Raw genomic sequence first — 72,089 nt, 5'->3', positions numbered from 1 at the left:
GCTTGGCTTGGAGCTAGGTACTGCCCTGCTCTTGATTATATAAATATTCTGGGTTCAGCTGTGACAGCTATTTTGCTCCTTGTTGGTAGATAGTGCAGTGCTGTGTTTTCAGCTTTTGTCTGAGAACAATCCAGATAACACACATTTTGGTTGTTGCTAAGTAATGCTTACCTGAATCGAGGTCTTTTCAGTCTCTCATGGTCTTCTGCCCATGAGGAAGGGCACAAGAAGCCAGGAGGGAGCAGAGACAGGACAGCTCATTCAAACTAGCCAAAGTGGTATTGCATACCACAGCATGTCATGCCCAGTATATAAACTGGGGGGAGTTAGCTGGAAGGTCAGATCACAGTTTGAGTCAGGCTGGGTATTGTTGGTGGGTGGTGAGGAATTTTATTGTTCACCACTTGTGTTTATTGTTTCTTTTTCCCTTTCTCGTTCTAGTTTTATATGCTCTCCCCTTGCTATTTCCCTTATCATCATTATTGGTGGTGGTGGTAGTAGTAGTCTTGTACTGTACTTGTATTATACTTGCATTATACTTTACTTACTGGATTGCTCTTATCTCAACCCATATGATTTACATACTTTTGATTCTCCTCCCTATTGCTCTGAAAGCGGGGAGGAAAGAGCTGGGAGAGTGAGTGGCTGCATGGTTCTGAGTTTCCCGCTCTGGCTTAAACCACAACAATAACGAATTCAGCTGACTGAAAATGGGATGGTTTATATGGAGCAGCAGTTGTACTAATAAGGAAATTTTTGTTCTGTCGTGATCTCTTTAATTTTAAATTATTGTTCTCATAATCGCAAGTAATCCAGATTACAAATACTCCTGCTCACCACGGGTTGAAGAAAAAGGAACAGTTTCTTATGAATGAAGAATTCAGTCAGCTTGATTAAAACAGATAAACAAAAGCAGACACCGACAATCACCAAATGCAGTTTCCCCTGTTTCTGGATCCTGTTTGCAACATACTTCATATCAGCTGAATTTTTGGCATCTTACTTTTCCTACTACATCTGTTTGTAAGGTGGGACATGACAACTTGAGCACAGTTAAAACACATTTATATGGCAAAATCTATTTACCTTCGTTGACAGAAGGAACTAGAGGCAAAATACATGAATCATGCCTTCAGGTTGTTTGAGATACACTGGCTTCAACAGGTGCTTCTGAGAAGAGACATTGCTTCAGATAGTAATTTACTTAGAACTTGAACTAAAGGGTAGATCTAGCCATGAAAAGAAAATGGAGGTAAATTAACTTGGCTTTCAAGGAGAGCAGAATTTTTATTTGCATTTGGTTTAGGATATTACCATGTTTTTAGCAGAATATTTTCTTATATGGTGAACTTTCATAAAGGAAATAATTCCACAAACATAAGGATGTATGTTTCTGACACATAAATAAGATAGGAGTAATATTTTTAGTAAAAGAGAAAAAAAAGACTAAGCAGTATATTAAAACTGTGTGAAATACTGCTCTATTTAAAAGCAGTGCAACTCAATAAGTGCAAAACATGCTCTTCTTTAGGACACACTTAGGAGAGCATTTTCATTGAGCTGTATAAAACTGTGAGGAACTCATTTATTAGTGGGCGAGGGGGAGTTACTTTCTCTTAACAATGTAACTTTATTCTATAATAATTATTTACTCCACTCTTGCTTATTGAGTTATAAAGTTATGTTTGATTTCTGTTGCTTCTTTTACGGCTGGAATACTACACGTATTACATTCACTACGATTAATTAATCTTTTTTTGTAATCCATTGCAAGGCCCCAGTATTTCATAAATGTAAGACTTTTCCAACACCCCTTTCCTTGGCATTTCTCCTTTTGTCTAAGGTTTTATTTTCTTCCTTTTTTTCTTAAATGACAGATGGTAAGAGTTCTCAAGTTGTAAGTGATGCATAACATAAAATGTGAGTTTACAACTGTAGAGATAATGCATAAACAAAAACACTGTAAAAAGGAAAGGTATTAGTTTGTCACTCATACTAGAGAATGTTTTATTGTCTATATCACTACTAATATTATAAATAAATATCATATTTAAAACATGTGTAGTCCCATTTCAAGATGAATGTAACTGAAAAAAAACTAATATTACCTATAAAACTTAAGTATTTTAGCTAAGCTATTCATCTATAAACAGTAGAAAAAAATATTGATTTACAGAGTATGCGTCTACCTATTTCGACTAATTGTTGAGGAACTCTAGATGACAAAGCTGGAGTAATATAATCTCAGCTTGGAAGTCTAAAACTCACTGAAAATAGACTTATTTTTCAATTAAAGTGTTTGAAATTATTTTAAAAATATGCTAAATTTACAAATGCCTTTTAGCACTAATGTAGCTCAATATATGAAAGGTTATCAGAAATGTTTCTCTCATTAAATATATGCACATATATACACACAAAGGACAAATGAATATGTATCAATCCTAAATATTCTATGTTTCTATGATTCTATGTACAGATACATACAGGATGCCTACCTATTGCACTTCAGGTGTTTAGGGAAGTTCACCAAGGCTTATTTTTAATGTACTGAGTAAGTCTGTATAATTATAAAAAATGAGGGTGATCTCTATGTTTAATGATCCTTGAAAGAATCTCTGTGTTTGAATTAGACTGGGGAAAAGAAGATGTGATTATGTTTTTGACCTGGTCTGGGGAAGGGGATGTAAGTGGTGTGGGGTGTGGAATGAAAGATTAAAAGGCTTAGTAAAACTATACTTCTGAAAATTCTTCCAGTTCGTAACTCACACATTGTTAACCTACATGTTTGGAATTTGCCACAAGAAAAAAAAAAAAAAAGAAAGAAAAGCCTTGAGAGAGGAAAATTAGACACTTGTTTTCTCTCTTTTCTTACAGAGAAGAAGAATCTGAGAAATAATTCATAAATCCTTCTCTTAACTCCAATTCTCCATTTGTACTTGCCCTTAGGTCTTTCGTAGTGAGCAAACAACAGACTCTTGACTTCCTGTCTCTTCCTACTAAGAGCTTGTTCTGAATCCCTGGTGGACTCAGACCTCCTATTGACTTCAGAGAGGAAATCTTATAAATGACTGCACAGCTATCCCCTAAAAGAGCTTCTGCTCGGTGACTCTGCTGCCCCAATATCCTGTCTAACATTGTCTTAGAATATCCTTCTACTGTCTAACAAGTACAGTGTCTACAAAAAAAACCCAATACAAAACAAAACAAAACATTGCTCATAACCATTCTTATGAATGGAATATTGCCCTCTATCATTGATTACCCTTCAAAACACATTTTTATAGGGGAATCCCAAGTCTTTGCAAAATGTAAAGTCATTTGAACATGTAGAACAGTCATAGAATCACAGAATCATAGAATGGTTAGGGTTGGAAGGGACCTTCAAGATCATCTGGTTACAACCCCCAGACTGGGTGTGTTGGGCTGGAATGATGCTCCCCTCCCACAGCACATCTAATTTATAGCTTTCTTGACCAGTCTGGTAAGTCCCCTACCAAAACGGCTATTCCCCTTATCAGACCAGCTCCACCAGCCCCCACTAGATCTGGCCTACAAAGAAAGACTTACTTGCATCATAAATCTTTTGGTGTTAAGAAAAACCTGGTGGCTGATGTAAAAATTTAACTTCTGTCCCCCAAATTTCATGAATTTCACTGTTATACACTGTTATTTAATAAAGTCTTTCTTTATGTTCCCCAGTCTACTGCTATTTATATCCGTAGCACCCATGTCTATCACTAGAAGTGGCTAATAGTCTGTGGGACTTACTAGAACAGGCAGCTTCTCTGACACATTCCTCATCCGTGCCCCTGGTAGGCAACACACCTCCCTTGAGATTGGGTCAGGCTGACAGACAAGTGCTTCTGTCCCATCTATGAGTTGAGAGTCCTGCTTCCAGGCTTGTCAATGCGTCCAAAACAGAAACCTGGGTCTGCCTTTTTCCATTATGTAGAAATTTTCTTTAAGAGAAATTGGGAGTTTACAGTTATGGTTACATTTTTCATATACGGGTACTTATGAGGTTATGCGTTAGAAATTCCAGCATATGCTGCTTAGAAATAAATTTACATCAGCAACCTCAACCCGAAGTTAGGGCACAAACAGGTCAGCCAAGAGTCTGGTGTCCTGGTTTCAGTTGTAACAGCTATTTTGCTACTTCTTAGTAGCTAGTGAAGTGCTGTGTTTTGGCTTTAGTCTGAGAATAATGCTGATAACACACTGATATTTTAGTTGTTGCTATGTAATGTTTATCTCAATCAAGGACTTTTCAGTCTCTTATGCTGTGCCAGTAAGGAGGGACACAAGAAGCCAGGAGGGAGAAGGGACAGGACACCTGACCCAAACTAGCCAATAGGGTATTGCATACCACAGCATGTCATGCGGAGTATATAAACTGGGGGGAGTTAGCTAAAAGGGCAGATCACTGGGTTGGGATGGGTATTGTTTCGTGGGTGGTGAGCAATTGCATTGTGCATCGCTTATGTTTATTGGCTTTTTTTTTTCTTTTCCCTTTTGATTTATATTCTCTCCTCTTTTTATTTCCCTTATTAGTAGTAGTAGCAGTAGCATTATACTGTAGTTCAGTTGTTAAGCTGTTCTTATCTCAACCCATGGGGTTTACATTCTTTCAGTTCTCCTACCCTTCCTGTCCAGAAGGGGAGAAAGGGGAAGAGGATAGGAGAGTTGAATGTATGGCTGTGTGGTGCTGAGTTACCAGCTGGGCTTAAACTATGACATCTGGTACACTGATTCTGTCACTGACCAGTGACCAAAAAGCTACAAGAAATCAGGTCATACATTGATGCACATTAGTGTCTTCCATTTGTGAATTCTGCACATATTTTGTCCAGTTACATTGGACTAGCATCTTTTTTATTCCTGCCTCTGGTTCTGAAATTTTAAGCCATCTACTTCTTCATATGTAAATCTATGCCAAAGACTGCTTTATTGTTGGTAATCATTACCAATACTTGACTTGAAAGTCCTGCTAATACATCCAGGCTTGATAATATATCCAGTTTGCTCCCTGATTTTCAGATTAAGGATCTTTCCAAGGGGTGACTGTTTCCTTTACCAACTGCTTGATCTCAGCTTACTAGAAGAGTAATTGATAAACAAATACTATGAGTTTTTTCATGAGAAAAGTTTTTCCTGTATTATCATTCCAAGTTTGTTTTTAATTTATTGATCCAGACAGACCCTCTTGTAAAACAGCTAACTTGTAAAATAACTAACTTGTGCTATACAATCAACATAGTCAAATTAGCAAAAGACTAGTCCTTGTAACAGATCATGAAAAAGTGTCTTACAGCATCAGCTCTCTAATCAAAAGCAGGCTACCAGATGGCAAAACCAAACCAGACGAGATCAGGTGGGCTTAATGCATTCTCTTTCTGTAAGACTTTCAAAGACAAGGAATAAAAACATGATGTAAAACTGAAGAAACAGTCGCATTAAAAAAGTTTAGATACAGGCATAATTTTTTTTGCAGAAAAAAATACTTTGTACTTTCTTTTTTTCCTTCTTTTCAGAAGTTTTACAGCCTCTCTTAAGTAATAGAGATGACAGTCAGAGGATATAAACTAATACATGAAATGGAATGGAGAAAGCCATTTCGCTGTTTCTGTCACACTGTGTTTTAGGTAAAAGATTTCTTGAAAGTAATGTCTTTTACCTAGACAAACAGATTATTTGCCAACATAGATTAAAGATTACCCAATTGAGGTTTTCCGTAGAAGTCCCTGATCACAGAAATTCTTCCTGTGATGAGATCATAGACAGCTGTTTTTGCACTGTCATCTTTATGTATTTTATTCCTTCAAATTCACAATCATAGAATCACAGAATCATAGAATAGTTAGGGTTGGAAAGGACGTTAAGATCAACAAGTTCCAACCCCCGTGCCATGGGCAGGGACATCTCGCTCTAAACCATATCACCCAAGGCCTTCTCCAACCTGGCCTTGAACATTGCCAGGGATGGAGCATTCACAACCTCCCTGGGAAACCTGTTCCAGTGACTCACCACCCTAACAGGAAAGAATTTCCTCCTTATATCCAATCTAAACTTCCCCTGTTTAAATTTTAATCCATTACCCCTTGTCCTATCACTACAATCCCTAATGAAGAGTCCATCCCCAGCATCCCTATATGCTCCCTTCAGATACTAGAATGCTGCTATGAGGTCTCCACGCAGCCTTCTCTTCTCCAGGCTGAACAGACCCAACTTTCTCAGCCTATCTTCATATGGGAGGTGCTCCAGTCCCCTGATCATTCTTGTGGCCCTCCTCTGGACTTGTTCCAACAGATCTATGTCCTTTTTATGTTGAGGACACCAGAACTGTACACAGTACTCCAAGTGAGGTCTCACAAGAGCAGAATAAAGGGGCAGGATCACCTCCTTCGACCTGCTGGTCACACTCCTTTTGATGAAGAAAGAGGGAAGTTAAACAAATCACAACAGTTTTTATGGGAAGTTTTCATAGACTGTCTGTGAAAAGTCTTATACAATGAGCCCAGCAGTTTTGGTATCTCTTTTCAGTAACTCTTGAGAGCAGATTACTTAGTAGGCAATCACAACTTCCTTCAAGGTGGATTGAAGCTTTCAGTTTGAGGCTCAAGAAAGTGAGTTTGAATGGTGAAAATAATTGAAAAGAAATTAGATTAGTGGAGCACATGTCAAAAGATGAACACGTCAGGTAAAGGGATAAGCAATAAAAACACAGTATTAGCTTTCCTCTGATATTTATGATTAGCTATTTTCAGTGCAAAGATATGATCTAAAAATATATATTTTTATGTTTTTTCCTGATCTATTCAGATATGAAAATTATTTTTAGATAATTTTCAACATTTCTTGTATTTATTGGTTCAGTGAAAATAAATCAATTATTTATTAAAAAAACCCACATAAATGCATACTTTAGGAAATCAAAATATTTCATTTCTTTCTACACAGGAAATGTGTAGAGGAAGATGTGGGTATAGTTTTATAGGATCTCCATCAAAAAGAAGAATCAAAAAGAAGTGGAAAGTGGTTATATTACTTAATATTACTTGTAAAACTCTGCTGGATGAGCAAAATATATTCCAAAATGATATGCTAACTTCAAATTTTCTTAATATTTTTATTTCAGATAAAGACCTGACTAAGGCAATCCCTTGCCTTAGGGAAAATAAACACTTTAGTGTATCATATTGTGATTTACAGTCAGGCAAAACAAACTTGCCATGTGCCTGCTCACCCCTGACTTAATCTGTGCCAATGTCCTGATAAACCATGATCTGACTTGCTGCCAGAAGCAGCTTTTACTATAAGAACTTCTTTTAAACCTCTGTTCAGACTTCTTTTCTTTCCTCAGCTTGCGGGAAGAGCATTCATCTCACGTTGCTGCTTAAACCTTGGGAAAATTAAATCCTTTGTTCTTTAGGACCTTGATCACCAGAGTAAAGCTAATATCTGCAGCTCAAGATATAGTCCAATGACTGTGAGTCAAATTAAAATATAGGACCCTATTAGCATCTAACTGTTTTTACATCATCATAGTTATGGACTACTTCCACACTCACACCTCCATGCCATTAAAGCAATGGCCACAGAGAATTTGGTAAGAAAGATTCCATTTACTTTTTATTTCATATATCTTATGAAATATATCAACATGGAGATAAGTATTTCTCTTTATTTTTTGTACTTTTCCTCTCAAGTTATCATGCATTAGGGGCTTCAATATTACTCCCTTCTCATATATATTCACAGACTAACAATTTACAGAGATTGCCAGATTACACTATCATACAGCAAACAGCAAAGGATACATCCCCTAACTGAATGGGAGATTGTATGTAGCCATGACCACGGTGTACAGCACAGAGCGGTCCAAAAGTTGAACATGAAAAATCCCTTCCAGCAATTTTGGTAACTGCATGCCTAAAGTAACTTTGAAACTATAAAAATAAGGTAATGTAAGTTTGTGGAAAAACACTAAAATGCAAGGATATAAAAGATTCGTTATTGACATCATCACTATACTACTCTAGTTTTAGGCTAGGATCAGCACAGTGGTGTTTCAAGCTTCTTCCTCCAACACCAAGTGCACAGAGACAAAAATGGTGCTGTAGTATAAGGCCAGCAGTCAGTTTAAGTCTTCCTTCTTCTTAACTTTTTCATTATTTACACTTTATTGGAATCTCTTTGACCTTGTCTGATTGTTCTCTACAGGTGGCTTGGTAATATGGCATGTTCATCTGAAGCATGTTATCTGGGATAAATCTGTTGCTCTACAGTACAAGTAAGTGTCATGTGATGCACTTCACTGGTTTTATGATGTTCCTCCCTGCAGGCTACTCTGAAATGGTACAGATTAATTTGATATTTCCAAAAGGCATCTCAATGCAGGACACCACTTTCTAAGAGATTCTGCCATGATACTCATTGGTCATGCTGAGAAAAATCAATCTTAGCTTATACACTGACCTTTTGCTCTTCCTTAATCTGAAAGAAGGAAAAATCCACAAGCTATATGTTATTAGCTTTAAAAACAAAAACAAAGCACTAGCTAATAAGAGGGTGAAATAAAAATGCTATCTTTCTGAATTACACTCAAAGATGTAAAAAGAGAAAATAGAAGGTGAAGAATATAATTCTGTAACCAGCACTTACTTATACATACAAACAGTTTTGCACTGATTTAAATACTTTCACAGATTACAGGTACACACATCAGAAGAAAAATAGATAGAGTTATAACATTATAACACAGAATTTTAGCTACATTTGAACACAAAATGTTTTTCTGTTCTTAAACTGTGTGGGAAAATGCATATTCACACATAAATTGACACATATAATTTTTTTTTCTGTGGTAATACCTACAAGATTTGTTCAGAATACCATTTAACAAACTTCTTGTGCACGCACACAACAAGCTTGTATTATAAATGTTAATGTTCTAAACACTAATATGATTGCCTTTGTATGTCAACTTCATGTCTGTGGACTCCACGAAAGCAAGAAAAGGATAAGAGAGTGAAAAGCATAGAAATTTTTAAATGAACTGTCTTCCCATTAATTCTACCCATATGTATATACTACTTTTGGTAAGAATGAAGATATGTAATTAGCAGTGGTTTTTTTTTTTTTTTTCATGTGTATACATACCTATATGTCTTCTGATGCTTCTATAAGACTCTGTAAGACAGTAGTGATATATAAATGTACCTAGCAGAAAAGACTCAACTATGTGCAAATTTGGGTGACCACAGAGGATTCTATGAGGCTCTAAAGGCAGTGTATGGATCCACATTCCAGATTCAAAGCCCCTTACTTGGCGCAGATGGCCAAAAGCTTCTTACAGATAAAATCTCCATCCTGAATCGCTGGTCTGATCTGAACATTTTCAAACCCTCCTCAGTGCTAATCGTGTAGTCCAAGGCAAAGGAATCCAGCACATTCTGCAACATCCGGTGAAAAATGAATTGGATTTAGCCCCTACCATGGGAGAGACTCTTAAGGCCATACAGCAGGTGAAAACTGGCAAGGCAGCTGGGGTTGACAGAGTCCCACCTGAAATACGGAAGCATGGAGGCCAAGCACTTCATGCTAAATTTCATGAGCTACTTGTGTGCTGTTGGGAACAAGGCAAAATACCGTCAGACTTTCGTGATGCAATCATCGTCACTCTGTATAAGAAAAAAGGTGTCAAGTCAGACTGCTCAAGCTACCGTGGTATAACTCTGCTCTCCATTGCTGGTAAAATTCTTGCAAGAATACTATTGAACAGACTAGTACCTGCTATCGCAGAACTTCTACCTGAAAGTCAGTGTGGTTTCAGGGCTAATAGAAGTACCACAGACATGATATTTGTTCTCAGACAATTGCAAGAAAAGTGTAGAGAACAGAATAAGGGGTCATACGTAACTTTCGTTGACCTCACCAAAGCTTTTGACACTGTGAGCAGGAAAGGCCTGTGGCTGATCTTAGAAAGATTAGGTTGTCCCCCCAAGTTCCTCAAAATGATTATTCTGTTACATGAGGATCAGCAAGGCCAAGTCAGGTATGGTGATGCACTCTCTGAGCCTTTCCCAATAACCAATGGTGTGAAACAAGGTTGCGTTCTCACACCGACCTTATTCACAATCTTCTTCAGCATGGTGCTCCAAAGGGCTACAGCAGACCTCGACGAACAAGACGGCATTTCTATTCAATATCGTACTGATGGTAGCCTATTCAATCTAAGGCGACTGAAGGCCCACACTAAGACCCTAAACCATCTTGTCCGTGAACTGCTCTTTGCTGATGATGCCGCCCTTGTTGCCCACACAGAAGCAGCTCTGCAGTGTTTAACACCTTGCTTTGCGGAGGCGGCTGAGGTTTTTGGGCTGGAAGTCAGCTTGAAGAAGACAGTAGTCCTCTACCAACCTGCACCGCAAGAAGATTATCGCCATACCCACATTACCATCGGTGAGTCAGAGCTTAAGACAGTTCAGCAGTTCAGCTATCTGGGAAGCATCATTTCCTCGGATGCCACGATCGACAAAGAGATAGACAACAGAATAGCAAAGGCATATAGAGCCTTTGGAAAACTCCATAAAAGAGTCTGGTGTAATAAACACCTGAAGAAAAGTACAAAGATCAGTGTCTACAGAGCCATTGTATTGTCTACTCTTTTATATGGGTCTGAATCATGGGTCATCTACCGTCATCACCTGCGACTCCTCGAACGCTTTCATCAGCTCTGCCTCCGTACAATTCTAAACATCCATTGGACTGACTATGTGTCTAATGTCACTGTCCTTGAACAGGCAGGGGTCACCAGCATCGAGGCCATATTGCTGAAATTGCAGCTGTGCTGGGCAGGGCACGTCTCTAGAATGAAGTATCACCGCCTCCCCAAGATCGTGTTTTACGGTGAACTTGCCACTGGTAGCCGCAAGAGAGATGCCCCAAAGAAGAGATACAAGGACTCCCTGAAACAATACCTTAGCCTTGGCCATATTGACTACCATCAGTGGTCCACCTTGGCCTCCAATCGGGAGACTTGGAGGCACACCATACATAATGCCGCTGACTCCTTTGAGAGTTCATGAAGAACTAGTCTCGAGGAGAAAAGACAACGCAGGAAGAATCGCGCCCCACCTGTTCCATCCAAGGAGACCTTCTGCTGTGCTTTTTGTAGCCGGATTTGCCTATCCCACATTGGGCTTCTTAGTCATCAGCGCACTTGTAGTAAGCGTGGGTAAAGCCCTTCCGAAATCTTTGTTCGCGAAGTCAAGCCATGATGAACATATAGATGTGGTAAAATAGGGGTAAAAACGTGATATAAACTATAGTATATAAATGGCTATGTATTTCTCTAAAACAGAACAGATAGTTGAGTGATTAAATGCCATGTTCAAGATGAAACAGTGAGTTTTCCAAGAAAGTGGGAATATAAAGGCTCAAGCTAAAGTCCTAATCACTGAACAGCCTTTTTCTTTCTTTACCTCAGGGTACAGATAAACAAATTAGTCACTTTTCCATGGTTGTGTTTCCTCCTTTTCCCATCTTGATAGCTAGTTTCAGTTGATCAACTGTCTCTGCCACTGAGAAATGTAAGAAAAAAGTGTCCAGCAGACAATGACTAACACCATACATATAAAAAAGGCCTACATAAGCTGCTATTAAAAGCTAATTAAATAATAAAAAAAATCACTGCCACAGCAATAACTTTGTATACCAATTCGGGAATCCCTTAAAATATACACTGGGAAAACTTGGTTTAAACTAACACACAGAAAAAAAGCCTCCAGCATAATGTGTACAAACCATAAACTGGAAGATGCCTAAAAAGCAGGAGTTAGTGCCTGCAGTTTAGATTTGTATCATCCCTTTGTGAGCTATTGTGAAAAGGTCCTCATTCAAACATTCCATATCTCTTAGTAGCATCTCCAGCTTCTGGCACATGTGCATTTCATTCTTTTTGGCTTCAGTTTCTGAAGCTGCTGTTTCCTAACCTAAAACTTCTGAATTCCCCCAAAGGTAGAACAAACTACATGGCTGTAAATGAAATAAATTAGGTCAATTGCTGAGGTGAGTAGCTTGAGAGAGGACACCTTGAACACCGGAGCGGGGGGAGATCAGCGTCCAGGAGCCTCAACTCAGAGCGACAAGAGCCACCGAGGGAGCCTCAAGTCCTCAACAGGACCGGCCCAGGAGCCGGCAGCTCAGCTGACAAGAGCAGCTGACTCACAGGGGGCAGAGCCAGGAGGAACGGCGCCAGCCCTGATTGGGTAAAAACCTGCCCCAGGGAGCGCGAGCGACCAGGAGCTCCGTGAACAGAGCGGGTCGAGGCAGTTTGCGTGGCAGCTTGCACGGGCAGGTGAGCGGGATGGTGAGCACTCGCTGTATGACCAGGACCGGGTCTGGGAGCTCTGCTCTGCCTGCCCCAGCGGTGGCCAGCATAGGCACTCAGACAGAGCTGATGACAGGGGAGGCTGCAGTGCAGACTTCGGGGTGTAGAGACTGCGTGCACTGGTCTGGTGAGGGAAAGGTACACAATGGGCAGGGCTGCACTGGGTGCTCCCTGGTGGAGGCTCTCCTACAGCAGGTGGCTGAGCTGCAGGAAGCTATTAATAGGCTACAAGATGTCAGGGTAGCTGAGAGAAAACAGGAATGCTTGCTCCCTGCCCAAACTGCAGAGTCCTCAAACTTCCCCTGTAGCTCATGGAGGAAAGAAGGAGGTTGTTAACCCACGAAGCTGGGAACTGGTGACAAAAAAAAAAACCAACAAGAAAAGGAGGAAAAGGACAATTAAAAGCAAGGGAGTTCCTCCTGAACCTGTTGCCCCCACACAGAACAGCTTTGCTGTCCTGCAGGGGGCGCATCAGGAAACGCACTTGGGCCAGAAGCAGCTGGCTGATGCACTGGTAAAGAGGACTTCAACTGGTGCTGCCAGGAAAAAGCGGCGGGTTGTCGTAGTAGGGGATTCTACTTTGAAAAGGACAGAAGCACTCGTCTGTTGGCCTGACCCGGTCTCAAGGGAGGTGTGTTGCCTACCAGGGGCACGGATCAGGGATGTGGCAGAGAGGCTGCCTGCTCTGGTAAGCCCCATGGACTATTACCCACTTCTGGTGGTACATGTGGGTGCTAGGGATATAGATACTAGTAGCCTGGGGAACATAAAGAAGGACTACAGAGCCCTGGGAGAGGTGGTTAAGGGCTCTGGAGCTCAGATAGTTTTCTCATCTATTCTCCAGGATACAGGGGAGGACCTAAAAAAAGCTAGGAGGATTATCCAGGCTAATAAATGGTTAAAAGGGTGGTATCATAGTCAGGGGTTTGGGTGTCTTGAAATGCAGCAGGAGGGCCAAGAGACCTCCTTGGATGGATAAGGAGCTCCTGAGGAAAATTCAAAGGAAAAAACAGTTTTATAGAAAGTGGAAGCAAAGACAGGCAGCCTGGGAAGAGCTCAGGGATATTGTCCGGGAAGCTAGGGACCAGGTTAGGAAAGCTAATGCCCAGTTAGAATTAAACTTGTCTAGGGATATTAAGGGTAACAGGAAGGGATTCTACAGGTACATAGCAAATAAAAAACAGAGTAGGGAGAATGTAGGCCCCCTCAGGAAGCTCTCAGGTGAACTAGCTGCACAGGATTTGGAGAAGGCTGAGGTTCTGAATGATTTATTTGCCTCGGTCTTCTCTGGCAAAAGCTCTGACCGCACCACCCAAGTCTTGGAAGGCAGAGGCAGGGATTGTGAGAATGAAGACCTTGGGCCCACTGTAGGAGAGGAATTGGTTTGAGACCATCTTAAAAATCTGAACGTGCACAAGTCCATGGGTCCTGATGAAATCCATCTGTGGGTCCTGAAGGAGCTGGCGAATGAATTTGCTAAGCTGCTGGCCATCATATCTGAAAAATCAAGGCAGTCAGGTGAAGTTCCCAACAACTGGAAAAAGGGAAATATAACCCCCATTTTCAAGAAGGGGAAAATGGATGACGCGGGGAATTACAGACCAGTCAGTCTCACCTCTGTGCCCGGCAAAATCTTGGAGCAGATTCTCCTGGAAGGCATGCTAAGGCGCATGAAAAACAACAAGGTGCTTGGTGACAGCCAGCATGGCTTCACCAAGGGGAAATCCTGCCTGACCAATTTGCTGGCCTTCTATGATGGGGCTACAGAACTTATGGACAGCGGTAGAGCAGCTGATGTCATTTACCTGGATTTGTGTAAAGCATTTGACACTGTCCCACACGACATTCTTGTCTGTAAATTGGAGAGACATCAATTTGATGAATGGACCACTCGGTGGATAAAGAACTGGCTGGATGGCCACACACAAAGAGTTGTGGTCAATGGCTCAGTGTCGAGCTGGAGACCTGTAACAAGTGGTGTCCCTCTGGGATCCGTGTTGGGACTGGTCTTGTTTAACATCTCTGTTGCTGACATGGACAGTGGGATTGAGTGCGCCCTCAGCAAGTTTGCTGATGACACCAAACTGTGTGGTTCGGCTGACACGCTGGAGGGAAGGAATGCCATCCAGAGGGACCTTGACACGCTTGTGAGGTGGGCTGATGCCAACCTCATGAAGTTTAACCATGCCAAGTGCAAGGTCCTACACCTGGGTCAGAGCAATCCCAGACACAGCTACAGGCTGGGCAGAGAAGAGATTCAGAGCAGCCCTGCGGAGAAGGACTTGGGGGTGCTGGTCGATGAGAAAATGAACATGAGCCAGCAGTGTGCGCTTGCATCCCAGAAAGCCAACCGTATCCTGGGCTGCATCAAAAGGAGCGTGACCAGCAGGTTGAAGGAAGTGATCCTGCCCCTTTATTCTGCTCTTGTGAGACCTCACTTGGAGTATTGTGTACAGTTCTGGTGTCCTCAACATAAAAAGGACATGGAACTGTTGGAACAAGTCCAGAGGAGGGCGATGAGAATGATCAGGGGACTGGAGCCTCCCATATGAAGATCCGCTGAGAAAGTTGGGTCTGTTCAGCCTGGAGAAGAGAAGTCTGTGTGGAGACCTCATAGCAGCCTTCCAGTATCTAAAGGGGGCCTATAGGGATGCTGGGGATGGACCCTTCATTAGGGACTGTAGTGATAGGACAAGGGGTAATGGGTTAAAACTTAAATAGGGGAAGTTTAGATTGGATATAAGAAGAAAATTCTTTCCTGTTAGGGTGGTGAGCCACTGGAATAGGTTGCCCATGGAGGTTGTGAATGCTCCATCCTTGGTAGTGTTCAAGGCCAGGTTAGACAAGGCCTTGGTAATATGGTTTAGAGCGTGGTGTCCCATGGCAGGGGGGCTGGAACTTGATGATCTTAAGGTCCTTTCCAACCCTAACAATTCTATGATTCTATGATTCTAAATCTAACTTTCCTGGGGAAGGCATGGGGAGGGGTGTCAATTTTGTGGGGAAAATGCAATATCCTGTATAAAAGTCAAAATGCTGATTACTTGTCTGTCTGTCCCTAAGGCATACTCCAATCTCAATGGTGATTGTAAAAAACAAGCAAGCAAACAAATCCTTCTCAGGGAAACTGCTGTGAAGACTTAAACATAAAATAAATAGTTTTTCTTTCCTATAAAGGAATTCCCTCAAAGAAATTCTTCCCTGACTCAAATAAATTTGGAATAGGCAAAAAGAAATAAATGGAAAAAAAACTCTCTAAGTTTAGAAATCAGGAAGGCTTCAATATTATGAAGAAATTTTCTGTAAACAACAGACAGTGGGCAAGGTTGGCTACAGCAGCAAGCCAAGCTATGCAGTAATGTATTCTACAACATTAGGAAGAAAACTGCTTTAGCTTGTGTATGCAGGTCCAATTCAAAATTAATTGTAAGCTGAGTCAATGCTGAGTGCTAGGCTTGTAGTAGCTAGCTAGCACTCTGATTTATATGGGGTTACATTAGTATCAAGTACTGATTTTTTACCTGAAGATTTGTTGTTTGCCAAATACAAATGTAAATGCTGAACACCACTTGTTGTACTTCTGAATGCATCTGGATTTTATGCCTTTCTAGTTTTGAAGCTGATTTATTGAACAACACATGATTCTTAATGAACTTGTCAATCATTTTGATGTATTTTTTGAAAGTTTTTTCTTTTTCACCAAGCTTATTTAATTTTTATTTTTTTACTCCATCATGTAACTAGATGATTAAGCAGTATTGATTAGTTGTGACGCCAGCACCCCAGCGCACTAGGGTCACAGCAATCACCTGTGCTTCAGTTTCGGTGACTATGAGTTGAAGTTAATAACAGAGACTTCTGCAAAATGCTTTGATGAGAAGTGCTGTTTATATGGGAATTACTTATTAATCATCAGTTAAACAAAAACATGAGTTAAGTGAACTGATGAACAGAGACAGAATACGGAGTTCACCAAAATTACAACAATCCCTAGTTTGCAGCAAATTGGGGAAATTAGTATCAGGGAAGGCATTTTTATTCACACCCGTGTCTGCATTTCCATGCAGTTACTTAGATTGCAAGAGTTTACTGATTCACACCGGCTTTTTGCAACAACTATCAGCGCCCTGACTTCTTTGTCAAGAAGAATCTGATGTTCATAGTAGAAGTTTCTTCCCCCTTAATACTGGGTCTTCTTGGGTTTAACCCCATCTTACCATAGAGAGGTGAACAGCCATGGTGACCAGCACAACAATAACCAGGCTTGCTGGCCCCACAGGCCCCAGAACCTGTGTCCCCAAATCACTGTATGATCAGGGGTTTTATCAGTGAAAGACTGGCTCATTTTCCTTTTCATTCCATCTTCAAAGTTGAAGGGCAAAAGGGAAGACTGTCAGTGTATGGCAGTCTTAATAAAGACAGATAATTCTTTAATCTTTCTATCTTTGCTTTCTCGGAACTGAGTATCAGATGAAAGAGATACACAATCCCTTCTTAACACCCACTGTAGCTGTTTTTCCAATGATTACACCTGCATGAAACTGATACATCAGCATAACTGTAAATAAATATTCTAAACCCTGTCAGGCTCATAAATGATATAGCTAGGACACTGCCATAGAACACATTGGCAGTATTCTAGTTATCCACAATGACAGACCACTATAATTCTGAACTTGCATGACAGATAAGCTTTGCTAGAAATGCCTATGACTCTATTAAACTAGGTTGTAAACCAGGGATGGAGATAGTGCTCCTATTACTCTGGTTAGTGTTAATAATGCCTGCAGTAGTCCAATGGTATAATTTCAGCATTACCTCTTTACATGTTCAGCTCTAGGTAATTTATGGGTAGTACCAAGTGATATATCCTATAGCTATGAACTCAGTAACTACCCACAGAAAGTTTCTTAGCAATGTATATGAAGCAATTTCATAGAATAGGGTGATTTAAGACAGAACCTTCATTAAAGCCTGATGCTTTACAACTAGACCCTTTTTTTGCAATCAAGACATTACCACCTAAAAGCAGCCTCACACAAGAGTCTCAGTTATTTATAACTTCCTAGATTTTTTCTCTCTCTGATCAACCAAATGTAAGAGTCAGAGTTATGTATTCCAATGCACCAGAGTCTGGTATGTCCTTGCATACTCCTTTCTGCTCTGCTGTCCTTAGGATTGCCTGGGCCTGGCACATTTTATCTTGCCTCTTGAGAATAGTTTACTAGGAGAAGGCCTCCAGAGGCTCACTAACATTTTTTCCCTCTCCTCCCCTGAGCACTACTTGTCAGATTCAATCCCAAAAAGCTCCCTGTACTGGAGGGAGCAGGAAGCTGTCATTAAGACTAAGAATAAAGAAGCCCAGCAAGAGTAATCCCATGGCCCTTTTGTGCTAAAATAAAAGCTCAAAAGAATTGTCTTGGGCTCTGACTGGCTTTTTTGTCTACAGTTGAAAAATAGGGCTGGCACCACCTTACCTCGTAACCTTTACAATTCTCTCAAGTGCTACATTTATATCTGCACATGAGCCATTACCTCTTCTTTATACCCTGTGATGGAAATAACGTTTTATCATTACCAGAAATAATGTACCCTAAAGACGTTTACACACCTACTTAGTTTGAGCTTTCCTCCATTTCCTAAATGGTCCAAACTCACCTTCTAAATACAAAGGAAAGCTTATGTAAGCCTCAAGAAGACATTGCTGTGACCTTAGCACCTATCTGAGCTGCTTATTTAAGTCTGGCTACAGCAGACTTCTTGAAATGCTGAGGCAGCAGTAGCCCACCTTGAGCTGCTGTCTTTCCCAAGCTCTTATCAGACTGAGCCATGCTACAGCCTGCACATGGACCTTGCTGTAAATCCAGAAATGGCAGGAAGCGACTGTCTTACTGAACATATGTCAGTTAAGTGATTAGTTGTAGGTCCCAGCATGTTACAGAAGGGGGCTGTGGTGCACACAGAATCATGATACTAGATAAGCTAAGATCTGCAAAGCTAAATAGGTCAGTTGATGCCCGATAAGCAAGGTCTTTTCTAACGTCCTTTAAATGTTTGTCATGTAAAGGCTCTTCAACATTAAAAGGAATGATGAAAGTTAAGAACCCATGTAACCTCTGGAGTGAAATTAAAAATTCACAAGCCATATAGGTAAGTAAGAGAACATTGCAAAAGCTGCTCTTGAGCACTGCAAAAATCAGATCTTTCAGATCTTTTTTTTAAAACCTCAGTTCTTGGAAAAGCAAATGGATTTATCAATTGCTGCAAAGAATGGCTCTAAGTAACACATAAAACTATAGAAGAAAAGAGTAGGTAAAGAAGCCTCCAAAATGTTTTAATCCCAAATGTAATAATTTAACTAAGTCTGTATCATTTTTTTGGTTGGCAGAGTGTTAAATGATTCTAATAATGATTGTTAGGAAAAACTAATCCAGGTAAGGACTATTCTACCATATGGACAAAACAGGTGTTTGCCAATGGCAGCAAACAATACGGGGCAAGAAAATCTTTAATGGCTTTTGCATGCATGACTGACTGTGGGCCAGGTGGATCAGCAAAACATTTAAATATACCAATGCCAGCAAAAACCCCATGGCTAACAAAATACAGTCTTTCTAAACAGAAATATAATGCTGGATTATGTCCATATTTGGCACTTCAGTTTTTGCTGTCATGATGAGTCAGTGTCAAAATGCCAATTTAAAATGGGGTCTCAAATGTTTCAGTTACACCAATCCCAAATATGACAACTGCATCATATCAAGAAAAGCCTAAATAATATAAATTCCATGCAAATGCCATACAGAAAAATACCAAGCATTATGTTTTATAATACAGTAAGTATTCTTTGTCTATAGGAAAAAATATATTCCTCTTCAAGACAGAATTTTTGCTGCATTTCCATAGCTGGCTAAACATGCAGTGATGCAATTTGACTCCGCAAAACTACTTTTAAGTCATGTTCTTTTTTTTTCTGCTTTTACTATGACATATATGTAATAATGTTATAAAATACCAATGTGGTGTCATACCACTCTCTGCAGTGAATCAGGGACTTTTTTTAAACTTCAGAAAATATTTTATAACCAGTAGTATACAGATTATAAGTCACTGAGGCAGCACGTCTTATTAATCTTGCAGTGCCCTGGTGGAAAACTGTCATGACAATGGAGGTTTTCTATGACACAGTTTAACTATTTTATATGGTAGGGTTGTGCTTTTATTTCCCAGTTAGTGACTGGAAGGAACAGCATCTTCACCAATCTCAACCAAACGAAAGATGACTGAATTTAATGTATCTGAGTTAAGTACTTTTTATAGCTCCGTGTCTCTTATGCCTTTCCATCCTGCCTCTACCACCACCATCTGCTCCTTCCTGTATTACTTGACATATCCTGTTGATTCCAATATTTGTTTTTCATTATTTCCAGCTCTATAGTACTCTCACAACAGCAATTTTAGGCTGTCTGCCATTGTTTCTGAGTAGCCATCTCTGATCCAGTCTTGATAACTTTGGTAGACCCTTTCCCACTTTTTCTTTCATGATTCCTAGAGCTAACTAATTGGAACCTGTGTTCTTGCTTATACTAGCAGATATAATTCAGAAGCTAAGTGTCCTGTGTTCAGCAGTAGCAGTCATTTTTCTCCTTCTTAGTAGCTGATGCAGTGTTGTATTTTAGACTTTCAGCTTGGGAACAGCACTGATAACACCGGTTGCTGCTTAGTAATGCTTAGCCTGACCAAGGACTTTCTGAGTCTCATGCTCTGCCAGGGAGGAGGGGAAGTCGGAAGGAAGCAGAGACAGGACACCTGACTCAAACTGACCAAAGAGGTATTCCATACCACATCATGTCATGGCCAGGATAGAAACTGAGGGCAGTTACCCAGAAGGGTTAGATCACTGTTCGGTCGGGCTGGGTTTTGGTTGGCAGGTGGTGAGCGGTTGTATTCTCTTCCCTTGTTATTTCTGTTATTATTATTACTGGTGGTAGCAGTAGTGGTTTTGTGTTATACCTTAGTTACTGGACTGTGCTTACCTCAACCTCTGGGAGTTACATTCTTTCAGTTCTCCTTCCCATCCCTCCAGCAGTGGGGGGAAGAAGAGGGGGAGTGAACAAGGGCTGCATGGCTGAATTGCCAGCTGGATTTGAACCACGACACTAAGCTATTGGGGAACTGGATGACTTGCTTCATGTATCTGCTCTTTTAACAAAAAAACTTTATGTTCTCATTTCTGCTCATACAATATAATTGACTTGGCAGTAAGAGGCAGATTTGATTCTAGCTATATTTTGCAAAATAAGATTCCTTTAGAAGAGCGCAAAGTTAATTCCATTGCAAAAGAAAGGCCTTCCATCATACAAGAGTGGCTGGAGAAAAGCAGCCTCTCTCTTAATTAAACACTTCTAAAATAATTTAATGCCGATAGAACGAAATGAATAATGACATACAAGTAATTTCTTTCCATATATAGTGAAGCCTTATCTCCCCCGTCAAGAGTCTCTATATTAGGTATTTCCTGATCCAGAAAGTAATAAGATATTTATTTCCTGTTGAAATGTAGCTTAGTATGCCTGAAAAGAAGAATTCCGTGTAGCTGCTAATAATTGCCATTAACAGCTCCTGTGCAGAAAAAAAAAAACAACGCATAACCCCATGTCAAAAAATAAACCCAATAAGCCCAAAAAAATCCCTTCCCTTCCCTCCCCCACAAAATACTGCATGTCCTTTACAGCCACTTCTCTCCTGCACTTAGAAAAGCTGCATGCAATTTTGTTTCAAAACAGATGGGAATGGACAAAAACAAAATGTTCCCTTATTCTTATTTCTTTTCAGAAATCTATCTACCCACTGAAATCTCATTCCTACCTTGGTTTAGACACCATTTGCCAACTTCTTGAAGAATTTTTCACTATTATCTGTGAGCAGCAAATTAGGATAATAGAATAAAAGGCAAAGCTGAATTTAAGACATTTCATAAAGGATCTTCCAGGGACACAGGAAGCAGGAAAGGGCAGCAGTACAAATATTGAGTCACCCAGTAAGTAAGATAATTTCTGATTCAAGAAAACAATATAAAGCATTTAGGTCACCTACTGAGATCCAGATGGGACTCACTGACTGTAGAGATTGGTGACAGTGAAACTAGGTAGAAAAAGATGACCTGCAAATGTGCTTTTAAAGGCAAACAGCTGCTTGACGTTAACAACAACACAAAACCCCAAGCACACAACTGAACAGGATCTTTCCCCACCCACGCATACTGCATCCAAGTAGGTACAAATTAGACAAAGCTTACCTGTGGAGCTTCCTCCTGCTTCTGTCCTTTACCTGCTATTGGCTGGTTTAAGGAATCTGTGGTGGTCAATGGCATATATGTCAGTATGTCTAGAGGAAGAAGATCACTTTTGAAGGGTTAAATATATCTGAGCAAGACAGATTGCTCCCATTTACTAATTACTGACACACAACTAAATCATTAATCTGGATTGTTAGATTAAACCAAAGGGAAGTGTTACTTTTATAAAATCCAAACTTATTCTACAATCTGTGTCTTGGAAAGCAGGATTAACAGCATATAGATATACAGGCAAGAGTTGCCAGGATACCCGTTTTAGCAATGAGTACTCCCTTTCCCTCCTTGGAGAAAAGTATTTTAGAGCCTGCTTCTGCATTTTCAGTGTTAAGAGTTGTCATATAAGACACAGTGGTAGCAGAGGATGTGCATTGTAATGCAGCACTCCTACACTATAAAATCAGGAGCCTTTACTTGGTTCTGTCCTCTCTCTTATTCTGAGAAACCCTGCACTCCTGGTGTACACTGAAATACGTTGACTGTCCAAATGAAAAATGACCCTATTCAGTATCTCCTACTGCATGGCTAGAGTATCTCTTCCTCCACCACCCTGTATAGTTTGAGGTGAAAACGGCTACAAGTGGTGGCCTGTCCATGGAGCACAATCTCAACATTCCCAGCTGTTACCAGAAGGAATGGCGAAATTTAAATAACTCTTAAATCTCTAAATGGGGAGCAGGAGATAAGAATTTATACCCTGGATTTAGAAGATAACATAGCCAGTCAATGCAAAATCCTCCTAACAGTTCTGGTGTGTGGTTATTTTGTGCAACAAGGCTGTTAATTTCCTCCAAAACCCCTGAGAATGTTCCCACTGAATATCCTACTGGGTCCCATTGAAATGAAGATGCAGCTGGGCCAAATATGCTATGTTAATCTATAACAGCAGTGTTCTGTCCTTCAAATATTAATTAATCTCAGAGTAGACACCTCCAGCTATACCAGAAAGAAAATACCCCAATTACTTACAGAGCTCCAAGGAACAAAGTAGCAAAGTTTAAAAACAAACAAACAACAACCAACCAAACACACACAAAAAAACCAAAACCCAAAACAACCAAAAAGAACAAGAGAAAGAAAAAGGAAAAAGAAAAAGGCCCTTTGCTTTATTTCTTCCTCCTAGCAGAGAATGACTCCATCATATATAACTTGAGCTGTGACAAATTTTGTGTCCTGTTAATAGGTACAAGCTCCAATCAAAGGCCAACATCATGCTGCGTCAACACTGCTCTGACAAGCAATACTCTTTCTTAGATAGCTAGGTCAGAGAAACTAGGTCAGAGTTTTCTTTTCCCCAGCCTCCACCTTGTACCACTCTGAAAAAAACCCTTCTCCTATGGGAAAGCTCTTTTACTGAAGATTCAGCCTAGTGAGAAGTATCTCAGGGTTGAAAGGAAGTATGAACATGAACAATCAGCTGAAAGGAACAGAACACGCACACAAAAAGAGGCACTGAAGGCAGGACCAGGCGATGAAGACTGCTGCACTGTGAAGGAAGAGAAAGGAGCAGTGCTCATCCCACAGGAGGAATCTGTTTTGGTGGTGGAAGCTCTTGCCTTCTAGTGCTGGCTCCAGAAAGGTGGCACCACAATAAAAAAATACCTAGGAATAATTAATTCAGGACAGTGCTTTCTGGCAGTCATGAGCTCACCCTGCTCTGTAGTTTACATTCCCCGAAGCCACATCGGTGTATCAAGCTCTGACCAAAACTCAAGGCAGTAGGTATTGTCCTGAAATTTCACCAGTTGCCAAAATACAGCTCAAGTCCTATCCCATTTAAGAAGGGTTCTATAATTTAACTTGATAGTAAACAGCTATCATGTACTCAAGCGTTGCCTGGCTTGTTTATGCTAAAGTTGATGATAAATAATACCTGACTGCTTAGAAATACTGGCTTTGTTGTTTGTGGGGTTCCCAGCTACATCCCATCCCAGCACCTGCATATGATTAATACAGTTGTGATAACTTCTGCTTACTGCTATCATTTCTATAATTGACTGTTTACTCAAGAGCAATTGATTGATTATTCTATTCATATCCCATTTTCCCTTCTTCATAGCTTTTGAAAGATCCAAAAAAATCAATGTGATATAAATGACTCCTATTACTATTAGCTAAGCATGCCTGACTTCAGTTAATTTATAATTAACATTTCCATCTTACTGGGTCATAACAGTGTGTGCTGGAATATCTGAATTGCAGGTAATCAAGGGAGCTGCTGTTTAACCAGAAAGCCTCAGCTATAGGTAAAATAGGTACAAGAAGATTTTATGAGATATGATAATACACTCAGTTCTTACTACTCAGTATCACACAGGCCAGACAGTAAATATTCTTCAGCCTTTGTAAGATCACTGTTGTTTTGGGTTTTTTTTGTGAATACTGCACGTGTAAATTTAGCATTTGAATCACTGTGAAAAAAACTATAGAAAAGATACTCATAAATCAAGGTAGGAAATGGTTTCTTTCCATGATATTTCTCTCTTTTCTTGGGTATTGGTAAATACTAAGTAAAGAGCAAGTCAAACGGAAGAACAGTATATATACCTCTCACAGATGACTTCTGTTAAGAATCACATGTACACAGAGCACATTGGTATAGTAGGAAATAGTAAGACAGAAACCATATGTTCTAGGATATTAACAGAAATAATTGCCAATATGAGTATTATGGGGAACAAGATTTCTGTTTACACAAGAAACTTGCTCAGATGAATGTGTAATTTCTGTGCCCTTGCTGAGATACTGGAGCAGTTTTCAATTAATGGAATCAATACATGGCAGGAAATGGCAACCCTTTAAAAATCATTATTCAGAGGTTAGATATACAAAATGAGCTTTACAGGAAATGGCACTCATCTAGTATTTTCAAAAGATGTGTAGATCTAGCACTAAGGGACATGGTTTAGTGGTGGACTTGGCAGTGCTAGTTAATGGTTTGACTCAATGATCTTAAAGGTCTTTTCTAATGTAAACGATTCTATGATTCTAATCCATGTGAAGCACTAATTCTAGAATATGGTGCTATGACTTACTTTATTACAACTACAGAAATCAATTAACATAATGTAATCACAGCTCACCCTTCCCTTCTTTCGTTGAAATTTCAAATTAGTAATTGACTCATGTGCAGTAGATGGCACACATAATCCTCCATAGACTGGAAGCACCAGTTTTTCAAAGAGAAACTATACCCTAAGCTGCCTAATGGCCCTTGTCACTCTAACACATAATTAAAAGGCTTTCCACCTTGGCAATTAGCCAGCAGAAAAGCAGACAGAATGCTCAACTTGTAAAAAGAGGAATGAAGCTCATACTTTGAGGAAGGAATGATAATATTTTACAATTCCATAATGTCATTTATTCAGAGATTTTAAGTAAATTAATAAGTATTAATTAATAGGACCTTGGCAATTCCCTGCACAATACTTGTGCTACCCATTATAGAGGAGGAGAAAAAGGAATTCGCTACCTCAATTTCCACAGGATCATTCTTTTTGGGATGCTTCAGCACTGTTGTTATTATTATAATCCTTGATGTTATTGTTATTATTGTTGTTGATGTTATATTATTATTATTAATTGGGGGGAACTGTTGAGCATTTCTGGTCCCACTAAACCAAGACTTTTTTATGCTTAGCATCACTGAAAGTCAGACTTCAGATGGATTTTATGTGACAACCAGAATTCCTGCACAGTGTTAGCACTATTTAAGAGAGAGAAACTTGAAAATTAACCTGGTACCAGGCAAAACCTCACTGCTAATGCAGATACAGTTACAGATAAAGTTACTATACTGTAATAATGTTAAATATAATGATAAGCATAACCAGTCATTCATTTTGGGACACTTAAAATTATCTTTATACTCAAAACATTTGTAGAAAAACATGTATTAATATCTTCAGTGGTCATCTGATCAAATTATGTGTTCCAGCTATTCAGAGGAATTCTGTGATCACTTTCCTTTCTACAACAATAGGATGAGTCTCAGCTATTAACAGAGATAACATCCATGACTATAAAACAGCAAAAAGTGTTACATGCACTCTGCAGTGAAGCTTTTATAGCTACTGTCATAGTTTAAATTCTTCTCTTTCTTTTTTTTTTTATGTTTTGCATTTGTTCTCTGGGAAAAAGATCTAACTTTTTAACTGACCCATATACATTACAAATGTATAAAAATATGAGACTAAATACAGAAATTATTTTGTCAACACACCAGTATCAGTACGTGCATCTTCTTCAAGAACAAGGCTCCGTGAAGAATAAAATAAATGAAACTCAAAGCACTTTCAGCACAGATGTAATCTCTATCCCCACAGGACAGTCATGGTAAGACAAATGAGGTTTCAAAATAGTTCTTTGAAAGAGACTTCAAATCTCCTGAATGGAGATTTTCTGTTCAGGAAATATGCATTGTCAGAGTCATAAGCCATATCACTAGAAGGGCCTTTTTTTTTCCCCAAATGTGTCCCTTGAAAGGAGAACAGTGAAATAGGGCTGACATTATTCTAGTACAAAGTGGTTTGGGTTTTTTTTCTGCAAACAAGAAAAACCTGCAAAATTTAATCAAAACGCTCATAATTGGGAAAATTTTGGAAGATATTATCCCAAATACATGTCCAAGAGCATTTTAGGAGTTAAAAGAGTCAACATCTTTTGAATTGCGTGTATAGATATCTTATACCTTAACGAAATTTACTCAAGTTACTAGAAAATGAAGTAGCTTCTGTTTAATGCAGCAAGGTTAAATCCAATTGCTACTAATAGGACACATTTCATCATGGAAACATACTGCTACTAACTAAATAAATTATTTAAGTACCAATGTTTAATCAGCTTCCTTAACTAGTTCAGAGAAAATGAAACAGCCAATTTGAAAATTTCTTCAAAAGAAAAGAGAACATCTTATTTCTGTAATTTTCATATCTTATAAACCAAATGAGGGAAAAAAATCATCAATGTCTATACCATTTTTTTAGATGGATTATTAAAGTATTTCTGGAATTACTTAGAGAGGAGTTCAATGCCTCTTAAGAAAATGAAATCTCTCAGCAAACACACTAAATGAAAAAGCAAAATATTAGTAAAATGGTACTGAAAATAGTAGCAAGTGGGTATATACTTTTTAGGCATTAAGCCAATTACATATTAATAGCTGAAGTTAGATATATTTAAAAGGATTGGAGGTTTCTCCTTACAGCTAGAAAAAAATTTAACAGTTTGCTTCTGAAAGACAGTAGTCATATGTCTGCTTATTCTGTTTTTTTTCTGATTTCACCCTGACTTGAAGCTTGTCTGACCAAATCAGTAACATGGCAGAAAACTAACTCAGGAAAAAAAGTGGTTTTCTATTTTAAGGAGTAGGTGCTGGTTTCTTTGCCAATTTATTAAATTTAATTTACTACTGCAGGTTCAGTCAAGCACCAAAATTGGTATAAGACACAGACTAGGAAGCAAATATCTGCAAGCCAGAATCTGGGAATGAAATCTTTTGATGGAAGCAAGCAGTCCATGCAGCTATAATAGTAAATAGCACCCTGAGAAAGCACGCTTTTCTGTCTCATTTTTTTATGGAAGGAGAAACTATAAAACCCTCCTAAGCAGAGTAAGTCAGTTACTCCGTGTATTCTTTTAGTCCCTGTTCTAACCTTACTTGTAGAGGACAGCGACCTGTGTTAAGCGTTGGAAGAAGAAACTAAATTGCTAAGCATCAGAGGAAGTAATCTTTTAGTATGAATTTCATTCCCACCAGGATTTTAACGTGGACGTGCAATAAACAACTATTAGCACTACCATGGAATCATATTTAATTTGTTATTATAATTTTAGTGGCTAATTAAAATGCCTTTTGAATTAAGTTAGCAATTTTTAAACAGGAAATTGTTTTATTTTGTTTTCTTTTGGTTTGGTTTGGTTTGGTTTGAACTGGCCTCATGCTTTTGATGAGTACAAAGGATGTTTAACTGTATGTATTCAGATTACTCCAAATTACAATTTGTTTTACAGATACTGCAGGAGAGCTCACTACAAGTTTGCCATACTGTCTGGGGTCATTTCCAGGCCAGATCAACAACTATGTAGCATAATCTGTGATAGAGCTCACCATAAATAGGGGTACAAAAAACCCATGAATGTTGATGGTCATGTTTGTTCTCCTACTGTTCTTTCCTTTATGTTTCCTTTAGTGCTGGCACTCCACAAGGGCCTGTCAAGAACATGTCCCTGTAAATAGACCATAGGGCTGTCCTCACTAGTTATACATTCAAATTTTGATAGGAAGAACAGGAAACGGGTCTTTGGCTTAGTTTCTGAAACTTAATCTTTGCCATTTCTTTATGACCTGTTTGAAGCTAGGCTTTGAAAATTGAACTTTAATGTTTACAAAGGCATGTCAGAATACATTTCTCTTTGCTAAGGCACCCACTCAGGATTTTTTAGAACCAAAAATAATAAAGCTGCTTGTTGCATACTTGAAGAAAGCACCTGGGAAATGCATGAAAAAGCATCCTCCTACTTCCAGCCTTTAAAGCCCCACCTTTCACTGCCATGTCAACAAAATCCCACCATAGGGTCACTGCAAGAGTACATGTAGTGTGTCAGTGTTTTCTAACTGAAACTCATCTCAATGATCACTGACTGTATTTTGTGTATTTACAAATGCTCACATGTACTATAGAAGTTAAACATAAGTATTTGTTGATTGTTAAAGAGTGAGGCTAGTCTGAGACAGGTGTACTAATTCAGTATGAACTGTTGAAAAATGCAGGTTGTCTTCTGTGTATGGTTTTTATTGGATTTTATAAGATACCAAATCTGACATTGCCATGTGGTGTGATTTAGTATAAAAGTTATTTGTAGATAGGTTTTTGAAAGTGGTAGTTCCGTTTTACCTTCCATGTGGACTTAAGTGGCTTACAGCTCACTCCTCTTTTGCTCTTACTCAAATGGAATGAAAAGGACTTTGAGAAGTCTGAAGCCTGTGAGAGCTTTAGCAATTTCTTATGGTTCACTGAAGCTTGTTCAAATGCAGTCATTGCGGGAAAAATATGTGGTATTTAAAAACTTGCATTCACAAGGTGTATATCTTTTCCAGTATTATTATAGTATTCTGATGGGAATTTATGAAATCAAGCAATGAAGATTCATGATCTCTACTCCGTAACATTTCAAACATTATGTTTATTAAATTCATAAGCATTAATCTATTACTTCTCAAATCATGAGGTCAGTTTTGTCTTTGACCAAATGATAAAAAAGGCAATAAAGCTGTAAAAAAGGTAGAAGCTTAGCAGTCATTATGTTTTCTTGAAAGTAACTGCTGTACTACGGCATATTTCGTATATTTTTAATCTTGTTTTCTGAAGGCATGCAATTTTCTGTTATCCTGAAATACAGCTCTTCCTCTTTACTACTTCAAATCTATTGAAGCCTGCAGTTATCTATTAACTTTCCCTCTTCCATTGATTATTTTTATTCCATAAAAGGTCCATTCAGGAGCTCATGTTTTGTGTGAGTCCTCATTTTTATAGCAAGGTTGGCATCCATCTTGCAAGCCTTCTGAGTTACATAACACTGTCATGAAGGGCAGTTTGAAAAGGCAAAGTAAGGTTGCTGAACAGAAGAATCATATTCTTTCAAATATATAGATATTGCTAACATTCTGATGTGCTTCAAATGCTGATGCTTTTTAAGGATTATGCATTCTAATCATCCTAATTTTGCACAATCAATTTTTTTGGTGCACAATTAATTGGGATGGAAGTATTTCTTTGCCTACTATTTGGAAATTCACTCAACTTACACCAGAAATTTAGTTATTTTAAATTTAGCTCTTATTTAGCAGGCCTGTACCAAACACCAGATATTGCAAATTTTGCAATCTGTGTGGCCTACTGGTAACTTGGGCTGTCTTTATACACACTAGTGCACCATGTTTGCCTGGGATAGAACTGATTTTCTTCATATTAGTTCATATGATGATAATGTTTGGATTTCTGATGAAATCAGTGTAGATAATTCAGGGATGTTTTAGTTACTGCTGAGCAGTGCTTACATAGAGTCAACCATGTAAGCTTGTCAAGATATTTTCTGCTTCTCACACCACCCCAACAGTGAGTAGGCTGGGGGGTGCACGAGAAGTTGAGAGGGGGCACAGCTAGGACAGCTGATCCCAACTAACCAATGGGTTATCACATACTGTATGATGCCATGCTCAGCAATCAAAGCTGTGGGAAGAAGGAGGAAGGGGGGACATTTGGATTTATGACATTTGTCTTCTCAAGTAACTGCTACATGTGCTTTACTATAGGGTTACAGGCTGCCACACATAATCTGCACTGCAGTAACTGCTGACCAAGTGTCAATCCATCATGATGGTATGAAGTAAAAGTGAGCTGCCCCTCGTAAAGGACCTCGGCACCAGCTGGGTAAGTAAGTGTGCCCAGAGATAGAGCTGTAGCTATCAATCACAGGCATCTTCCTTGGCCAGGGACAGTGTTCTCCCAAGGCAACCTCAATGTCTATAAGACTCAAAGCTTCTATTAACAACTACATAATCACATGTAATGCTATGCTTTAACTCCCTCTATGACAACTTCCTAAATCAATATATAGGGTTTAGATGATCATGGAGTATGCTAATGATCATGCCGTTCCTACATGTCCTGCTACATAGAACCATGGTTAATTTAGTCCAACAGGCTGCTTTCAGCTGATGAACTTCAGAGTCCTACCAGTGCAAGGAATGGGGATAATTCTGTGTCAAGTCAGACAGCTGCGCACACAGATATGATTTTGCCCTCATGTCCTTTCCTTCCCTATCCAATATATACTTTAGGCATCCCTTGTAAGGCCTCCCCTATCTTCAGTTATCATCCCTTCCTATAGAGTGAGAAAGGGAAGCTCAGGGTGAAAGGAACAGGACTTGAGATCACTGGTACTTGCTTATATTTTGCTCCCATATTGTACAAAAGTTTCAAGCTCTGAGTAATGTAATTATAAAACAGCAGGGTGGACCACATACAGAGAACACCCTGGAGATCATCTCTGGTGCTCTTACAGCTTTGTCAGAAAAAGTAATTCATTAATAGCTAAGTGGCATTTCTACCTTTCCCCTACCCTATCATGATTTTTCATTCTCTCTTTGAGTCCCAGACTCTCATTTAGTTTGAATAAACCATAAATAAAAGAACAAAGAAACGGAAATCATCAACTAACAAGAAAGCATTATTACCCAAGCTTGTGATTTTTTACATTTGGTATGTCTTATTTTCATCTGGAATAGTTATTTTCCTTCCTAGTAGCTGGTACAGTGCTGTATTTTGGATTTAGTATGAGAATAATGTTGATAACACACCAATGTTTTAGCTGTATTAGTGGATGATTTAGTTGATTTGGTAATACTTACTCTAAACATTTTTTTCCAGTCTCTTGTGCTCCACCAGTGAGGAGGGGTGCAAGAAACCAGGAGGGTGCACAGACAGGACACCTGATCCAAACTAGCCAAAGGGATATTCCATACCATAGAATGTCATGGTCAGTACATAAACTGAGGGAGTTGCCAGGGAGGCAGGGGCAGAGCACTGCTCTGGAACAAACTGTCATCATTCAGCAGGTGGTTGTGTGCGCCACCTGTTTTTCTAGAGTTTAATTCCTCTTTTTTATTATCTATCTCCCTTTTCATCACCATTACTATTATTAATATTTTACTATAATTAGTATTATTTACTTTATTTCAATTATTAAATTGTTCTTATTTCAATCCAAGGGTTTTACCTTTTTCCAGTTCTCCTCCCCATCCCACCAGTGGTGGGGGAGATTGAGTAAGAAGTTGTGTGGTACTTAGATGCTGGCTGGCATTAAACTATGACATGATGCAGTACCACAGTGAGCCTGTTGCTATCCTCTAAAGTATTGCTAATGTGAAATGAAGTGTGTACATAAAGTAGCATGGTATGAGACTGCCAAAATGGATTTGGGGATCTAGTCATAGATTTAGAGAAATTCAGGACAGAAAAAGGTCCTACAATTAAGTGTCATGACACTGGCTTCTTCTGGATCTCAGATTAAGAAAGGGAATGAGAAAGGATTAGGGGTTTTATTTTACAATCTAAGTTATGTAGGAGCCTCCATACAGAATTTTTTCTTATCCTTCAGAAAGCTCAGTGCTACCCTGCACAATACTCAGGTGACACAAATGACAACTTCCCAAGAGTCTTAGGTACTTGCTGGCATTGTTAACAATGGGCTTTTTATTGTCTCAATTTTACTGAAATGTGTAGAGTTTCTCTTTTGCTTTTAACCCAAATTCAAAACAAATAATTGAAAGGACTGCAAGTCACAGTATGTTAGAGATTGGAAGGGACCTCAAAAGATCATCTAGTCCAATCCCCCTGCCGGAGCAGGAACACCTAGATAAGGTTACACAGGAACGTGTCCAGGCGGGTTTTGAATGTCTCCAGAGAAGGAAACTCCACAACCTCCCTGGGCAGCCTATTCCAGTGTTCTGTCACCCTCACTGAGAAGAAGTTTCTTCTCAAGTTTAAGTGGAACCTCTTGTGTTTCAGTTTGCACCCATTGCCCCTTGTCCTATCATTGTTTGCCACTGAGAAGAACCTGGCTCCATCCTAGTGACACTCCCCCTTTATATATTTATATACACTAATAAGGTCACCCCTCAATCTCCTCTTCTCCAAACTATAGAGACCCAGCTCCCTCAGTCTTTCCTCATAAGGGAGATGCTCCACTCCCTTAATCATCTTAGTTGCCCTGCGCTGGATTCTCTCCAGCAGGTCCCTGTCCTTTTTAAACTGAGGGGCCCAGAACTGGACACAGTATTCCAGATGAGGTCTCACCAGGGCAGAGTAGAGGGGAAGGAGGACCTCTCTCGACCTACTAACCACCCCCCTTCTAATACACCCCAGGATGCCATTGGCCTTCTTGGCCACAAGGGCACAGTGTTGGCTCATGGTCACCCTGTTGTCCACCAGGACCCCCAGGTCCCTCTCCCCTACACTGCTCTCTAACAGGTCGTTCCCCAATCTATACTGGAACCTGGGGTTGTTCCTGCCTAAGGAACAACCCCAGTCAGTAGGAGCCATGTCAGAGCATGGCAAGAAGAAGCAAAAGGGATCCAGAAATGTTCTACCCCAGTCTCAGAAGCAGATAAGCATTCCTTATTCCTCTTGAGCCCCCTCCTTCTCCAAAGCCACCTGCCCTCCTGTCACCACAGGCAACACAGTGTCCTATCCCCATGGGCAGCCTGGATCCTGCCCCTCCATGGGCACGATTTCTGTCCACAAGATCTCACCCTATCCTACCCCTTTGGTATGTCCCACACCACTCAGGGTGACCAGGGTGGAAATAACCTCTGATGGGGAGAGGGAGCTCTTTTGAAGTAGGAGCTATGAGACCACCTAGTAACATGGATCTGGGTTTGATGCAACTAGTGCAGACACAAGTAACATTATGCTTCAGGGGAAACAGGCTTAGCAGGGCTTCAAAAAGGGTGGCTCTGAAATGAGTGGAAGCTATCCTTTCTAATTATTTGGAGCCTTTTAAGAGAAAGAGCATGATTTCATATCTATTTTCCAAATCTCTAAGCAGGTGATATACAAAATGTTGAACAGAAAATTGAATATAAATCTAAAAAGAGAACGAGCAACAGCCAAACTGTAATATTTTTATACATTTTGTGTGTGGATATGTATTTTCTGCTTTTCTGGGTAGAGCATGATACCTTCTGAAGGAGCCTTTGTCCAGGGCTTAAAAGCTTTTTTAAAACCATGTGGGGGCTAGGAAGGGTTGGCCATTTGACTTGGTATTTAGCATACTCCATTATTGTCCTGGCAGACTTCTGTATCCTGCAAGTTCTCTCAAAATAGCTGTGATATGTTAGGGCTCTTTCCTTCCTATATGAAAAATAATTTTATTAATCCACTTCTCAGGTGTTATTTTGCCAATTAATCTCATGCATTCCTTTATAATCAAGTGACCACATTAAATGCTAATTTTTATGTATCTTATATCTCAGTGTATGTGGAAAGTGCCACTGCACTGATTCCAGAGATGAGCTATATGCTTTTTTCCTATTTACAAATACTTTCTACATAAATTTTTAATATAGACAAAACCAGGCAAAAACATAAGTAAATTCTGTTCAAAATAATGAAAAAGAAATCCTCCAGGGCAGCCAGCAGAACTACTAGCATAATAAATACAGAAGGCAAAATGAGCGGAGGAGTAAACCATAATACCTAAGGGTGGTAGCAGTCTGCTAAATCTGATTACTTGGAATGAAATAAGGGTAGGGAGAAAACGAACTTAAAAGCACAGAGATAATGAAAACCTGAGCATCTCAAATAGGAACAGTGTTCATTCATCCCTTAGAAAAAAGTTTATGTAGCTTTTTTAGTAGTGAATAAGATTCAGCAGTATCTTGTAAAAGTTTTCATCAGAAGTGTTAGGTCAACTACAGCTTCTTCAGTGGCAGTCAGCAGAAAAGTTGGCTTCTAATACATCTGTAAAGAGCAAAGAACTCTATAAACACAGTAAAGATTGATACTCATACAACTAGGTTTGTTTTTCCTAACATTTTTATGCCTAGCAGTGATCACTTACATAGAAAAAAATTAAGGCTGACACATGTGAATGGAAATGGGTACAGTAACTGGGTCATCTTTAACATTAAGGTGAAAGTCTTGCTCTGCAAGCTTATACCACAAACCTGCAAGAATTCAAATATAAGAATATGTATACACATATTTTGCCCTATTTTCTATTTTATCTATGGATAAAGTAGTACCGAAAGAACTGAAGAACTTCGTCATATAATACCAGTGCATAGCACACAGGCTTGGTGACTTCCTAATACAGACCTGTTCTTAGATTATTTTGACTTTCTTCATTCTGCAGAAAAAATATACCCAGTTCTAAACCACATCCCTGTCATTCCTCAAAAGGTAGTTTATATGTGGACATTATTACTACAGATGTGTGGTAAATAATTTTCCTGAGTTCAAAATTCAAAAATAATTTTCCTGTGTTCAAAATTACCCCAAACCTCATAATGAGGTTTGGTTGTGAATGCTCCATCCCTGGCAGTGTTCAAGGCCAGGTTGGATGAGGCCTTAGGTGATATGGTTTAGAGTGAGGTGTCCCTGCCCATGGCAGGGGGGTTGGAACTTGATGATCTTAAGGTCCTTTCCAACCCTAACTATTCTATGATTCTATGATTTTAATACACTATTGTTTATTCAGAATGGAGGTGTCCGTTATTTTGTTTAGAAATCTACAACTGCAGGAACTGGCCTATTTGCTTTTGTCATAAACTCTGGTAACAGTATTTATAAATAAAAAAAAAATGAAATAAATTCCCTCAGAAAAATCTGATCATTTCTAGCTCTGACTTTGCATCTGAGTAGTAGTTTGCTGTGGCAGATACATGCCATTGTGAATTAAACATCTGGTGATTCTGTTAGTGAGAAAGCTGGTGAAAGATAATCTGCAGCTCTACTTTGTGTAAGCCTCCTACCTAACAGCATAATGTGCAAAGAAGGAGAAAAATGTTGCTGCTTTCTGCTGTCCCTTCACCTTCTCAGCAGGGGAGGGACAGGGAGTGAGAAGGTGGAAGGTAAAGGTGGGGTGGGTGGAAGGTGACTGTTAGTTTTTATCTTTCTTTCTTACCATCAAACTCAATTTTTAATTGGTCATAGTGAAACTACTTTTTTTCATCTCCAGTCTGTTTTGCTCATGATGGTAATTTGTAAGTGAACTCCCTGTCTTTATCTAGACTCATGAGCTTTTCCATCTTATTTTGTGTCCTGTCCTGTAGAGGAGGGGGAGTGAGAGAATGCCTGATTGCGGATCTGGCATCTGCCCAAGGTCAATCCACCAGAATCTGTTAGAACTTACGTTAGCATGAATACTGCATTAAAACATTTGTTAAATTATTTGATCATCTTTTACTTTTCTATGCATCACAGTTGGGATTTTAAAGAGGCCTGCATAAATCAGTTACACTATACATATAGTGCTTTCACTAGAGTTTTCATGTCCTGTTTACCCTGATGCACTAAACTAATGCAAATTACAGCTATTCACTGTTACTTTAGTATGGTATTTGTAGGCAGACTTACAACAATGACTGATTTTTTTTTAGCAAACAAAATCACTCCTAAAAGCCTAGGATAAATTACACAGGCATTCCTTCTGTTAAGTAGGCACAGTGTTTGCTGCTCCAATAATGTCTGATGGCATTTGCTTATTTGTTAAAAATGGAGGGAAAAATGGGGTTTTATTAATGAAATAAGACTTTTTTGACAAAAGCTTTGAGAACATACTCAATATCAACTTTCTTCCAAGGTATTAACCAAGAAAAATTTAAAATGAGATTATTTTAATAAAGCAAAAACAGTCTGTAAGATTTAATAATAAACATAAATATTTTATATCCATTTCCACTTAAGTATGCGTAATTGTTTCCTAAACACCAGTGCTTTAAAGCCTTTATTTTTGTCATGTCCTTAAATCTTGAGATGAAGAGCACTCAACACCAAGTTTGCATCTAGCATGCACCAAAAATAACAAAGTTAAAAAGAAAAATAGTTGACATTGAGAGGGCTGTATGAGAAGGCATGGGATGCATAGTACTGAGTGGTTTGTTCCCATAGCCTGAATGTCCGTTAATGGATGCAGTGTACCAGGTACGCTCCTGAAGCATATCTGCTGTTTAACATAATTCAAGAGGAATACAGATCATTAAGTCAATTTTAAAATAAAAATAATATAAGTGGGTGTGAATCAGGAGGTTCACAGTAAAAGACAATTCCTGATCCAAATCAAAATGGTAATGCAGATGTACTCCAAGTGGAAGGAAGAAAAGTAGTATGGTTTTCAAACAGAAGATGGTGAGTATAACTGTATGTTTTCCTGCATTATTCTGCTGAGGGACATCTCCCCTTGCTGAAAGGATCACCTTGAGAGGAAAATACTTACATTCAGCTTGTGAGTCACATGAAGTCAGACTCAAAAGATGCCTACAGGTGAAATGTTCCATATATAATTCCCCTACAAAGTAGGAAGTTTTAATGAACCAAATGTAGGAGCTATTTTTAATATAGAGATGCATTTGCTTCTTAGCAGAATATCTTCTTTGGCTGCTCAAAGCACTCCTTATGCTTATCCTGTTCTAATGCATCAAAAGGCACCATGGATGAACCGTATAACAAAGCCTCCCATTATATACGATCACAGTTTAAATTTCACATAGTAATACATATTTTATGTAATTCTCTACTTATCCTAGCACTGTAGACATTTTCTTCATCTCAGTTTTGATGACACTGTATTTCATCTAGCACTTGAATAAAACTTAACACCAATATATACTTTCTCTCAGCCTTATAACCTTTTGAGCCTCTTATATTCCCTTAGCCTTCTACTAAACGTGACATCTCAGCTTTATTTAGATCTCTCTCTGCACTATATTTAAGAGCTGTATTACACTTTTATTCCACCAAGAAACAAGAATTTTTATTATGTTTCAAGCAAATGGATTAAAAATATTTTTATTAGCTTCTCTTACAGCTGCATTCACCTCATTAGTATTAGAAAAGTCAGTATAATCGTTGGTATGTATCTTTTTCAATTGCCTATAAACCTTCTCATTCAGTCCTAGGTGAAAGTATATGAAATTTTATTTTAGAGAACAAGTTTACTTTTTCTTCTGAAATTCTCTTTTCAATAACTTGTCTAATGGAGGGAAGGGAAGCCCAGAAGAAATGCTTGCAAATACCTGACAAATGGTTCTGGTCAGTGTTTCTGACTTTCATGTATTGTGTCCTTGCATTTGAAAGAAGAATGAAGTGTGACATAAGGCAACAAGGTAGCATTATGCTGTTAAATTGCTGTTTATGTTCATAATATTTTTTTATACCTCGGATTCAAGTGTAAAGATACAGCCAGAAGGATGTCATAACATGCGCTGCTTCTCAAAATCCCAGGACAGAAAATGGTTGCAAAATTCTGGACTCTGGCCATATCATTTCACTTTCAGAGTTCACCCTGAAAAAAATCATACAGATGGATGGAAATAAGGCCACCATAATCCTGCCTGCACTGCCCAGATCTTTGACAAACACAATCTGGTTAAAGGATGCTACCTCCTTGTATCACTGTCAATGCAGTCTATACAAGGTCATTAGTTTGACAAAATCCCATTAGAAATCGTGCAGCTATAGTAACAAAAGAAGGCAAGCAATACAAAGACTCTGGACACTTTCTGCATGAAGCTGAAGTGAATGAAGAATTTCCTGTGCTGGCTTCACAGCAGCTACCTGAGTGCTACTTGAGACGAAATAGGGTAGAGGAAGAGAGGATGTTGCTCTGCACAATCATAAAGATTTCTTTCCCCAATCAAAATTTTGCTAAAAAATGATTTTGAAACAAATCGGTGACTAGAAAAAGAACACTTTATATCTTTATTGATCATGAAAGAGTTTTTTCTCTTCACCTTCCAATGCCTACTAATGGAAAGATGCAAGAGAGGCCAGCTTTTAAAAAATAATGCTGGATGCCAATGAATATTGCTTTTCACTATATATACCTTTGAATTGTTATTAAATTTAAAGCAAAAGCTATTGAAGATAATTCATAAGGAAAGATGTATCTAAACAAATAATTGCATTAGCATCAAATCTGTTTCCTCTAAATAACTGCACCCTATGCAATGTCCACCAATTAGACAACAAAATATCTTGTTTTCATTCCTTACAATTAAAACATCTCATCTGATTTCTATGAGTTTATCACAGCTATCTAACTGAGGAAGTCTCCTTGACAATATTGGTCATACAGAAACAGGAAAAAGAAAACTGAGGACTTATTAAAGTTTCAAATAAATTCACAGTAAAGCTAAAAAGCTTGAATAAAAGCAAGATTTTTAGGTAAGTGATATAATCTTTGATTTTCTTTGCCACAGTTGTATTGCCATTTTTCTTACAGAAGTCCATGCAAATATCCTTGTCCCTGATGAGAATCAGACTGTGCTCCAGTACTTCAGTGATGCCATTAATATGGAAACAAGTGCCACACCAATAGTAAATACAGGTTGACATCACCTTATGCATGCAGGAAAGTTAACACCACCATTAATTTAAAATTAGAAAAAGAGAGACACAGAGAGGGCGACTTACTTGTCCAAGCTCAGAGTGGGTATCTCTGGAAGAGACCATTCTTACCTGAGACCATGCTTTCTCTATGATATTCAGCAGAAAAGCAGAGTGTGTTTAACATTCCTTCTCTTCTGCAGCACCTAATCATTAGTGTAGTACTCCTCAGATTTTTTTCTCAAACTTAAGAGATGGTATTCACATATGTGCATGATTTTCATCCAGGAGGAACAACTTTACATGGTTAAATTGCAAATGCTGAAAAATGTTATAGTTACATTCACAGAAAAGGATATTTCAGCCTGAGTCTCTCTCCTCGGACTTTTCCTGTCTGTAGCAATAAAAGTTAACTTCATAAACAGGTAGAAAGCATTGAGGCAACCACAGGCATCATGTTAAGATGCTATTAAAATTATGCTTTTCTTTGATGCTCTGTGAGATATTCCCTGATCTCAAGATGGCAAATTGTTTTTGTCAATAAGAGCTGTAAAGAAACAATTATTTTCTAAAGTCATCATTGGAAATTATCATTGAGCCATATCTGCAATCTTATTAATAATACAGAACTGCATTTGTTAATGGTTTATGTAGATACTTGACAGATTTCCCCCAAGCAAATTAGTCATTATTATTATCAAAACAACGCAACTTGAAACCAGTAACACTGCTCTTTTTGCAGTGTTTAGGGAGAAAAGAAGCTGTTCACCACAATAATACCGACATGAGCAGAGGAAAAACAAAGGCTGCTATTCTATATTTGCCTACACACATGAAAGAAGGAATAACAGCATTATAAATGGATAAGCTAGACTATGACCAAGACACATTTGTTCTACTCTATTTGCATTATCTGCCTGTATTAATGTGACTGTGTCACTCAAAAATCAGTATGATTTATAGGCTTATATTAATTTATATTCCACATATCTGAAAGAATACCAAAACGTATAGATTTTAAAACAAATTTCTAGCTTAAAGAAAACAACAAAAAACAAACAACAAACCACACACACAGACACAAAACCAAACCAACCAACCAACCAACAAAACCAAAACATAAACAAATTCATGTATTCTTCAGGGAAAAGGATATTGGAAATTGTCCAGAATACCAAAAGACTACATACACCTCAAGTATGGAGGACTTACACACCAGCATCCCTACCCTTCCCCTATCATAGAATCATAGAATCATAGAATAGTTAGGATTGGAAAGGACCTTAAGATCATCAAGTTCCAACCCCCCTGCCATGGGCAGGGACACCTCGCTCTAAACCATATTACCCAAGGCCTCGTCCAACCTGGCCTCAAGCACTGCCAGGGATGGAGCAGGCACAAAGAACAGCAGAGATTAAAGTGTTTCAGCTTCCTAGCCTTATATTGTTTTACAAGATGTCTTCTTTTTCCATTGTCTTCAAGAATATCCTTATTTCCTTCTGGCCTTTCCCTGTCACCAATAAGTGGCTTTATGTATCTGCAGAAAATTTAAATAGTAATCTACCACAATAAAGGGTTACAAAAAGATTCCAAACTGCAGATTTCTATTAAATTAGTAAACTCAGCTAAAATAGACAGGAGCTGATCTCTATACAGATAATTAATAATAGTAGCAACACCACCCACATCTGGTTATGCTATGTGTGTGGAATCTAGTGGTGAGAAATATTAGTAATAATAGATTAAGACATGCTGGCTGTTGAATTATATGATTAAATGAAAAAAGAAACAAAATGATTCTGCATTTAATAAATAACTATACAGGAATATACGTGGTACTGTGTATAACTGCTTAAGTGCTTAGTGAATACTGACAGAAGCAGGTATCGACACAAGTAACTAAAAGCATACTTCCTTTACTTAACTGCAGAGAGGTTATATATGTTTACCAAAATGAGACAACATGATCCATCAGTGATAGTAGATTGCACACTGGAGGGTGAAAATTCTATTTCCATTTGTCCTCACCTCTCACTCACTGGCCCAATGCAGGAATGTAACTCCTTGTATCAGCTTCTTTCTTAATTTCACATATGTTAATTTAATTCATAAGGAACTGAGACTGAGTACTGAAATAAAGGTTTAAACAATGTTTTCCTTAGCCAAGTCAAACACATTAAGTTAAATACGTCAAAACAAAAAACATCACTGTTCTTTAAGCTACTTATTATCCTTTCTTCTTTCCTGTTTCCTATAAAAGGTGCTAGGTGCTGTAACCCAAATGGTTTTCTGTGTTTATTCTAGCTCTCTGTGTGACACAGATATTTCACTTGTAAGTAGCTGCACAAAGACAACTCTGCACATAAAAATAGAGTCCCTAAAGTAAACATTTCTTTTTGATGCATAAGCAGATTATTTTATCAGGTCATTACAGGTCACCAACGAAATTCTTTGTCTTTGAGAACTGAAACAGCATAGTTCCAATGTAAAATTTTAAGAAATCAGGAAATAAGAAGCAATAATGTTATATACATTTAATCTAATACAAAATCCCCAAGAAATTTATGATCCGTTCTTCCAAGTGAAAGGCTTGACAAATATGCTATCAACAGGTAATGGTAAGAAATACCTTCACTTACATGTCATGTGTACAATTTAAATAAACAAAAATAACAACATAAACGTGTATGCACAATAGTGTAACACAAAACTCTTAAACAGTCTTAATGCCAGAAGTTATTGACATTGTCTGTCAGTTTGTATTATACTACTCAGAACTAGGCTTTGCTACTTCTGAGGTCTGCTGGTAAGGCACTATCTTCAGGGTCTGGGTTTTGATTCTGGCAGCTTATTTTTCCTTTGTAGCTCTGTATGGATTAAAGGATTAAGAAAAATGTGTAAACAAAGGCTATCTAATTTGCAACTAGGTAAACAGCTATCTTTTTTTAATAACCAAATTTTAACACTGTGTGATCCCCACCTTGATCATGTTCTGGAATTACTCTAGTGAAGAAAATTTACTGACAGGAGTAATGTGAAATATTTATCTGAGGCAAATTTCAAAGTCAAAACAGACATATCTGCCAGTGAAATAATCCCTATATTTATATTTATCCAGTAATAAAAAAGATGCATATGATGATCGAATTTTGAATCTGTTATTCATACTTCACAATATGACATTAGACTTACAAAATTTGCAAGGAATCCAGGAACTTCAAGTAGTATAAATATTTCTTTTGTGGGTTTTTTTCCTTTTTTTTTTTTTTTTCCTCTTTCTGCATGATGGGTATTAAATAGGGTAGGAACACAGACTCATCTAAAGCTCCATTTTACAACTGAAGAAACTAGTCAGTATGTGTAAGTGTGCTTATAATGATACATAATGGATATAACGGCTTTTCAGAAATATTAATGTGATATTTTGTTGTTTACTTATGCTTCATCTTAGCCACATAATCTTTTTATAAGCAAGGTGTCACCTTCTATTGTTGGCCAACAGATAACATGAAATGATACCATTTTGAATTGCTTACAAATGCACCTCATTTCAATTTTTTTTTTTTTCTTGTGAGTGCAAAAGAAAGATTTGAATGGATGGACAATGCAAATCAGATCAAAGATCAGTAGACAAGTCTTCAAATAAAGTTCAGTGGGGTGAAATTAAGAATAAAAGTTATAGTAAATGTCATGAGCCTTTCTGGAGAAGACTAGGTCCCAGGTGCAGGGTAGACCTGGGAGTCCAAGCAGGGTTGTGCCAAATGGTGAAGGTAAGGAAAGTGTCCTGGGTTTAGCAGGAGCAGTCAATTTTTCTCTTTCTTGGTAGCTGGTGCAGTGCTGTGTTTTGACTTTCGGGCTGGGAACAGAGCTGATAAAAATGATGTTTTGGTTTGGTCAAAGACTTTGTGAGCCTCATGCTCTGCCAGGGAGGAGGGAAGCCGGGAGGAAGCAGAGGCAAGATACCTTACCCAAACTGACCAAACCGGTATTCCATACCGCAGCACGTCATGCCCAGGATGTAACTGAGAGTTACCCCGGAGGGGTTGGGCGGACTGCAGGGTTGGAGGAGGTATCGATCGGTGCTTGGGTGGGCTTGGGGGGGGGGGACGAGTTATCGGTCGGCTGGTGATGAGGTGTTGTATTCTCTTTCCTTGTTATTTCCTGTATCATTATTACTATTGGTGGTAGCAGTAGTGGTTTGTGTTATACCTTAGTTACTAAACTGTTCTTATCTCAACCCCTGGGAGTTGCATTCTTTCTGATTCTCCTCTCTGTCCCTCCAGGAGTAGGGGGAGGGCAAGAAGGGGGGGCAGTAGGTGAACAAGCTGTCTGGCTGGGGTTAAACCATGACAGAAAGCCAGCTGGCTACATAAGATTTTGGGATGACAGAAAAGAGAAAGCTGAGAATTAAGAATAAGCAAGTACAGTTGAGAAATAGTACTTTAATGGTTCTATGTTAGTTTAAGCACTCATCCTAAAGATTAGATTGTGTCCATATATAGAATACAGGGAAGATTTTAACATGAACAAAAAAAGGGAAGACAAACTTCCAAAAGTCTGAAGAATAATAAAAAATCTTTTTACAGTACAAGAGGAGCAGAAAGTGCTCATGTCAGAACACAGGTAGCCCATGGGAAATTCTGTCTTAAAATAAAAACTTGCTAATAAAGGATATTAATTGGAAGCTAGTGAGAACTGCAGTAAATCATGAGCATCAGAAAGTAGTCAGCAAAAATTCCTGAATGTCAAAATAATTGAACACAGACCTCATGAAATATCTTTAAAGTGTCCAGTGGTGTTCTACAGTAAGGAAGCTTTATGAGACTCCAAGTCATTAAGTCAAATGTCTGTACTAAGCACATCAGTAGGAATAGTCCAGAACTATTAGAATTAATGAGACAATACTGCTTGCTGACAGTACTGAATTCAAGGTAGGAGAGATGTCACCCAAACCCAACAAATTTGCAGAAGGATCTGATAATACAGAAAATCCTGTCATAAAATGTCAAATTGTTCTAGTATAGATAAATATGAAATGCTGTCCTGGGTTCAGCTGTAGAAGTTTATTTTTCTCCTACTTAGTAACTTGTGCAATGTTGTTTTTTCGACTTTAGTGTGAGAACAGTGCTGATAACACACCAATGTTTTTAGTTGCTGCTAAATAATGTTTACTCCAATCAAGGACTCAGTCTCATGCTCTGTAAGTGAGGAGGGGCACAGGGAGTCAGGAGGAAGCAGAGACAGGACACCTGGCCCAAACTAGCCAAATGGGTATTCCATACCACAGTACGTCATGCCCAGTATATAAGCTGGGGACAGTTACCCAGAAGGTGCAGATTGCTGCTCTGGTTGGGCTGGGTGTCGGTTGGTGGGTGGTGAGCAATTGTATTGTGTAGCACTTCCGTTTATTGTTTTCTTTTCCTCTTCCCCTTTTAGTTTTATATCCTCTCCCCTTGTTATTCCTCTTACCATTATTATTATTGGTGGTAGCAGTAGTGGGTTTGTGTTATACCTTAGTTACTGACCATTTGTATCTCAACCCATGGGATTTACATTCTTTTGATTCTCCTCTCCATCCTTCTGGGAGCTAGGGGAGGAAGAAGTGGGGGAGTGAGCGGCTGTGTGGCTCTGAGTTACCAGCTGGGCTTAAACTACGACAAATGCCATACCTCCACATGAGAACCCTAATTTTATGTAGCAGAAGATTGGCTCTGAAATGGTGAGTGCCATTCGGAAGCCTTGGACGAAAGGTGAAAGAATGTTAGACGTCATCAAGGATGGGACAGAAGACAAAAGAGAAAATAGTGCCATCCTACAGTTGCACATCAACTTTCATTTTGAGCACCTCTTGCAGTTTTGGTCCTTCTATCTCAAAAACAGTGTACTAAAACTGCGATACACTCTAAGAAAGTAACAATGACGATCAAATGTATGAAACAGCTGATGTTTGTGGAGTGTATGGGCTGGAGTGCTGACATTTAGAAGACAAAAGGCTAGAGTGCTGCCGTTTCGAAAGAGAAAGGACAACTAAGGTAGGAAGACAGCAGTCCAGAGTCCTGTGAGAATTGCATGTGACTTATTTTCCACCTCTAATAAAAACACCAGAGGATATTAAATGAATCCAAGAAATTACATTCAAAACACCATAAAAGTGTGATTCTTCACACAGTATCTAATTAAGACATGGGATTCCCTACCAGGAGTTATTATGAATACTGAAGAACTGCAAAAGCAACTAGATCAATCTATATAATGAAAAAAAAACAAAAAATCACGGTTTATTTACCCATAGGAAGCAGCTCTAGCGCAATAAGTTCTTATGCTGGAACCAGCTGGAAGTGTGTAATTTTATAATTTCTTTGTCCTAGTACTCTCTTGGAAATAGTATTCGGGGCTTTTTGCACTTCTGATCTGAACTGATAAGGTTGTTTTTACGTGCTTATGTCCCAGTAACGGCAGACTGTGCAACCTCCCTTTCATTCTTCTGTGCTTACTTACTGCAAAAGATATTACATACAATATTATAGTCTGCAAGAAATCCTTTTCTATCTATTCAACCTCTCTTTCATTCAGTAAGCTGGATGCATGTCCACAATTAAAGGAAATATAATGTATGATTATAGAATCATAGAATCATAGGACGGTTAGGGTGGGAAAGGACCTTAAGATCATCAAGTTCCAACCCCCTGCCATGGGCAGGGACACCTCACACTAAATCATGTCGCCCAAAGCTCTGTTCAACCTGGCCCTGAACATCGCCGGGGATGGAACATTCACAACTCCCTTGGGCAACCCGTTCCAGTGCCTCACCACCCTCACAGTAAAGAACTTCTTCCTTATATCTAATCTAAACTTCCCCTGTTTAAGTTTTAACCCATTACACCTTATCCTATCACTACAGTCCCTTAAGGAAGAGTACCTCTGCAGCATCCTTATAAGCCCCCTTCAGATACCGGAAGACTGCTTTGAGGTCCCCATGCAGCCTTCTCTTCTCCAGGCTGAACAGACCCAACTTTCTCAGCCTGTCTGCATACAGGAGGTGCTCCAGTCCCCTGATTACCCTCACGCCCCTCTTCTGGACTTGTTCCAACAGTTCCATGTCCTTTTTATGTTGAGGACACCAGAACTGCACACAATACTCCAAGTGAGGTTTCACGAGAGCAGAATAAAGGGGCAGGATCACCTCCTTATGTAGTTTATCTCATAATTTGCCCTAAGTCTTAAGGAAAGACCTTAACTCTGTGTAAGCACTGCTCAGCAATAACAAAATCATCTCTGTATTGGCAACACTGTTTTGAGGACAAATTTAAAATAGCCCCATGCTGGCTACTTTGAAGAAAATTAACTATCCCAGCCCAAACCAGCACAGGGAAAAACTGTTGTAAGCAGAAAATGTACATGGACTGCTTAATTTTAAACACTGAATTAAAACTTGTGACCTGTTATGTTATTGGCAAAATGCTAACGAGCTTTAATAAGGGTGGCAGATACAGAAGAAATGACTGAATTTTCTCAGCTCTGGAAAAAAGAATAAAAAATTTAATGCATGTTTCTAAACTACTGGAGATTTCATATATAAGTTTTAGTCAATTTCACCAGCGTGCACTGATGAAAAACTGGAGTACCACTAATGGAGAACTGGGCCTTTAATTTTATTTCAATTGCGTTACCTCAGCCTGAGGTGGTTTGTGCTGTAATTTCTTCCTATTAAGCCTTTCAAAGATTCAGAGGGCTCTGTCCCCCAGCAGTCTATACATGACCTTGCTTTAGAGACATCATCACTATTTGTAGTCTTCATAGCATCTTTTTGTTCCGCTTTAAAAATCAAATAAAAGTCAATGTTTACTTGGTGACATATGTAGTTCAGTTAGGCATATTTATATTGCCACCAGTTACACGGTGTGGCTTCAAAGATGTTCAAAAGCTGCTGATATTTTTGAAAAGGCTTTTTTTAAAAAAAAAAAAAAAAAAAATCCTATAAACTCTGAGAATAATAAAGAATGTTCTGTCTGTATGCAGGCTTTTCATTACAGGGAATATCACATGCTGGAACCCAAGGCAATCTGGAAAGTAATAAAAGAGCTCCAAAGCAGCCAAGAGTTCTTACTTCATCTACAGTGAAATCATTTTTCTCAGAATAAATTGCTAGTAAAATACGAGTACTTTGGCAGACTGGCAGAGGTAAATACCTGAGATTTGATTAAAAATTCCACAATGACCTATTTTTTCAATTACCTCCTTTACTTTTGAAAGATTAAAGAAGATCTGTACCTTATTAATAGTTCTCACACTGCTCTTTCTGCAGCATTTATAGAAGCAAGTTATTCTGCATGACACTCTAAAATGCTATCTATTCCAATAGGCAAAAGCAGTGACATACGTGTGATGGATTCTAATGTTTGTTTATCAAAATAAAGGAATTTAAGGTAAAAAGACTTTTTTTCCTCACAAATAACCTAACAATTCATAATTGTTTTACACGTTTTAAAGATGTGATAAAAATAGGTATGAATCCACAGTACAACTGGCAATTAAAGTTGAGGAAAATATTTGAGGATATATCCAAACCCATTTATTATCAGTCAATATAGGAGAGACAATTATTTTAATGATCTCTGTGGAGTTCTGTAGGTTTCACACACAAACAAACTCCACACCCTACCCCTCCAAAAAAAAAAAAAAAAAAAAAAAGGAGGCATTTAGAAACAATTTCTCACTGAAAAATGAACTCTGTTTTAGAATCATAGAATAATAGAATAGTTAGGGTCGGAAAGGACCTTAAGACCATCTAGTTCCACCCCCCCTGCCATGGCCAGGGACACCTCACAATAATTTCCTCTTTTATTCTGTATCTTGAGTAAGGAGTTGTATTAGTGTAGAGATGAATGGGTTAGTTCAGAGGCAGAGCAGAGGTACCCTTAAGGTCCTTTAGTTACAGTATACATGGGGTTTACCTTATTAAAAACTGTAAATTAAAACATTCCAACACCAAATAATCAACCTGGAATGCGAAATCGTTTGACATTTACCTAAGTATTATTGCATATGAAGCCAGAAGCCAGACTCACAGCAATAACAATTGCTAAGGAATGCTTCAACTCTAAATTTATAGCTAATTTTCCTCAAACATTCTTGAAAAAAAAAGCCAAAACAAAACAAAAAAAAAACCACCACCAACCCCCCCCCCAAAAAAACCAACAACCAAACACAAAATATTTCAAACAGTAATGTTCCTTTGTTCAAACTGTCATTTTTTTAAATCTGATTTTTTTACAAAAACTTTTCAAAACCAAAAAGCTGTTTTTCAGCAACAACAAAGAAAATGCCTGCAGAGAATGTTAGCATTTTATGTCTATGAGCTGGGAGTTCTTCACTCAAGAATCATTCTCTCAGCTATGAGCCAGTCATGACATTAAGAAATGCTGTTATATGTTGTCTTCTACTCATCAACAAAGATTCACCACATAAGCACCTACTCACGTTTGCTTTATTCTCCTGCTTTTCTTTCTTATTTACTTCCAAGTCAAGACCAAAACGTTCTGAGCCCAAACTAGGTTGATTGATAGGCATATTATTAAAAAAAAAAAAAAAATTCAAAAAGTGTTGTGCTTTTCATCTGTTTTTATTATTTACAAATTAATTTATTTTTAGATGCTAGTTTAAGTCACTCTTATAGTGTTCTTGTGAAAGGCAGCACATTATCTGCTGCACAAGCAATTCAGATTTAATTCTGTAATCTAGTACAAAAAGGGTTTGACTGGATACTTGGCTGTAAAGAGTGTCTCACTCTTTGGGCGTGGGGACCTAAATATGAATGTATACAGTAGTGATTTTTCTTGTATTTCTTTTGATATCTGGCTTCTGAGCTCAGTACAGAATGCAATGTTATAACTGGTCTTAACAAATACGATAGGTTACTTAATGAAAAAAACATTTCAGCTAGCTCTTTTGATCCAAAACTGTGACGAATTATTGTTTTTCAATCTAGTAATCACTGATGTTTTAATTCCAGAGCAATTTTATAGAAGACAACATGGCAAATGTCTGTAATAACCTCTGGTTTTAAAAAAACAGATAGGCCACATTCTTTAGATATTGCATAAATAATGTTGGTGTTTAGTTTTTTTAAGAATTTTATGAAAATAATTTCTGTGCAACATCCTATTTTACAATTGAACATTTAAAATAAAGTAACATAAATACAAGATCTGTAGGTACTATTACCACAAGCTTTATAGAAAAGACTATTTAATACTAGTTATAAAATTAGGTTCACAGTTATCCAAAGTTTTTCTTAGCATTCTCTCCTTACATAATTTATAATGCTGTAAAAGATTCATCAGTCTTTCCTTTAAAAGAATTACTTAAGCACACATCTGTATTCCCGCTGTTTCATGTGTGGTTCCATTTCCACTAAAATACTAGTTTCCTCAAGTACAGGTTGCTCCAGTACCACCAATTCACCAGAAAAACAAATAAACAAAACACAACAGGAATGTTGTTCAATTGACTGAAATGATGAATAGTTTAACCCAAGAGCAAGTTAACAATATAAGTTTATCACCAAAAGGTATATTCAAAGGGCTACAAAAAATAAGACAATATAGTGTGAAACAAAACAAATTAATCTGCTCTTTAATGACAAACCTGCTAACATAGCTTGCTAAAGCACATAGGACAGATCCTTCTTATTCAGATTTTTTTTTTTTTTTTTTCCATTTGGAAGTCTCTCTTCCTTAATATTCTAAAGTTGTTAAGGTTTTTGAAATTCCGTGTTCTAGTCTGGCTGGCCCCATCTCAGGACTAAAAGAAACTTCCCTAGAGATTGTCAATATACATGCATAAGCATGTATATGTACATGCATTTGCATACACAGGTGCACAAAACCAGAGTTGTCTTTTTTTTCCAATTTCATTACAGATGACAAAGCTACAGCTATTTGATTATAATCAGATTTTAGATCATTAGGATGTAAGTCACCAAGCTTATCAGAATGCACAAATTTGTCAAGAGTGTTTATTCACTTTCAGCACAAATGTGAGATCAAAAGTAAGGCCTCAAAACCTCCTTATGGACAATTCTTCATGATAGTGGCAGAACGGCTGGTTCTGAAGTCTCCAAAGACCAAATTCTTACATCTCAATCATTCTGCATCTTTTTCAGGACAAAAGGAAACAAGATTCAGAGACTAAACTACACTCTTTGAGTAAACAAAGAGGAATCTGTTCATTTTATAGGTGTTGTAGGGGTGTTGTGTTTGTAGTTTTCTAACTTTTGAACAAGATGAAGTCCTTCTATTTCTGTAGGCCGAGACAGCAAGTTTCAGCCTGCTTACCTTCATGTATTCATAGAATCATAGAATCATAGAATAGTTAGGGTTGGAAAGGACCTTAAGATCAACAAGTTCCAACCCCCCTGCCATGGGCAGGGACACCTCGCTCTAAACCATATCACCCAGGGCCTCGTCCAACCTGGCCTTGAACACTGCCGGGGATGGAGCATTCACAACCTCCATGGGCAACCCATTCCAGTGACTCACCACCCTAACAGGAAAAAATTTCCTCCTTATATCCAATCTAAACTTCCCCTGTTTAAGTTTTCACCCATTACCCCTTGTCCTATCACTACAGTCCCTAAGGAAGAGTCCCTCCCCAGCATCCCTATAGGCCCCCTTCAGATACTGGAAGGCTGCTATGAGGTCTCCATGCAGCCTTCTCTTCTCCAGGCTGAACAGACCCAACTTTCTCAGCTGTTCTTCATATGGGAGGTGCTCCAGTCCCCTGATCATCCCCGTGGCCCTCCTCTGGACTTGTTCCAACAGATCCATGTCCTTTTCATGTTGAGGACACCAGAATTACACACAATACTCCAAGTGAGGTCTCATGAGAGCAGAATAAAGGGGCAGGATCACCTCCTTCGACCTGCTGGTCACTCTCCTTTTGATGCAGACGAGGATACTGTTGGCTTTCTGGGCGGCAAGCGCACACTGCCAAATCACGTTCATTTTCTCAATGACCAACACCACCAAGTCCTTCTCTGCAGGGCTGCTCTGAATCTCTTCTCTGCCCAGCCTGTAGCTGTGTCTGGGATTTCTCCGACCCAGGTGTAGGACCTTGCACTTGGCATGGTTAAACTTCATAAGGTTGGCATCAGCCCACCTCACAAGTGTGTCAAGGTCCCTCTGGATGGCATTCCTTCCCTCCAGCGTATCAACCAAACCACACAGCTTGGTGTCATCAGCAAACTTGCTGAGGGCGCACTCAATCCCACTGTCCATGTCAGCGACGAAAATGTTAAACAAGACCGGTCCCAACACCGATCCCTGAGGGACACCACTTGTTACAGGTCTCCAGCTCGACACTGAGCCATTGACCACAACTCTTTGTGTGCGGCCATCCAGCCAGTTCTTTATCCAACGAGTGGTCCATTCATCAAATTGATGTCTGTCCAATTTAGAGACAAGAATGTCGTGTGGGACAGTGTTGAACACTTTACACAAAACCAGGTAGATGACATCAACTGCTTTACTGCTGTCCATCACTTCTGTAGCCCCAGCATAAAAGGCCACCAAATTGGTCAGGCAGGATTTCCCCTTAGTGAAGCCATGCCGGCTGTCACCAAGCACCTTGTTGATTTTCATGTGCCTTAGCATGCCTTCCAGGAGAATCTGCTCCAAGATTTTGCCAGGCACAGAGGTGAGACTGACTGGTCTGTAATTCCCTGGCCCATCCATTTTCCCCTTCTTGAAACTAGGGGTTATATTTCCCTTTTTCCAGTTGTCGGGAACTTCACCTGACTGCCATGATGTTTCAAATATGACGGCCAGCAGCTTAGCAACTTCATTTGCCAGCTCCTTCAGGACCCACAGATGGATTTCATCAGGACCCATTGACTTGTGCACGTTCAGATTTTTAAGATTTTCTAGAACCAGATCCTCTCCTACAGTGGGCCCAAGGTCTTCATTCTCACAGTCCCTTCGTCTGCCTTGCAAGACTTGGGTGGTGCGGTCAGAGCCTTTCCCAGAGAAGACCAAGGCAAAGAAGTCATTCAGTACCTCAGCCCTCTCCAAATCCTGTGTAGCTAGTTCTTCTGAGAGCTTCCCTAGGGGGCCTACATTCTCCCTAGTCTTTTATTTGCTATGTACCTGTAGAATCCCTTCCTGTTATCCTTAATATCCCTAGCCAAGTTTAGTTCTAACTGGGCCTTAGCTTTCCTAACCTGGTCCCTAGCTTCCCAGACAACATCCCTGTACTCTTCCCAGGCTGCCTGCCCTTGCTTCCAGTTTCCAGAAGACTCTTTTTTCATTTGAATTTTTCTCAGCAGCTCCTTATCCATCCAAGGAGGTCTCCTGGCCCTCCTGCTATACTTCCTTCTAGTTGGGATTCAACACTCCTGAGCTTGTAGCAGGTGATCCTTGAAGACCAACCAAGAGTCTTGAGCCCCCCTGCCCTCTAGGACTATATCCCATGGAACCTTACTAAGCAGGTTCCTGAAGAGGCCAAAGTCTGCTTTTTTTAAGTCTAGGGCAGTGAGCTTGCTGCATGCTCTTCTCACTGTCCTAAGGATCTCCAATTCAACCATCTCGTGGTCGCTGCATACAAGGCTGCCCTGGAGTGCCACATTTCCAACGAGCCCCTCCCTGTTGGTGAGCACAAGGTCAAGCATGGCACCTCTCCTTGTCGGTTCCTCTATTACTTGCAGAAGGAAGTTGTCTTCCACAAAATCGAGTAACCTCCTGGATTGCTTGTGCTGGGCTGTACCGTCATTCCGACAGATGTCAGGGTGGTTGAAGTCACCCATGAGAACGAGGGCCTGTGAGCGTGAGGCTTTTCCTATCTGCCTATAGAGCGCTTCGTCCACAGACTCCTCTTGATTGGATGATCTGTAACAGACCCCCACAGTAATGTCTCCCATCACTGTTTTCCCTTTAACACTGACCCACAAGCTTTCTGTTAACTGCTCACCTGTCCCCAGACAGTCTGTTTTTTTCGCACTTCTATATGCAAATCAAAGAAGGTGTACAAAGAGCAGAAAGTTTTTACATATATGTTTCTAAAGGTTTTTTATAAATAGAACATGACATGTTTAATTGAACAAGTGAATATTTGAGCTATGGTAGATGAAAGTGTTCTAGCTTCAATTTAATGGCTTAAGTTGTGTTAAAAAAAGTGATAAAAAAAAATCCTTGGTTGAACATTATATTAAAAGTGCTTCAAAGGAAGTACTTGAGGGAATCCAGTTGTATTGCTTCTCCTTTTGATACAATTTGATAAGGTCATTTGGTGCCAAATTACATATTACCTCTAAGCAAAATTAAAGTTTTTGACACAGGATGGCAGCTGAGAATTGAAAAGCTGTTTGAAAGGGTTTCCAAAGCTCTGTTCAGGAATATTTAGAATATTATTTTACAACTCAAGTTTTCTTTGCTGCCATAGGGAGGTTATTTGCACTACCCATATTGCCTTAACTGCAATAGTGCTAACACAGCAGTGTGTACTTGTGCTGAAATAGGCCCTGTCTATATTAAGGATTTACACGATTTAAGTGATTTGCCGGCAAACTTTGCGCTAACAAAATATAACTTTTAAGATCAGGGCTAGATGCTTTTTTGAGTAAACAAAATATTTAAAGATAAATGTATATCCTGGTATTGGTGATACTGAAAATAGATTAAAGTTTGTTTAAAAAGCTCTACCTGTGCAAAAAATGGCAGGTGTAATTAAAACATTATTTTTTTTTTATTCAAGAGCCAAAAGATTAAGGCTCTACTGCAAATCTTTCCTCATCCACCTGGTGATATCTGAAGCCATGGTCCTAGACTGCCAGGCATTTGAGGAAAAGTAAACATTTAAAAAAAAAAATAGTATTTTATTAGTGAAGCTCCCTACTCCATGAATGAGCAACCATTAACTGTAGCAGAGTCTAAAGTCCTGCTTCCCCTGGCAGTGTCTCAGGATGAGGACAGGAGGTATTCTCATTTTTGCTATGGGACTATCCTAACTATTTTACACAAATAGGAGAAGCAACCATGGAAGAGACAGTGAACTCTGCTACTGAACCAGAATATGCAGGTGTGAAGACATTAGATTCCAGCACAAGAAATTAAATGTATCCATGATAATGAGTGCCCTAGCCATTAAGTTAGGAGGAGGAAAAAAAAAAAAAAACAACAAAAAATCCAAACCAAACCAAACCAAACCCAAAAAATTCCAAAACATCACAGGCAGCTGGTATCATTTGTGAAAAGTTTTGAAATTTACTCCTTTCTTCTCTACAATATTCCTTCAAATGTCCTTCCCATCAAAATTCTCTTTTGAGTAAAATGGAAGTTATTATTTAATGAGAATCAGAAATTCCAGCATTATATTTCCACAAGAAAGAATTGTATTTATTTATCTATTGGTCCTGTAATCACAATAAATAAAAAAAAAGTTATTTGACTAAGTAGGATGGTATCTCCAACAAGTATTAGTGTACGCAGTACTGCTTCTGTTGCAAAACTGATCAGCATAATGCCACAGACTTCAAAGAAATAAAATGGATACTGGCCAAGGGGATCACACTATATAAGGATCAGTGTCCCCGTACAAAGGTGTGAACTATAATTGCAAGTTGACTGTCTAGTGCTATTCTTATTCTAGGATTTTGAAACCTTTTACTTGTGTGGTTTCCTCTTTATCCACTTCCTGCTTCTAGCTGTCATGTAAGATTTATTAGTGTTTCAAAAAAAAAAAAAAAGGAAAATTGATAGAAAGACAGTGACTTTATAATTTATTACCCAAGTAGCTGTAGTTCATTTAACATAATATACTAGTGTATCACACAGAGCAGGGCATGAGAAAGTTTAAGTGGTTTCAGTACTCACAAAAGCAGGAATTACAGCAGGATAAAAATCCCACTGGTTTTGCCCTGCCTGAAATGAAAAGTCTTCACAGGGACATTTCATAGGTCCTTTATATTGAAATTTAGCCCACAAAAGCCAGCTAAACTCTTCCTACATCTGACTAACTCATACTGCCTATCCCAGAAAAAAACATGTTGATGAATCTGTCATGAGATTGTTATTCTACTGACCAATCTCAATTATCCAGTACTATTTTCCTCCTCTGCAAACCACAGCCTACCTGGTATATGGGGGAAAAATCAGTGAGCTAAGTATTTCTTATATCCAAATTTTTAATTTGCAATCCATCTCTATTGTCCCTTAAAATCTTGTGCATGGAAGACTGCATTTCACTTATTCAATAAAAATAACCTCAGTCCAAATGCAGATTTAGATGTTTTATACAGGTAGGAATATATGCATGAAATAATGCTTCATGTGCTGAAAACAAAGGAAAAATCATTAGCTAAAGATATATTAGCTTCTAACTCTTCTAATATCATCACTCCATATAGAATGAATCACCTATACTGCTTGTCTGCTACACACTCATTTAGCAAGTGGTCTACGAAGTGTTTTCTATTACTTGCAAGATACTCCAAGTTAAGAGAAGACATAAAACATGGTTTAGCTGGCTTTTATAGCAATCCTAATGAAACTTTCTGAACCTTTGTGGATAATATTTTACAGAAAATGGGTAACAATGGCTGCATGTACAAAAAGGTTGCTGGAGATACAGGACACAGTAACAGTTTCGATTACAGAATATACAACAGTGTGTTCCAACATTCAAAGATTGTAAATTCCAGTATTATTTTGTCTGGCTTATACTGGCTGCAGAAGCTAAAGAGCTAAAGCGGACATCCAGAGTAAAAAGATGTGACCAGGTTCAGCTAGACTGAGTACACGGGAACATAGTTTTGAGGCCAAAAATCAGACTTGGGAATGAATGTAATTTGTGACCCTGTTTTCTGTTCATCTCTTTGAAAGTGCTGCATTTAGTCTTTTATAACTTAAGAAAAGGAGGACAAAGGACTAGAGAGGATGACCTTTCATTATTTTAGTCTCACCTAGAGTGTAGTTTAGAGACACAGTTATCTCCAACCTCTCCAAGAGGGTGCGAATCAGTTTCCATTGGAACACTGGTGAAAACTGCACCTCATTTCACAACTATTTTTTTAATAGGAGATGAACAAACTGACACTAGAAAGGTCTCATAAGCAAGGATATAATTTTTATAAATACTATGCATATTGCATGGGGTTTATTTTCAATAAAATATCCTGACAGAAAGCTCAAAATAATTCATTATGTATAAACACCTTAATGAGGTTTGTTACTATGAGTTCCAACAACAGAAAAAAGGTGGTTTGCAAAAACCTGAGCGTCTAAAATTTGTCTCATGATGACGACAATCTGAAAGCTGCAAACAGAGTTAAGCTGACATGGGTGCAGGTAGCCAGGAATTATAATAAGGAAGCTACTGCTTGATGCCCAAGAGAATAATGAATACCACAACCAAATTAGTCGTGGGATATGTAAAGCAAACATATGGCGCTGTATGTACAGGGACTTTTATTTTTAAACGATTTCAACTGATTCTAACATTTAGGAATTCACTTTAGTTATGAAAATGTGTTATTTGTGTCACCGCATTGCATCATTAAGGACACATTTGAATATGAATGTCAGAAGTTTCCTGAAAGGAAATTCTTTAGATCGACTGATAATACTGCCGGACTAAGACATGGCTGAGGAGTGACTATTGTTCAGACTGTCGTATGAACTTGCCTAATATCTCCTCTTTTTTGTTGCTCTTTTTTAAGCTGATTGCATATCCATCAGCTGACAGGTGGGTTACTGTACACCTTGCAGGTTCAATGGGTTTTCTTCCTATGATCAAGATAATAATTTGATTGATTTACTCTTAACATTTGACTAGAAGCAGGGAGAAAGCTTGACTATACTATGTTCTTGCTGAAGCACACTGGGCAAGGTAAAACTATGAGGAGGTGGAATGAGACTGCATCTTTCAAAGACAGCAGTGAACCACACCAGGCTCCAGACAGGCAGGGAGACCATGATAAACAGCTATTTCCAGAGGTGCCAGCAGTGCAACTATGAACCAAACTTTGGTGTGACAAGAAAAAAAATTGACTTTCCTGAAGTCCTAATGACAACTGTGTGAAGGCTTTACCAGCCTACCATGTGCCTGACACTTGACAAATGAGAGCACATTTGAAGGCGGTAACTTGCCCAATTCCAATGTGCAGAGTTGAGAGTGAGGGAGGAGATAACTTTCAGAACCTGATTCTACTAGCAAAACAGATTATTCTTTAATTCAAAGTTAATTTCAGTATAGACTATGTTGCCATGTGACATCACTAAGCATCAAAGCTTTCTGATGCTTCTTGGTGTCCTTACCTTAAGGAAAATACAAAGTTCTACTTCAGTGCTCTGACTGGTGTGGGATCTCATCTTAGAGCATAATAAATGCTCACACAGTGAATTCCTATAAAACCAAACGTGACAAAGTGTATACAGACTTAAATTACTGGATTTAAAATAATGAATAGGTTTATATCATATATAACTAAATTATTGCATTTATAATAGCAAATAAATTTATATGATGGATGTTTTATCAGTTCTTCTCATTTCAGTCATATCAACACACAGTACTGTACTAAAATGCCAGCTTAGCTATGGCTGTCTATGCAGTCTGTCAGTCTGCAGCTGCAGATAGCTTTCTTGTTCCTCTTCTACAGTGCAGATTTTTTGACAGAACAGTATCTGTCACACCTCAGCTTTTCCCACAAATGCTGTACTCAGAGTGAAGCAGAAAAGTTCTTTTTAATGAGCTTGGATACTGCATATTCAATCTTATGTTTAAATGAGACTTTTTAAAATAATCTTTTTACAAGTACATTCTTAGTGAGCACATAGGGACATGGAGATTTTGTCTGCACAATACTGGAAATTTTGAGTTATCTGCAGATCAGCATCACTCCAAAGAGGTGATCTGGCTAAGTAAAGTCACTTGGACATTCGCAAAGCCTTTCTGGAGATGCAGTTGATTAAAAGACTGTACATTTTAGGGTATTTGAGATACATACATTCTCTGTAATAATGCCTACGTAGCTTGATGTATAGTTCAACACCTTGAGTTGCAGAAGAGAGTAAGCAATAAGCATATCATGAATGGAAAAGCTGAAGACTAGCAGAAAGGGGGGGGTGGTGGTAATTATTTTTGTGAACAGTCCCAGAAGCATTGACTTGGAGGCATTCTAGTTATTTACATTTAAAAAAATTCATCTTCCTTGCTAAATTCATATTTAATAGACTCAGCATTGACAACACAACATGTGAAATGAGTGGTTTGAGTATAGATAGCCTGCATGAATCACAGCATGTGGGGAAAAAAAATTAATATCTCTCTCTGTGAAATAAAGTATCAGAGCAAATAAACACATTTGTCAACTGTGGAAAACATTTCATATCTTCTGAAATTCTACCCATTTCTCATGTTCACTTCAGGCAGCGATTTATACAAAGAAATAATTTCTGAAATTATGAAACTGATTTGGCATGACAGGCACATAAGGCTTAATTTAATATTGGACAAATAAAAACAAAGGCTAACTGAGAATGAGAACAATATGTACAGTTTGCATGACAGAGAATATGGTAGTAAGAAAGGTGACTGATGACAGAAAAAGTGTACTAACAAGAAATTCTTGGAATCATAAAGGAAGAAGAATTCATCATGAAGGGACACACAGGCACTGACTACTTATCCTAGTGCTAGTGTCAGTCTATATGACTCTGTGGTGATATTAATACTCAGTTCACCTGAATGCTGTGAACAAACACACCAACCTCCTGGTATTTATTGTTTTTTGTTTTGCTTTTTTTTTCCCTGTGAATGGAAACAAAGTTTATTTGTGCTTCTTTTGGAGCTGAGTGGCAGGAGAAGACCTATTTGTTAGAATAAATTATGCTGTCAACTTGGTTTATCTGCTCCATTTAAACCAAGACCTTGTCTTCCCTCATTAACTGCCCAGAACAGGAAACGGAGTTAGAAAAATGCATTCCTTCACAGAGGATGTCAGACCTCTCATGTGTAATTCACTGGAGAATTACTTCCTTCTTCATACAAGGGAGGAATGCCTAGAAATCCCATAATGATTCTGCTACTGTGCAAAATGGAAAGGAGACAAAGGTTTATAGCAGTTCTGTCAAAGTATCTGACTCGGCAGGAAAAAATCTGAATTATATCTTTTAAGAAGGATTAACATAACAGTGAAGCTAATAAAGCTATAGCCAGCTTTAAACTTAATTTGTATAATCTTTTTTTACCCTGAAAATCTAGTGATTCAGCAGGACTAACCAAATGTTTCAGTATATTGTTACATGATTTAGTGGTTCAGCATAAAGTCTAATCTACCAAGTTCAACCTTAAATGCAATTTTTGCAAACTTCACAAAGAAAATTTATTTAGGTTTCTTCATTTGTTTGTTTGGTTGTGTAACATCCTTTAATTACAAAATTCATGAAATTTTGCATTTGGAAAACTTCTCAAAGAAATACTTTGTATTTTCTTTCTAGGGATAAAATTTTATTGACTTCCAAGTAATCACAATGATTCATTCAGTCTGTTGATGTTCTGTTAGTTTTATGACTGTTGTGTGATATCACTGCAAGTTACTGTATATGCAAATATGCTAATAAATATCAAAATAATTGATTACTTTTATGTCAGGACATTGATATATTAGACTGTCTGTATTAAGTAATGAATGAATCAGTTTTTTGACCATCCTTACTATACTGATGAAGGCAATAACACCCTACCTCAGGATACTAAGTAAAAAATGACATCAACTTTTTCTGCTAACCACTCTGTATTACAAAATATCATTAATCACCATTTAAACTTAAAAATGTTATTCTAAAAGCTTGAAGCACCTATGCAGAACATAGTTTTGGGGTTCATTAGAAACAAATTAAATTATTGTTAAAATCTAATGAAACTGAAAGTATCTCGGAGACTACAATGAATAAAATGAAAAATTGCATGCTTTTTAAAGGTGTCGTGACAGCTCCTCATGATAAAGAGAGTGAGAATATAAAATTTAAGAACAAATACAACTCAGCTCATATCTATAAGGAGGAAATTATTTCCTGTTAGGGTGGTGAGGCACTGGAATAGGTTGCCCAGGGAGTTTGTGAATGCTCCACCCCTGGCAGTGTTCAAGGCCAGGTTGGACGAGGCCTTGGGTGATATGGTTTAGAGCGAGGTGACCCTGCCCATAGCAGAGGGGTTGGAACTTGATGATCTTAAGGTCCTTTCCAACCCTAACTATTCTATGGTTCTATGATTCTATAGTAAGAAGCCTAAATTTCCTGAGATTAAGTAGATGTAACAGCTACCCATGTGTTGGGGTTTAAACCCAGCCAGACAGATTTCTCACTCACTCCCCCCCTTCTTGCCCTCCCCCTACTCCTGGAGGGATGGAGAGGAGAATCAAAAAGAATGAAACTCCCACGGGTTGAGATAAGAACAGTTTAGTAACTAAGGTATAACACAAATCACTACTGCTACCACCAATAATAATAATGATAAAGGAAATAACAAGGGAAAAGAATACAACACCTCATCACCAGCCAACTGATAACTTGCCCCCCCCCAGCCCGACCAAGCACTGACCCATACCTCCTCCAACCCTGCCCTTCCGGGTAACTCTCCGTTACCTCCTGGGCATGATGTGCTGTGGCATGGAATACCTCTTTGGTCAGTTCGGGTCAGGTGTCCTGTCTCTGCTTCCTCCCGGCTTCCCTTCTCCCTCACAGAGCATGAGGCTCACAAAGTCCTTGGCCAAACCAAAACATCAGTGTTATGAGCTCTGTTCAGGCCAAAAGTCAAAACACAGCACTGCACCAGCTACCAAGAAGGAGAAAAATGACTGCTACTGCTGAACCCAGGACACCATGAAAGTCTTGAGTCAATGAAAATTAACAGCTGGCAGTGTGTGAATACAGTGAAGCCTCTAAAAAGATATTTTTTTTCAGCTTTCATGAGACTGTGGAAAGAGCAGCATGTATTGCTCTTAATTTAAATACTGTTCTGTATTCTTATGTTCGTGATTATCCACAGTTCTGTTGTTAAATCTGTTGACTGTTCATTCATTGTATATTCAAGACAACACCAATGTGTCCAAGAAAATAATGGCAGAATACCACATCTAAAAAGTCACAGCATATCTTCAAAGCAAAAATAATTTTCCTTTACAGAATTAATTCTGAAAAAATAGTAGCATCAGAGACATCACAGTATATTTTTTATATGTGTGAAGGATTACAATCTGCAGAAGCACAGTCAAAGACTAAATTTAAATTTTTTTCCTAATATTCGGCATAATACTGAAAGATTTTTTTAATACAACAAAGCAAGAGCAACTTTTAAATATTACGTAAAGTTTTGGTCGAAATACTGGACTTGGTGTTGAATAGATTGGACAGTCCTTCTGCCTTTAACCATTGTATAACTAGTGATAAAAAAGCTATGATGGTGCCTCTATTTCATTACTAAATGACCTCTATAATTAAATTTAGTGGTTTTGCTTGTTTGTTTGTTTTTTTCTTCTTTTTTTATTTTTATTATTCCTTCCAATTCTCATGACAATAATGCACTTCTATTCAAAATAACTATGAAGAATTTAGTAAATCAATTTCACTTTTAAGCATAAAAATTCAATGATAGATTTGATAGCAAAGCAGGGAGAATAATACCATACTTGAGTATTTGGATATTTTAATGTGATTAAAAAATTATAATTTGACAAAAATTTGACTTAAGAAAAAAAATTATCCCCAAACCACTGCCAGCTTTTCTTAAATGAAAACAGATAAGCAAATAAATTAGTAACTAAAATTTTTGTTCTGTAACAAAAATATGTAAGTACTTCTTTAAAAAAAAAAAACAGTTACACCACTGTAACTTGGAAGATCTTTTTGCTCTCATCCTTTATTTCCTTTTGACCTGCATATGCCTTTCACTTAATGATTCACTAGGCTCCCTTTATTTGAAGATTTAAAGTCCGCTTTGTTTATAATTTTCCTTCATATGACATTTGCATGTTTTAGTATTTCACATTACACTGGTATTTAAAATTAAGGTTCTGCAACCAAAATCTAGTTATGGAAAGAGTAATGAAAAAATCTGGCAATTTTTCATAACATTTCTACAAATCCCTTAAAGACTTTGATTATGTTTCAGTTGCTTTCATTTAGTAGGGTAATTTTAGAATTTTTCAGATACTATAAATAAAATAAAAGGCATTTGACACAAAAAAAGGACAAGTATTATGCAATCATAAAATCATAGAATAGTTAGGGTTGGAAAGGACCTTAAGATCATCTAGTTCAAAACTCCCTGAAATGGGCAGGGACACCTCGCTCTAAACCATGTCACCCAAGGCTCTGTCCAGCCTGGCCTTGAACACCACCTGCGATGGGGCACTCACAACTTCCCTGGGCAACCCATTCCAGTGCCTCACCACCCTAACAGTAAAGAATTTCTTCCTTATATCCAATCTAAACTTCCCCTGTTTAAGTTTGAATCCATTACCCCTTGTCCTGTCACTACAGTCCCTAATGAAGAGTCCATCCCCAGCATCCCTATAGCCCCCTTCAGATACTGGAAGGCTGCAATGAGGTCTTGAAAACTGTTGGACCAGTCCGCCATTTGTAATTTTGGATTTTATAATTTATTATTACTGTATTATTATTATTAAAGTTAGTAAAATGAGCAAGATTATTATGAAAGGACAGAAGCACAAAAGCTATGACATGAGTAGTGCCTTGAAATAGAGCTGCATAATATATGAACATTAGAAAACATACACGAATCAGGGTGCATGGAAAAATCAGTATTCAAATGGATGGAATAACACTATACACACACTGTACATACAAATATATACTCTGGGAAAATATAAGACAGGGTTATACTCTATACATATACACGGATATAATTAAAAGTTATCATATTAACAAAAAAATATTATACTACTACAAAGTCAGATCATGATTAAAGCATACTCCAAGTATTTCCTAAAGGAGTAAAGTTTCTTATTATGTTTGAAATAGTAAAAATACTGTATGTATTCCATGTGTTGTATGCAAATGAACACCTAAGCACACTTTTAGAACAACAAAGCTACGCACAAAAGAGTCTGCTGCAAAGATTCTACTGTGATCTTAGATATAATCAAACAAATAAATAAAATCTGTGACAGACACACAGTTAGGTAAGTCTGCTTATCTGGGGTTTCCATAGGCATTTTGAAGAATTCAGAAGAGCAATACTACAGGGATATGCCTTGCACCAAGTTCAACTGCAAAGTCCAGAATACCATAACATAAAGCAAAAGTTCTTTATACAAAACATATTGAGCTTTTCAGTATTAGGTAAAAAAAAAAAAAAAAACAAAAACCCAACCAACCAAACAAAAAAACAAACAAATAAAATATCCATCCAAACAAAAAAACAAACAATAGCAAACCAACCACCCAAAACCCCTAAACATTCAGATTTTTTCAGCTGAAGGCAGAGGAGGAAAAAGTTGCTAAAATTAATGAACAGAAAAAACTCCATTATAACGTTTTCTGATCTCAGCATTTCATTCTAGTAAAGTCCTCTCAGAGAAGCTTTTTAAACATTTGCCTTCACCTTTTTTAAAAAAGCCCCACACCTTAACTGAATGTTGTTACAGCTCCTAAATGAGCTTTTATGTGAAAAACCCTTCAAGCTGTAAAGATAGGTTAGAGTAAACATTGCTAAAACTCATAGCAAATTCACCGTTCAATGTTCTATTAGCCATTAGCATATAGAAATACAGTTTTAATGTCAGCTGGCTATGGATTTAAAGAATTTTATTTTAACTTATGTTATACACTCCTTAACAACACAATGACAGACAATTCCAGCAAAGAAGCATTTTAGCTGCCTTTTGAAAGGCTATCTTGTTTATCATCTTTGCTTTAAAGCTGGCTATGGAAATTCATGGAATTTCTGCCTTTTTGATTACTTTGAGCAGTGGCAGCATATTTACCTCTTTGCTTTGGCATAACTCCAGAAATAAATTTCCTGTGTAAAGCTAAATTCTGATATTGTACGTTACTTAGGGTGGATGCAGAAAGCTTCATCCCTGTTTATTATGCTGAGGTCGACCAGAGTGATATCCTTTGCCAGCAAACTGTCTGAGGAAAACCAACATTGCTAGACAAAATGAAATCATAGAGAAACAACAAACAAAACATCCTAGAAGACTTGATTTAAATGAAGAGCAGAGTAATGCTGGAATTGTTTGAACATAGCAGAGTCTATCAAATGTTTTTCTACAAAAGCGTATGTTTAGAAGTCCTCATTGACCATTTAATAAGAGATATATTAGTCTAAAATGGAATTTAGACAGAATTAGGGCACTATACTAAAAATGCAGAATGTGACTATAGTTCAATACTCGAGAACAGCTAGTAACGATGGACTCTTGGTTCATCCACTTTTTTAAATGAGCTTTTTTTCAATTCTTGGTCTGTTGAGAAACAATACAAAGTGTGTTATTTCAGCCAATTCACACTACTAGGAATACTTGTCTGAACTTCACAACATTCAACAAAGGCAAAACCAGGAAGCACTGTTACAAGGCCATGGGCTGGTGGAAGGGACCTGGAGGTTTTGGAAGACACCAGCTGAGCATGAGCCACCTGTGTGCTCTGTCTGGAGAGATGGCCAACAGCATGCTGAGAGGAATGGACAGGGAAATAGTCAGGACATGGAGGGGAAGAACTATGCTTCTCTGCTCAGCACTTATGAGATCACATCTTGATACTTCTGTCTTAGTGTTGGGCTCCCCCCAGCACAGGGAGGAGGAAGGGCCTTCAAGTTGGCTAAGGTCTGGAGCACTTGCCCTGTTAGGACCAGAGCTTGTTGATCCTGGAGGACAAATGGCCTTGGAGGGAACAAAATGCAGCATGCTGGCACCTGTGAATAGTTTATTGACAAGATGGAATCAGACACTTCACAGTGGTGGACAATGGGGAAATGAGAGACAGCAAGCATAAGGAAAAGCAAGTCTAGGATCTTTTTCACTCAAAGGACAGTCATGTAGTGGAAGAGGTAGCTCAGAGAGACCATGCAGTCTCCATCCTTGAAGATTTTCAAGACTCAAATGGATAAAGCCCTAAGCAAACTGATCTAAGTAATTTTCCTATGATCACGTGATGCCAAATGTGAATTAAAACTAATGACATTTTTTCTACAGCTCTAAAATTGCCTGACAAACATCTAGATTTTCAAATTACAACACTGCAGAACCTGAATTACCTATTTATTTGAAACAAACTCAGTCCCTCTTCCTGGCTTTTGTTTTTCTAGTGAAGAGGTACTAACCATTAGGACATCATGGCCATTAAGTTGGAGGTGCTTAAGCTCTTCATTAGATCTGATCTTAGTCCTCATTGCATCTAGACTTCGTCATCTGCATAGAAGTTTTCACCAAAGGAAAAAAAATCTATTTTTGCTGTCATTGGCAATTTAAAAAGCAGACTTGCAGAGTAACTTATGCATTAATGCCATGCCTTAGGGATATTTATATGAACCTTTTAAATTAAAACTTTCAAATTAACTTGCTAATCCTATATAATTGACAACCGTGCATTCAGCTAAGTTTATTATTCACATCATAATGATTTATGGACATTTTAACAAGTTACAGCCCACGTGTTGTGTTGTCATGTCTTTCGGAAGATTGGTTATTTGGATTAGCTACGCACGTGTATGAATATTTCTTATGTTTGATAAGAAACATCCTTTAAGTTAGGATTTCCTCCAACTGCTTGATCAGACCAAACTGCTTGCTTTTGTAGACAGCTGATCTCTAAACTGTAGCTTTTTCTTCAAAGTGAAGGGACGTTCCTCACGCAGCTTACTTTTTTTATTATTATTATTATTTCTATAAACCTGTAAAACAACATTACTTCAGCATTAAAAATTCAAATGCAAGCTATGTCATTTTAAATGAGATTATCTCTAAGAAGATTTGCAGTAAGTAGCTTCTTAAACTGTCTGGTAAGTTTAACTGACAAAGTTAAGGGGTCTTGTTATCAGTTAATTCTTTTGGAAGACGTAAAATAAGGTATGGATTTCCGAGACAGATGTACAGAGAAAGACAGACACAAAAGGAAAATGCTCAACAATGGTACATTAAGGAACCAATCTAACTTTAAACTTTACAAACTGCAACAATGAAATCTGCCTTACAGTTAACACTACATATGAATGCAAGATACCTATCTGATGCAGATCCAACAAAGAGGTTTATTACAATTATCATTTTAGTTTTCACCTAGGTCTTCTGCCTTTTTCTTTTAAATTTAAATTCAAAGCAGCCATTGTGCTAGAGTACGCGTATTTAAAATTTCTGATATTTTATATCCTGCTTACTAGCTAATGGGCATGTGAACAAAGCACACTTTACTGTGATAGAAGAATATCCCCTCTTACTCCTCTGGGGTCTGAGAATTTCCAGTCCAGCAACATCCCTCATCTACTCCTTCCTCTGCTTATGAAATGCAGCACTGGCTCTTTGCTGGGATGAGGGGTAAGTGCCAACTGTTCCTTAATGAGTGTTCCTAGTTTGTAAGTATATGTAATGATACACAGAGATCTGAAAATAAGAAAATACTTCTATTACTTATACAGTAGTTGCTTATGGTCAGTGACCTTATACTACAGCAACTGTCCTTTCAAGCCAGTTCAGAGGGTACACATAACTTACTGGAGATATCATCTTACAAACCTCTCCCTTGCCATTCACAATACCACAGGCCCAGTGGTGAAACAAAATTACTTTCCTAACAGCAGGCACTGAAATAGAAAACTGTTATGAAAATACTCTGCATGTCCCATCTGCCTTTTAATACAACAAACTGAAAGTCATGCAGTAAGGGAAAGAAGCAGAAAGCCTTCTGGCCTTCTGCAGATCATCAACTGTACTGGGCTTGCTGGGACGAAGGTAACTTTCTCCACAGCATCCAGTATGGTGCTGTGCTTTGGATCTGCAACTAAATCAGTGTTGATAACGCACCAGTGTTTTGGCTGTTGTTGTACAGTGCTTGCACAGAGTCCAGGATTTCTCTTTCTCCCACTCTGCTCATTCAGCAAGTAGGCTGAAGAGTGAGCCAGGCCGGGAGGGGACACAGCTGGAACAGCTGCCCCCAGCTGATTAAAGGGATATTCTGGATCATGTGGCATATCCAGCAACGAAAGCTCAAGGAAAGAAGACTGAAGCAGGGATGTTGATGGTTGTAGCTTTTTTTTTCCCAAGCAACTGTTATGCATGCTGAAGCACTGCTTTCCAGGAAGTGGCTAAACATCTGCCTGCCAATGGGAAACAGTCATTCCTTCTTTGCTTTGCTTGCACATGCAGCTTTTGTTCCACCTATTAAATGGTTTTTATTTCAATCCAGAATATTACTGCCTGCCTTACTTATTTTTCCTCCCCAACCCACAGAAGGGAGTGACCAAGTGGTTCCATTAAGTGTGGGTCAACCCACCAGACGAAATGTCAAAAAGCTCATCATTTAATGAACTTTGTTACCGAGAAGTGGACTTACAGGAGAAATGTCATCCATATAAAAAACACCCAGAACTGAAGATTAGAGGTTCAGAATGAGCAGAATTAAACATTTGGATGTCTTTTACACAAGTAAAATCTAAGGTCTTTTCATATACTATAGTTGCTTTAGAATGACACAGGTTTGCATACATCCCTTAGAGAATGATGGTTACTATACTAAATAGCATATTTGCTGAGATCTTTGTTGCTTCATTGTGCACAGAAAAATAAAGTTGTAACATAATTTACATGATTAGTGATAATATAGTTACAACAAAATTTAAGTGCTATGAATTCGATATAATCAGCCTGCTGTAACTGAACCCAAATAGAGCATCACAGAATTGCACCATATTCTTTGCACTAAAACACAGGAGCCGTTACCAGACTCTACAGCCGGAGTATTCTGCACTTTTGGTTCAATATCAACTTATTAGTCCCAGAGGAAAGATGGTTAATGGCCAGTCATACCCTGCAAAAAGAAACTGAAAGGTGTGAAAGTCAACTAGAACTGCACTAGCAATGTAATTGATTCCATTTCCAGTTAGTACAAATTGCCTGTGTTGTTACAGGTAGGATGAGTTAATTTGTCCAAGGCTGTGAAACATGTCTACATACTGTTCAATACAAAAGATGAAGGATACTCAAGAAATAAGCGCAGGAAGCAAGGACCCTACTTTTGTGACTAGTACAGAGTGTGAAGTGGCATTTGATGTAGAAAAGGTGAAGAAGGACATAAGCTTTCTATGTGTGTCTGGTCCACATCTCTCACCCCCAGATTTACTAGTTTACTCCAGAACTAGGATATTTTGTTTAGGTATGCCCTATATATAACAAACATACCTTTTTTCTAAGTCTACCTTGTTGCTATTCAGTGCCGGCATGCTATTTCATTGCCTTTTTTTGGTGGGAAGGGAAACTTTACTCTTCTTTTAATTCTTCTACAACAATTTTCAATGAAGAAGTAAATATGAAAAGGTGGCATGAAAAGTGAAATAACTGACAGGCAGTCTTACAAATAACATTATACATTTAACCTGGACAAGAAAACACAGGAATATTTTGATTTCATGCTGCACATAACATCTAATTAGAGAATATACCAGGTGTTAATCTCTTCATTTTCTGCCTTAAATGCAACATGCAGTTGGAGATTAAAATGAGAAGTTAAAATTAATAATGTACACATTTATTTTATTAATGTGCGTTTAATAATTAGTTTCCACAGCTATCAGTACTATTAAAGTATTCTACACCTTCATGTAGATAAAAAGTTTGAAAGGTTTTCTTGACATAGTCATGAACACTTTAGAGTTAGCTTTTAAACTCTGTATAACTGCACTGTTCAAGAAGGAAAATACCAGCTATTTCACTGTTTAAAATAATCTAATTGATAGTCCTTTTCAACAAAGGAAAGTGAAAAGAGAAGTGACCATCATAGAAATTAATAATTAATCCATCTTACTTTATAATTCAGCATTGTAGCTATGAGTATTTACCACAATAGTATCTGAGCATCTTAACACTGCCTCAGTGCACCAACTTGTAGGGAGTTTTTGTTATTCCTGGTTTACATTTCTGCAAGACAATGCACGCAAAGATCAATAGACTGATTTTTCAGAAGCACTTAGCCTCTGACTAGCTATCTTATCTATTCATTTAATTTGGCATTACAAACCACAGTCCATCATTTTCTTCTCCTATAACTCGGACTTTGAAAGTGCCATTTATATGAACCTTTCTGACTGGAGATAAATCTCCATATACATTTTGGAATCTAAGTTTGACTAATTATGAGAATGGAAAACATCACTGAAAGTGCCAGAGAACTTATCTATTGACTTCCAGATGGTAGATGTTGAAGCAATGAGAAGCAAGGAGTAAAAAATAAAAACACAATTAACGTTTTGGATTCTTGGGGGGGAGGGTGTGTTTGTTTGTTTTTTTGTGTGTGTTTTTGTTTTTGTTTTTTAAGTGTGTACAAATAATTGTGCATCATGTTGTGCACTGACTTAAGATTGTTTAAAAAAAGAAAATATGAAAAGATCAGAAAATAACCCAGAGCTCCTAAGTCTTCCAGAAAACCTGATGTCTTGTGGTTTAAGATAGTCTATATATGGTTTTATTTCAAGACCTTTTAGTGAATTATATCTTAATCATAAGATATAAGCCTCATATATTTTAAAGATTGTATTTCCCCAAACAAAAACCTCAGACATAACTAATCCTTTGATTCTAGTTAAAGCAATGAAAACACCTAGGAGGTAGAAGTGATTTCTATTTACAGGCCTAATTGTAGTCATTCGTCTTAACCACTAAAATTATAGAATCATAGAATCATATAATAGTAAGGACTGGAAAGGACGTTAAGATCATCTAGTTCCAAACTTCCTGAAATGGGCAGGGACACTCACTCTAAACCATGTCACCCAAGGCTCTGTCCAACCTGGCCTTGAACACTTCCAGGGATGGAGCATTCACAGCTTTCCTGGGCAACCCATTCCAGTGCCTCACCACCCTCACAGTAAAGAACTTCTTCCTTATATACAATCTAAACTTCCCCTGTTTAAGTTTTACCTCGCTACCGCTTGTCCTATCACTACAGTCCTAATGAAGAGTCCATCCCTAGCATCCCTATATGCCCCCTTCAGATACTGGAAGGCTGCTATGAGGTCTCCATGCAGCCTTCTCTTCTCCAGGCTGAACAGCCCCAACTTTCTCAGCCTGTCTTCATATGGGAGGTGCTCCAGTCCCCTGATCATCCTCGTGGCCCTCCTCTGGACTTGTTCCAACAGTTCCATGTCCTTTTTATGTTAAGGACACCAGAACTGCATACAGTACTCCAAGTGAGGTCTCACGAGAGCAGAGTAAAGGGGCAGGATCACCTCCTTAGACCTGCTGGTCACACTCCTTTTGATGCCGCCCAGGATACAGTTGGCTTTCTGGGCTGTGAGCACACACTGCCGGCTCATGTTCATTTTCTCAACGACTAGCACCCCCAAGTCCTTCTCTGCAGGGCTGCTCTGAATCTCTTCTCTGCCCAGCCTGTAGCTGTGCCTGAGATGGCTCCAACCCAGGTGTAGGACCTTGCACTTGGCATGGTTAAACTTCATGAGGTTGGCATCAACCCACCTCACAAGCGTGTCAAGGTCCCTCTGGATGCATTCCTTCCCTCCAGCATATCAACCGAACCGCACAGCTTGGGGTCATCGTCAAACTTCCTGAAGGTGCGTTCAATCCCACTGTCCATGTCAGTGATGAAGATGTTAAACAAGAGCAGTTCCAACACAGATCCCTGAGTGACACCACTTGTTACTCATCTCCAGCTGGACACTGAGCTGTTGACCACTCTTTGCATGTGGCCATCCAGCCAGTTCTTTATCCACTGAGTTGTCCATCAATCAAATTGATGTCTCTCCAATTTAGAGACAAGGATATCGTGTGGGACAGTGTCACTTTGCAGAAGTCCAGGCAGATGACGTCAACTGCTCTACCCCTGTCCATCAGTTCCGTAGCCCCCTCATAGAAGGCCACCAAATTGGTCAGGCAGGATTTCCCCTTAGTGAAGGCATGCTGGCTGTCACCAACCACGTGCCATAGAAACATACACAAAAAACTCAAGTTTGTTCAAAATTCCATGCTGTCTTAAACCCTTCATAATGGAATTATTTACCTAAGTGAGAAACAGCTTAGGAAATATAATGAAGCTAAAATTAAACAGTGTAACTAATTATATAATGTTTTATTGTTTCTGCTTTTGCATATGGAAGGACTACAGCTAAAAGGCAGAACTGAGAAAAACTGATCCTGCTTGCATAACTGAAAATTTTGCAGTAATGCTTTATGATAGTGGATTAAACACTTATTTAGCCTTAACACACTTATTTAGCCTAACTTCAGAGCAGCCTTTGAGTAGGGTAGTTGACCAAGGTGTAAGTTATCACAAAACCTGATGTTACAACATGCAGTTGTAACAGACAAGTAAGAGCCTCAGTCATCAAGTATTCAACTGCTTTAAAAAATTCAATCTTCAGTATTGCAAAGCCACAGATTTTTACTTGTCATTAGCACTTTGAAGAGAATTGGTAAGTTTTGATCAAAAGAATCCATTCAAAATGAATAGTAGCTTTGAAAACATATTGCATTTCCAATACATATATCTAAGACATACCAAAAATGTAAGCAAACAATTTAATAGCAGACAGTAAATTGTTTAACATTTGTGCAAACATGAATGATAAGTAAGACTGCAGTGTACAGAGTATGACTCTCACACTGCACAGATAAAGGGAGCAACCCTTTCCTACTCTCCACACCTCTCACGATGTTGTAAAGTGTGTATTAAAACCACAGTGCAGTATTCTGTCATATACATCCTATGTACTATTGAAGATACTTAAGAAAGAGCAGGTGTAGAACTGAGCTATCAAAAAATGATAAATCCAGTTTATCTGTATATTATTAAGCATTTAATAGAGTATTTCTGCATGGAAATGAAAAAAAAGAAAAAGAAAGCACTACACAAATATTGCAAAATGTTTCCTATTCTCAAATAAGTATGTCTCTTACAAATGTGGTCTCATGCAATTTTATATTTGGACTTTGTACTAAAGGCATCCAGATGGCATGGTAAGAGAGTGTTCCAAAAACTATAACTGGCAT

The sequence above is a fragment of the Neopsephotus bourkii genome, unplaced genomic scaffold (assembly GCF_033783945.1).
Source record: "Neopsephotus bourkii isolate Nb327-2 ecotype Australia unplaced genomic scaffold, CSIRO-AGI_Nbou_v1 NB_272, whole genome shotgun sequence".
In the NCBI taxonomy this organism is placed as follows: domain Eukaryota; kingdom Metazoa; phylum Chordata; class Aves; order Psittaciformes; family Psittacidae; genus Neopsephotus; species Neopsephotus bourkii.
The sequence above is the reverse complement of the archived record's forward strand: the minus strand, read 5'-3'. Positions refer to the sequence as shown.